Here is a 58,541-nt window from a genome sequence, read left to right as displayed (position 1 = left end):
GGACATGTCCGGCTTTTTGGGATTTCCCCCCCGGACGGGGATTTGGAGCCCAAAAAGCCGGACATGTCCGGGAAAATCCGGACGTATGGTAACCCTAGTTTTAATGGTGAACATAAGTCATTATACATTTATACTTGCAGTCTATAAACTACAATTTTAAACTGTTTACATTCAGAACAGGTTTCTGGGCTTTTCCTGCCCCCCCCCTCTTCTCTGGAAAACTATTTATGATAGACACATTAGTCATTAGCAATATTTTCATTGATTTTTTTTTCCCCCCCATCATATATAATTTCCCCCATGTTAAAGGAAGTAGACAGGAATGATTAAATGAGAGGGTATGAAAAACATTACATTTGCAAGGAAGTATTTATCTTATGCTTCTTCTGACTGTATGTGTCTCAAGGGGAATAAAGAAGATATGTAATGAATACAGTACAGAAAGGACTAAGTATATATTTAATATGCATCCTGAAAAGCTGGTGATGCATCTGAAATGTACTTTTAAAAAATAATTGTTTACAGTGTACTGAATTATTATAATAAATTAAAATTAATCCAGGTTTACATTTGGAAAGCTTAACTGTACTAGCAAAGTGCTCCTACAGTGCTACTGTGGTTGCAGCTTGAATTGGCAGAACTGTACTTTTACAAGCATAGTTTATTCTAGCCCCACCCCCTACTCATGTCCCCAACCCCTCCAAAACAACACCAGGTGAAATAAACTAGATTGGCAAAGGTGTAGTTTTACCGTTATAACTGTGTCTACATTAGAGGGCTTCTGCCAGCACAGCTACGTTGGCCAGGAATCACACCTTTTCACATCCCTGTTTATATGTATATCTGGCCTGATACAACAATTTGCAATGCACCGTCCTAATAATCAGGGGAAAATATAGAAATTACAGAAGAAAAATCTCTCTTAAATCATCTAGTCTACCTCCTGATAAGTGAAGGATTGATCTCTAGATTACACTTTTTAGTGCTTTTTCCATTCTTGCTTAACCACTGGGGCTTCCACCACTACTCATGGGGTCTATTAAAATGCAACATAGTTTCCCAATGCCCAAGACTTTTTTTTCTGATTGCCAGGCTATATTTTCTATTTCCTATCACTCCCACAGGATAACGGAGCAGCTAATACACAACTCAATTAATACAGGAGATTAATATAATTAATGCCAATCTGCATAGGTTTATGGAAATCAGATTCTGTCAAACTAACTTGGTATTTTTTTTTATAAGATTGCAAGTTTGGTGTTGATGTAATACACTTCTGTACCTTCCCCAGCCCTGAAGCTAGAAAGCTTGTACCTTACACCAACAGAAGTTGATCCAAATAAAAGATATTATCTCCCTCAATTTCTTTAAGGCATTTGACTTGGTACTGCCTGACATTTTGATTAAAAAACTAGAACAATATAAAATTAACATGGCACACAATCAATGGATTAAAAATTGGCAGATTGGTCTCAAAATGTAATTAAAAACAGGGAACCATCATAGACAGGTGTGTTTCTAGTGGGCTCACACAGGGATCAGTTCTTGGCCTTATGCTATTTAACATTTTTACTAATGACCTGGACGAAAACATAAAATCATCACCGAAAAAGTTTGGTGACCTCACAAAAGTTGGGGGAGTGGTAAATAATGAAGAGGACGGGTCACTGGCTTGCTTGGAAAGGTATGTGCAAGAAAACAATATGTGTTTTGATTTAACTAAATGGGAATGTATACATCCAAGAACAAATATTTAATACTGAGCTCTTCAATCTATCAGAGAAAGGTATAACACCATCCAATGGCTAGAAGTTGAAGATATACAAATTCAGACTGGAAATAAAGTGTGCATTTTTAACATTGAAAGTAATTAACCATTGGAACAGTCATGGTGGATCCTCCATCACTGACCATTTTAAAATCAAGATTGGATGTTTTTTCTAAAAGCTCTGCTCTAGGAATTACTGTGGAGACTTTCTATGGCCTGTTTCAGAGAAGTCACACGGATGCCTTCTGGCCTTGAAATCTATGAATCTTGATCAGTTCTGCAAAAACAACAAGGAGTCTGGTGGCACCTTAAAGACTAACAGATTTATTTGGGCATAAGCTTTCGTGGGTAAAAACCTCATATGCCCAAATAAATCTGTTAGTCTTTAAGGTGCCACCAGACTCCTTGTTTTTGTAGATACAGACTAGCACAGCTACCCCTGCTACTTGATCAGTTCTGGCAGATGTTTCTGCAGTATATGTAACAATTATGTCCCAGGCATCCCTTGGTACAGTCACATTATATCCTACATTTAACAGGCCTGCAAAATGAGAAGCCTTGAAAAACTTTTTTAAAAAGCTTGTCATACACACATCTCTTGACACCCCCCCAAACCCCCCAGCACACAGAAAGTACCTCCCAAAGCTGTCATATACTCAGCCCCCAGGATCCCATCTTTCACCTTTGATACTCTCATAACCCCCCCCCCCCCCCCCCACAAAACCNCCCCCCCCCCCCCCCCCCGACATCCTTCTGTCCTGCCACCCTCAACTTCCCCCACAAGACCCTCTCCTGCCACACTCAGCCCCCCCGCCCCGCCGCGGGCCGTGCAGCGGAGGGGAGGAGCGGCGCAGGGGGAGCCCGTCCCAGGCCAGTGCGCCTGCGCGGTGCGGAAACACGTGGCCGCTGCGCCGCTGGCCTGGAGCAGAGGCCGGGCCCAGAGCGCCATGGCGGCGGCCGGAGCAGTGTGTGGTGGGGACGCCCCACGGGCCCCCTGCGCCTTCTCTCCGGGCGGCTGCCGCTCCCTGGCGCTGTGCGGTCCCGACGGGCGCCTCCGGGTGTGGGACACGCCGAGCAGCCGCCTGCAGCACGAGTACGTGCCCTCCGCCCACCTCAGCGCCGCCTGCACCTGCCTGGCCTGGGCCCCGCCGGGGGGCCGCCAGCCCCCGAGCAAGGTACCGGGGCGGGAGGGAACGCGGGGCCGGGCCGGGGGTGCCGCCGCCCGCACCGCATGGCCCGCTCGCCCCGTGCGGGGCCGGGCCTGCTCCGCCCCACCCCCCGGCACCATGTGGCTTCCCCAGGGAGAGCAGCCAGCAGGCCCCGAGTGGGGGGAGCCCCCCCTACAGCCGGGAAACAGCCCCCGTGTGACGGGGACACGGCCACAGCCCCCCCTCCCCTTACTGGCCTCCCGCCTCCTGTCCGCAGCACCCTGCCGGGCAGCGCTAGTGCAGACGGGCCACCGGCAGCGCACGTGGGGCACCCACCCCCGCTCGGGCCGAGGCTAGGGGTGGTGAGGGTCCCCTCCCGGGGGAGCTACTCCAGTGAGGGGGGGCTAGTGCGCGCAAACCCTGGGGGAAGGGAAGAATTAGGTGAACCTAGTCCTAGGCTTGCGGGTGGAGAGAGCATGGGATGGGGGAATCTTAGCACTCATCGTGTGTGCGCCTAGTGGGGAGGTAGTCCTTGGGTGGCCCAGGCTGGTGTTAAGTGTCTTCTCTGGACCTACAGTCGCTTGGTGTATGGTGTTGCATCTGTGCCTGTGTATGCTTTATATATATATATATATATATGCCACAATAACACCGGCGGTATCTTTCATTAGGGAGTCTCTAAGCACTTTAGAGGTGTTATTGAACTAAGACTCCCAGTCCCTTTGTGATGTGGGTAAATATTTTCCACTTTTACAGGTTGGGGAAACTGATGATGGGAGTATGTGTCTTGCCCAAGGTCACCTAGTGTCCAAAGCTAGGAAGAGAACTAAGGAACAATGACTTCTTGTATGCATTGGACAGTTTTGACATGTACCTAGTACAGCCCCATTTATCCAAAATGGTTGTGTAATCAAAAATATGTGGGGTTCCAGATAATTGGGGGTGGGGGAAAGCACTTGGGTAAGCCATTCTCACCTGTGGCTGTGACAGAATGATTTTGCTGATGGGTAGTTCTTCTGAAATAGGTTTGTATTAGCCATGTAAATTAATTGAACTGTAAAAAGAACAGGAGTACTTGTGGCACCTTAGAGACTAACAGATTTATTAGAGCATAAGCTTTCGTGGACTACAGCCCACTTCTTCGGATGCATAACAATTGAACTGTGTGTATGTATAATAGCTGTAAGTATCCTTTGCTCAAAGAATGAATTATATTTGTAACCAGCTGTCCTTCATATCAGCTCTATTGGTGAGATACTGTTAAGGAGAGAGTAATGGCATTAGGAATTCATACACTACTAATTTATGTAGAATTCAGTCTCCTTTTGGGATAACATCTACCTCACCACTTTTTGCTCTTTGCAAGTTATTTGTGGAAGAGAATTTTTCCAGGATTTAGGAATGCTTTAAATAGGTATGAGTGACATTCAATGATTTCATTCTGAGCAATCATCCGGGAACTTGGAAATTCCAGTGGTGAATTTCTGAGCATTTGTCTTATTTTTTTACAGTTCATTATCAAACCAAAGGTGTGATCAAAATTAAAACAAGGCGCTAACTTAGTTACGTCCTGTCTACACTGAGATTTGAAGCCACCATCTCAACCATTATTTTAGGATTAAAAACAGTATTTGAACCTTGTTCTTGTTCAGAAAGTGCAGTTTTCCCCTGGCTAGTAGTATAGATAGGGCGTAACCATATTATATTTTTTATTTCTGTAACAGCTGTACAAGGATTTCAAAGTGCTTTACATACTTGTTTAATTTATTCTGAGAGTGCTTCCGAGTATTATCCCATATTACTGATTGGGAAATCTGAGAGATTGTGAATTGCCCAAGGACACAGGATTTCTGTGGCAGAGAGAAGTAGTTTAGATCTCCTAACTTATTGTTCTGTACTTTAATTTGCTCAATTATAACAATACACTTTTGAAAACCATATTTATAATTTGGTATCTATGCTGACTGAAGAAACTGCGGGCCTCTCTCACTTAGTCTATTGCATGTTGGGACACCATTTCATAGCATGGATTTGGTTTTGCCTGTGTGGATGGAACCAAAGTATGTTATAACCTGTAATATAGCTTTCAAACATTGTTATAACATGGTGTCCTGGCATGATACAATGTGTACATGAGCTTCTTAAGCAGCTTTCTAGCAAGAACTGTGTCTGAAAATGGTTCTTCAGAAAAGGGCTAACGTTTTAAAATCTAGGTGTAGACAGGGCTTTTTATCTTTTGTAAGGAACTTTTTGTCAAACACTGGGCCACATCTTAGTGCTAATTATCTCTTAACATGTTGAACTCAGAGCATTACCTGGATTTCAGCATGTTCTCTTGTGGAACTGGTAACTTTTCATATCTTGCAGTATGTATTTTCTGTAGCTTTGTAACTTGTTGGTTTGTGCTTAGATTGAATGAGCAGGAAAAAAAATAAAGCTCTGATAGCTGAGCCAACTAAAGGATGCTTGTAACATAAGTTTTGTTTCCTTTTGCACTGGAAAGCTTGCTGTTTTCTGCTTGTGTGTCATATGCTTTAAGAACAATCATATGCCAGTAGATGCCTCTAGGTGGTGTTTGGCCAGGTTCCACTTACACAAAGGCAAAGTATGTTCTGGACTCTTGCCACTTTAATGATGACCACACGTTTTTTGGCCAGTATGGGGATGAGTTGTAGAAATCAGTGAGATCTTGAACTCTAATCCTGGGAATTCCTAGCTCTGTGATAGCTGCTTGGAGCTCACATCTCCCCAATCTCTGTATATGTGCTTGTAGTGTGGGAGGTATTTTAGCTTTTGTTATGGTGACACAATTTTCTTAAAGTGCTGGTCAGTAGAAAGTCTCCCTGAAATAGTCACTTATAAAAATCTACTTTTCCAGTGAGGATATTATGGAAAAGCATGCCTTCTTAAAAGAAAAAAATCAAATTATTTTACTATAACTACTTTAACTAAAATACTAATATTCCTCAGTCAAAATCGTAAATGAATTCTAAATATTTCTTCAATCCCTAGCATCTGAAAAAATAGTAAGACACGCGTATCTGGCAGGATCAAGTTCTGTGTCTTGCACACGAAAGCCTAGATGTTATCTGGTATCAAAGGCGTCCTGATCCTGCAGTGAGCTCCATGTTGGGTCGCAGTGAAATTAATAGGAGATATCGCCATGTGTCGATCATTGCAGGATCAGAACCTAAGACTGGTTTGTATTTTAGTTCTATGGATTTTTTGGAAGGGTGTGAGCGAGGCATTTTCTAGATCAATATCTAATTCTCGTGTTTGTTTAGCAGAGGGGTTCTCAAACTGGAGACCCTGGGGGTCGCAAGGTTATTACATGGGGGGGTGCGAGCTGCCAGCCTCCACCCTAACCCTGCTTCACCTCCAGCATTTATAATGGTGTTAAATATATTTAAAAGTGTTAATTTATAAGGGTGAGGGTCGCACTCAGAGGCTTGCTATGTGAAAGGGGTCACCAGTGGAAAACTTTGAGAACCACTGGCTTAGCACCTTTTATTCCAAAGACGCCATACCCAAATGCGCTCATTAGCCAAGCTTTTGGGAGCATTTCAGCAAAGACATAGGGTAACTTAAAAACAAGTTTCCTTTGGAGAACCTTTGCTACTACCTGGCTCTCTCATTCTGTGACATCAGAAATGCTATGATTGGATGGACTTAGGTAAGACTTGCTTGTATTTGTAATGTGTTCTGGAATATCTCCAGTGAACTAAGAATTGGGGGGAGGAGGGTAGAGGTGATGGGATGATGGAAGAATTTTAGATAAATTAGTAGGTGCTTCTGTGCTTATGGCTGGTTGCTTGCTATTTCAAGGAGAAAGGGTTTTCAGCACCCATCTGTGCTTAACTGGTTTCATTTAATGCAGATAGTGTTTAGGGTCTTCCGGTACTATCTGGCATCCAGTGCGAACATAGGCCTCATCTTCACTGACCAAAGAACAGTGTTTAAACACAGCTTTAATGTGACTGCCTCCAAACAAGTTTAGTTAGGTGGTTTAATGTTCAGACCTAGTGTCGATCATGACTTTAAAACCTAGATTAACATGCATTAGACCTGGTTTGAAATGTTTAGTTCCAGGTATGAACATGCTTTGGGATGTGTTATAGTTTTTGCTGCACTTTTAAAAACTCTTCCTTTGTCTCTGAAAATGAAGCCTGAAAGTATGTTCGTGACAAGCAGAGACCTCAGCTTTCCACTTAGGTTTGGCTTTATGTGAAAGCTTTTGGAATGGAGTTAGATATTTTTTATTCAAATGTCAGTTCTGATTTTTATTAAACTGGCATAGAGTTAACTTCAGCTAAAATTAGTCACTTTTTGCTTCCCAAATATCCTACATTTAGCCCTGTGTCAAAAGTTTAGAGTACTGTAACTTCAAGGATCCAAAGTCTCTCTCTCTCTCTCTTTTTTTTTTTTTTTTTTGCATTGTTTAAAATTTTAAACTTCAATGTGTAAGCTTCCAGATGACCTGCAGATCTCATCTTTGGGCTTGGGCACAAATTAATTACATGCTGCATGTGACCTATTGTAATGTAAAATAGACACCTATGTAGGTGGAGCAGCAAGGCTCTTGTTTTAAGCCCGCAAGGAGTCCTTTTTGGGCTTCCTTGCGGTGCATTAGTGCAGATATCCTGTTCTGTAGAGGAAACATCATTTTGTGTCTTGTGGTTAGAAAGTTTTTAAAAATGAAATCTGAGATGAGGTAGTGTCTACATAAGGTACAATAAACTCGACAGAAAAATATTTTCCTTTTGCCTGTGGGGTTGGGGCTGCTTCGTTCTTCTGAAGCCCTTAAAGAGTTAAGTATGAACACAGTCTGACATAAAACCCTTCTTAGCAGAAGTGTGGTGGTGGTGGTGGCTTTTTCTCCTCCTTTCTTTATGGTTTGGCATCCTGAGGAACTGATTCTAGTCTCTTTCACTTACCTAACCTGGCCATCCCACCACACTTCTGGCCAAGGAGGACAGGCTGAAACTCTGTAGAGATTGTCAGTGGCTCTCAAACTGTGAGGGCAAGGGATTAAAAAATGGCCTGAGCATGGGAGCCAGGAACTATGAGATATAATGCCTGTTCTGATACTGACTTCCTTTGTGGCCTTGGGCAAATCACTGTGTTGTCCTAATTTTCCCCATCTGTAAAATGGAATAGCACTTTCCTCTTAGGGAAGTTGAAGATTTATTTAATGTTTGTAAAGTGCTTTGAAAAATGAAAAGTACTATAGAAATGCTAAATTCTGTTATGGTTTTGACCTTCCCCTTTGGGGATGAAGCATACCCCGTGTACTACCTTTCAGCCTCGCTCTGGGAATAAACCCCAAGGTCATTTTCTAGTCTTTGCTTTTCTTCATGGAACAGCACACTGCCACTATGCTATCAGGATGATTTCATCTGATCTTTTAAAATTTGATTTTGAGCCATAGTGATGGAAATAATACTCTTTGGGCTTGTTGACACTAAGATTTGTAATCCTGTTAGTTAACATGTTAAAATATGATTGTGTCCTGTCTACACTAGAATTTACACACATTTGTTCCCAACTGTGTTTGAACTCTAGGGTTACGGAACCCTTATTTGGGGAAGCTGATCAGACTAACTTACTTTTTTTTAACCCCGCTCCCAATCTCTTTTCAGGAGGGTCCTCAGAGGAAAAAAAGGAAATCTGAAGCTGCAGAAGCAGGCGAACAGTTTGATCTGTTGGCCATTGGTACAGCGGTTGGCAGTATTTTATTATACAGCACAGTTAAAGGAGAATTACAGAGCAAACTAGTAAGCATCACATCTTTCTGCCTATTTGTAAGGTCATATCTGTTGCTCAAAGGGGTGGGCTAAGCTAATTTAACAAAGTTTTAAATTCTGAATGGTTATGTAGTTACACACATGAATGGGTATGTGGTATCCACAAGAATGTTAGAATGATTCTACTTCTAGTGTTGCTATTATGTATAGACTGAGGAATTACTTTTTCTAGACTAGCGCAACATCATACGATTACATGTACATTTGTAATTCTTGAGTTCCTTTTAACTCAAGAGGATAGTAAGGATTTAGACACCATGAAATTCATCTTGCGTGTATTGCATCTTCAACAATTAGACAATATTCTGTGTCTGAGAATTTAAAAAATTGCATTGGCTAGCATGAAGATTCTACTTGCACTGGCATGTTGGCTTGTCTATAAAAGTGTGAATCACAGACTTAGCTTTCCATATGATGTCTTGTGTGAGTCCTTATATTCTCAGCATATGTATCAGGTGGTGGTTCCATCCTGCTGTCATTTTTCCTTCTTTTTATTAACATCACCTCTTCTCTGCCTCTTCATTTAGCCTTGAATTGTAACAAAACAAAGGAATATAATGGTTGATATCAATGATAATATTTTGGAATAGACATATGAGACTGATTTCCTCCTCCTGGTTCTAGGCTATTAATCGTGGGCATTGATGCACAGTGTGTATTTATTACATATGGGAAAGCATCTGTATGCCTTGTTAAGTTGGGTAGTGGTTTAGCAACATTGGTTTAAAATTGATAGGGTGAATGCTGAAACTTTGCTGGTGACATGTCTTTATTTTACCCACAAAGTTCATGTTTTTGATGGATCCACAGAAATGTTGACTTTTTTTCTTTTGTTAGTAACAGAATAGTGGCTTGTATTTGGGGGTGTCTTTTTTTTTTTTTAAATATTTGGAATGGCAAGAACATTCCTCACTCTGTCATAACTGAAAAGTCATTTTTGGTTTTGAAATATATCAAATTAATTTTTTTCTCTGCCCATATTTAAGCATAATGCCTTGCTGTGATGATGCTTACTTGGTTTCGCTCACTGCTGACTTGCAGTGAAGACATTTTCCTCTTGGCTGTCTGAGCAGGCTGGTGCTGAATTAAATAGTAAAATTCAGTAAATTTACAGGAAACTCAAATTATGACTAAAATTGGGTTAGCGATGCTCTTACAAAACTGCGTTAATCTTTTGGAAGAAGATCCAGTAACTTTTCTAGGCATGTGTTCATCCTCTCATTCTGGTTAGAACAGATTCTCAGTAAAATGCTGTTGCTGCTCCTTTGGTAGGACTTGAGTTCTAATACCAGGTCTCAGATTAAGTATAACCCAGTGCATTTTCCCCACACTGATAGACTCCCATGTTTGGGACACGTGATGCCAGGGTTATTCGATGACTTGACCAATGGCCCTGTGATGGGATCCCCGGGGTGCAGCATGGAACGGTGGGACCGCTGTGACCTCTGAACTCTCTCCAACCTGGGCTGTCTTTCACAATGCCTTACTAGTGACCAGCAGCAAACACCTCCAGTTGCTGTTATCGTTCTGCACAACAGCATGTGGAGCGCCGCACCTAGCTAGATTGCACGAATGCTCCTAGAGCCAGAAATCACACAGAAAAGGCACCAGAGCCAAATCCCTGCAGCTCCCAGCACAGCACCTCAAGAATATACCATCTTGCAATGCTCAAGATGAGCAGTGCAAATTTATTAACTTGGTTCACCACTTCATCAATGGGATACGGATATACAGTCGCGTTTGCAAAACCTGAGCAGATTTGCCACACGCTTCATACAAACTCATTGGTAAAGATAAACGGTAAAACAGATTTAGTGACTACAAAAGATAGATTTTAAGTGATAGGCAAAAAATCAGAGTTACCAAAAGAAATAAAATGTAAGCACGCAGTCTAAACTGTCAACCCTATTAGACTGGCAGCAACTAGACTAAGCAGTTTTTCCTCACCCCAGTGGATATTGCAGTTCATAGTACACAGATTTCACCCTTGAAATCCGGGCCAGTCCCCTCAGTTGGAGTCTTCAGAGTGTCCTTGTTGCTTGCAGCATGGCTGAGTGAAGGAGAAAGGGGACACGTGCTGGGCCTGTGTCTGTTTTATATCCTCTGTCCTATGTGCTTGGGGAGCACAAGTCCAGGCATGTCTAGGTGGGCATTGCTGAGTCTCCAGGCAGGATTGAGCAATTCCCCTGGTGTGGCCTCATGCAGGTGAGTCACTGTCAGGGTTCCCTCCCCACTCTGAATGCTAGGGTACAGATGTGGGGACCTGCATGAAAGACCCTCCTAAGCTTATTTCTGCCAGCTTAGGTTAAAAACTTCCCCAAGGCATAAATTCCTTTCCTTGTCCTTGGACGGTATTGTTGCCACCACCAAGTGATTTAGACAAAAATGCAGGAAAGGGTCACTTCGAGTCCCTATTCCCCCAAAATATCCCCACAAGCCTCTTCACCCCCTTTCCTGGGGAGGCTTGAGAATAATATACGAATCAGTTGCCTTTAATATGAGTACAGACCAGACCCTTTATCTTTAGGACACTAAAATCAATCAAGCTCTTAAAAGAAGAACTTTATCATAAAGAAAAAAAGTAAAAGAAGCACCTCTGCAAAATCAGGCTGGAAGGTAACTTTTCAGGGTAATAAAAAGATTTAAAAGACAGAGGACTCCCCCTCTGGACTTAGTTTCACAGTTCTAGAAACCAGGAATAAAACTCCCTCTTAGCATAGGGAAAATTCACAAGCTAAAACAAAAGATAATCGAACACATTTCCAGTAGCTCCCTTGCTGGACTGTGGTTGTTGATGGGTTGATTGACCCCTGCCCGGGTGTTGCCTCTGGGAGCTAATATCTGGCTGATTTCCCAACTTACATTCTCTTACATATGAAGTTATGAGAATTGTGTTGTATGGTGGTTCAGTTGTTTATATAGTTGTTCAGTGACAACCATACAACACAATTCTCATAACTTCATATACATTAATGGATTATACATTATACATATGGATAGAGAAGTGACTTTCAACTGATCATAACCTTTCCCCGATACTGTATAAGGCATGCTTTATATGTAAGATCACAATTATATAAAAATGAGGAATATGGTGGTTAGAGGATGTTCTCCCAACGTATAGAATGTCACAACCCTAACCTTCTCTAAAATCTCAGCTGGAAACCCTTCTGCTAGTGCCTCTGGTTTTCTTCCTCCTGCCTTTTCTAATTCAACTCTGCCCCTTATAAAAAAAAAAAAACAAAAAAACCTCCTTGTGTATGGTATCAGATTTAGCTGCCTTTAGAGATTAGATCGTGACATCCCTATTTTCTTCCTTGTTTGGTCTATTCATTATTGAGATATTCAATAGAGTGTTTAGCTACACCCATCCAGTTGTTTTCCAGGCCTGTGAGCTTGCAGCCATTTTGATAACTTGACGGACAGGAGAGGTGGCTGATGTTTCTTGCTAAGTCCTTGGGTCTGATCTGTTGATGGCTCCTTCTGAAGTGCTGAATACATGGAAATGGCACTTATTTAGCAGCTTGCTTGGACAGGCAGGCTCTTGAAGTCTCCATCTGGGAGATATCTGTATCATCAGGGAAGAAGGCTAGCAAGATACATAGTTTATTCAGATGTCTCTGTTTGGGCTGTATTTATGTCAGTGTAATGAGGAGGGGGATAGTTTTCTTTATCTGTGACTTTAAAGTGCTAGAGCAGGCTTGAATTCTCTCACTAAACCTTTCATTACTTAAAGAATTTTAAAGGTGTAACCACTTATATTTCTAGCATCTATCTAGATGCATGTGTGTGAGACCAACTCAAAACTGCAGTATAGTGCCATCTTTCTGTTTTGAGTGAATAACTCTTTTCATATTTTCCATAACCTGATTTAGCTCCCCAAAAGTGGCCTGTTCGGTATGTTGATTGCACAAAAACTCATTAGCCAAGGCCCGTTTCATTTGCCCATTAGCAATTAAATCTTTGTTTCTCTTGTAGGATGGTGGTCATGACAATAGAATAAACTGTGTACGGTGGCACCAGGACAATGATTGTTTATATAGTTGTTCAGAAGACAAACACATTGTGGAATGGAACACACAGACCTGCAAAGTGAAGTGGTGAGTGAGACTGGTCTGCAGTCAATAGTGTCAGCATTTCTTTTACACATGCCCTTCTTCCCCTCATCAAAGCATTTTGGTCAGGTCTAGTTGGAGGCGCCATATTTTGCTATGCAAGGTGTTTGGACGCTGACTTTCATGCAAGCCAGTCTTCTGTGCTGAAGGGAAAGCGGCCCCTCTGCTGGGCTTCTGAGGGGGACTGTTGTGGCTCTGTTAAGGGCATAAAGGATGCACTGTGTCAAGAAAATAATTGGGTCTGGCATTTCTTCAAAATCAATTTTAAAAAATATCAGACATTCTGGTCACAAGTTTCAGCAAAAATATAAATTTGAATTCTTTGAGTGCTTGCTCATGTCCATTCCATATTAGGTGAACACCGAAGAACACCAGTTACAGAAAAGGTAACTGTCTTTTATTCAGAACTGGTTTTGGGCTGTCTTCACAAAACCAGATTTCACAAGCATTTAATTTAGAACATATTCTTGTATTATAAGGTAGGTCTATTGAAACTCTGAAATGTGCTGTGCAGTATACTGTCTTCATCTAGTATTTCACAGTCACGTAGTTATGTAAATCTATGTCAGCCTATTGAAATGCTGGACAAGGTTTTCAAAAAGGTTGAATACCCAGCATCTCCTGCTGACTTCATTGGATGTGCGCTCATTGCTTCCGAAAGTCAGACCATTTGTTTGAATGTTTAAATACAGATTCAGAGCGTAGCCTCAGGCACCCAATTTTTTGAAGGTATGAATTGAAAATTATTAAAGTGGTAAGACAATTGCAAAAGGCAGAAAATTCATAGATTAAATTGCTAATATATAGCCACAACAAAACACATATATGTTCTAGTATAAAAGGGCTAAATATTTAAACATCTCTGAAATATGTCCATAACAGCTATCTTAATTTGCTCTTGTTAGATTGTATGCTGTGCAGAAAGCAGCTGGGGTAGCAATATTGTGTCAGATCCATTTCCAGTAAGGTACAGTAGCTGGCAGCCTGTCAGATTGTCTGCATTACACACAACCATATGCTTGTACAGTTGCATGCCACAGTTAAGATTATCAGTGTTAGATTATGGATATCACTAACTGTGTCAGGCAACCATGCTAGTGCATAACCTGTCTGTAGTATACATAAGGTGTTGGTGCTTTTGTTCACGCTAGTGAGGGAAATGATGCTAGCTTGTCTATTCTAGCTAGTGTAGACCATATGCAACTGTAGTAGTCCATGACAGATTTGTAAAATGGCTTACACCGCAGCTAGTGATCACCCCAGGTAATCTAGACAGGACTTGTTAAACTCATATCTTGCAAGAACTGAAACCTTTGAAACAGAACCAGCTTTAAAAAGTAGGAAATCTTAAAAGGAGGGGTTTTTTCCCCTCTCTGATGCAACAGTAAGTATATTACACAGTTTTACAGAACATAATGGGACTTCACAATTAACATAGTGTTCAATAGTTCATTGGTTGCTCTGACTTCAGCAATATGTATGGTAGGGTTGCTACATTGGTGTGGAATCTGGTTGTGGCAGACAGACACCACAAAATGTGAAAGGTTGTGTAAGCCTTTCTTTTAAGTAATGCACAAAAATGCCCTTTTAGCCTGACTACTGAGAATGTTTTCAGCAGAACTAAATTTGATGGAATTCCTCAGTCCACAGGATGACTACTTTCTATACTCCAGCATCCTCTTGGTTTAATAGCTTCATGTGTGTGAAACTGAGAGTGTTTCTGTTTCCTGTTGCACTGTTGTAACTCAGCTACCACCCAATGTAAGATTGAGAGGGTGAGTGCAGGCGCATAAAAAAAAAGTCTTCTCATCTGCCACTGAAACTTTCTGTATAAAAGCTTGACCACTGTTAAAACTCTTTTCATCTGTCTTGCGTTGTCTATCTCAGGCCTTAACTTAAATTGATACATTGGTAAGTCAATTCCTTATGTTAAATCAACATCAGTCACTCTGAAATGGATTAACAAGTGCTCATCAAAGATGATTGCACAAATTTGACCAAACATCTCAACTGTGTGTAGACAGCGCCTCGGTTTACTGCTGCTACAAAACTGGTGGAGTTCACATTTTTCTGAGTCTATAGAAATGTCTGCTGGTTTTCAGCAGCAGAATAGTGGACTCTTGTGAGATGTCTCCACAATACATATTTAGGGTAAAATTTTCAAGTGCCCTAAATGATTTAGGAGCTGAAATACTGTTTTCAAAAGTGACTCGGGCACTTAGGCTGCTAACTCATTTTTGAAAATAGGTCTTGAACTCCTAAATCAAGAAGGTGCCTTACCCTTAACCCCAAACAAACCCGATACTCTTTGAAACACACAATAGTCCTGTTTGCAATAAATTATTTGCAGTAAAATCTAATATGCTAAACTCATTTGGGTTTTAGGTTCACAAAAGAATTGGTAAGGTTTCAGTCAGACTTTTTTTGAGCCTCAAACTTTCTTCAGCATTGAAAATGACCCCCCCACCCCACCTTTCTGTAAAAGTGAGTAGTTTTTAGGCAGAAGTTTGCTGGTTCCTTCCATTCAGATTCAAGCAACAGAACCAATATGTCATACTTTTCTGACCTGAAACTGCTGTCTTACTCATGATCATGAGACAGTCAAGATGAAATACTTGTGCTACAGTTGAAGGCTGATGCACATCCCACTGAAGTGAATGGAAAGAGTTCTGTTCACTTCAGTGGGCATTGGCTAAAACACATAGATTGGGCCACATTTTCTTTTGTGGTGAAACAGCTTTGCACACCAGCACCAAAACAAAGCAGTCTGAAAATGACTGAAAATGAGCCATGGGAGGGTCACATTAGTTTATGGGGATCCTCTAGAGCAGACCTGAACAACTCGTAAAGCGACGAGGGCCATATTACTCCAAAGAAAACAGCTGAGGGCCAAAACCTCCCGGCCCCGCGGAAACACCTCCCCCCTCCCAGCGCCGCCCAGCCCCGCGGAAACAACCCCTCCTTCCTCAGCACTACCCCGCGGCTCCCCCCACCCCAGCTCACCTCCGCTCCGCCTCAATCTCTGAACACTCCGCCCCGCTTCCTGCGAATCAGCTGTTCGCGCGGGAAGCCTGGGAGGGCAGAGAAGCAAGCGGGAGCTTCGTGCTCAAGCTCAGGGAGGCGGAGACGGAGCGGAGGTGAGCTGGGGTGGGGGGAGCCGCCCGCGCCACAGCAGGTAACCCGGGGGGAGGGGCGCAAAGGGGAACCGCTCCCTGCCCCAGCTCACCTCCGCTCCGCCTCCCTGGGCCTGAGCGCGAAGCTGCCGTTTGCTTCTCAGCCCTCCCAGGCTTCCTGCGCGAACAGCTGATTCGCGGGAAGCGGGGGGACTGCAAGCTCAGCCTGACCCGGTGCTCCCGCCACTGTGCGGTGGCGGCATGGCCTGGCTGTAGCGCCGCCAGCCACCTCCAGGCAGCGCGGTAAGGGAGCAGGGAGGGGGTGTTGGATAGAGGGCAGGGGAGTTCAGAGGGGTGTGGGGGGGTGGATAGGAGTTGGGGCGGTCAGAGGGCAGGGAACAGGGGGATTGAATGGGGGCAAGGGTCCCAGGGGGCAGTCAGGAAGGAGCAGGGGTTGGATGGGGCGGTGGGATGCAGTCGGGGCAGGGGTTCCAAGGACAGGGAGAAGGGGTGGTTGGATGGGGCAGGGGTGCCAGGGGGCCATCAGGAATGAGAGGAGGGGTTGGATGGGGTGGCGGGGGGCAGTCAGGGGACAGGGAAGGGCAATAGATGGGACAGGGGTCCCGGGGGGGCATCAAGGAACACGAGGGGTTGGGTGGGGCAGGAGTCCCAGGGGGGTGGGCCAAAAGCGCTCAGGACTGGGGCGGTGGCTGAGCCCCGCGTCCTGCTTGGCGGGCGCCGGGGCGGAGGGCTTCATGCCCGGGCCCCGCTTGGGGGGGGGGGGGGTCGCAGCGCGCGAGGGCTCCATGCCTGTGTCCCGCTTGGGGTGGGCGGGGGCGCGCGAGGGCGCAAAAAGATTCTTGCGCTGGCGTCGGGTTGAGGGGAGGGGAGGGCGCCTGAAAGCCCCGCCCCCGCAGCTCTGATTGGGCTGGACTCAGCGCCTGCATTGCTGGCTCCTGTCTGCAGGCGGGCACGCCACTGGGAGCTGCCCCAGGAAGTGCCGCCACGCCAGCCTCGGGACTTTGGCGGTGATGGTGAGCGAGCGGTTAAAGGGCATCCCGACCAATGTGCGGTTGGGACGTGAGACAGATGTGTGCGTGGGGTTAGAATCCCCCCACGGGCCGCACAGTGAGCCCCCACGGGCTGCATGTTGTGCAGGCCTGCTCTAGAGCCAGCATAATGGGATATGGGTTTGGGTAAGGTAGAATAGTTGCATGAACCTGAGCAGCTTCATGAGCCTCTTAGTGATGTTAGCATTCGTTAAAGAATAGAGATGCTTTCAGGCAGTTCTAATGTACACCAAGGGGACTGACCAACCAGCCTTTAGCACAGCCAGAGCAGAACAGGGAATGCAAAGGTGGTTTAAATCCACATTTGCAATTCCTTCCTGAGCTGTATTGTGCACTCCTCTGCTGCAGGTGATATTACTTGGAGGGTATTGTGTTGTTGGATGCTGAGCCATCCACAAACACGCTGCCATTGCAGACCCCCGACAGGGATGAGTGGCTGCATGGCTGGGGGAAAATGACCTATTTAATATGACATGGTATCCGGTCACCTACATGCTTAAGACACCCTCATTGGCCCTCCTGTAGTTTCTCAGGCACTATTTCTTTCCCCCCATTCCACTATCGCTGCTGCGATTTAGTACAGAGCAGGGAGGGGGTGGTGAGCTGGCCATCTCATGAATTCTCTCCAAGTGACGTTCTTTTCAGAATGACTCGTTCTGCAGATGGCATTTTCTGGTGGAAGTGGTAGTTCACACTGACCAAAAGTAGCACAATAAGATGTCATATGAATCACATCATCATCATCACCCATACTCCAACACATACCAATCTATTGGCTCAACCCCGCCTATTGTCGTGTTTGTATTTCATTTTGTTCAGCATCAGTATCTGTCTTCTAGGGACCACATCTATCCTCTTGTTACAGCACAGGAGGTACGTGACCACTGAAACCACGCTCAGCTACAGATGAGTGGGCTCTTGCCCTGTGATCTGCCATTGTTGTGCTGGGTTCATCATTGTCCATGGCTTTCCTACCACTGCTATTTGTGGCTCGTTGATTTGAAAATCTTATCTGGCACAAGAATGTGCAAATGATACCAACAGCTATGCAATACTCACCACTGTTGGTTTGTTGTGTTTCATGGGCATGGCCTTTGATTTTTTTTTTTTTTTTTTTTTTTTTTCCAAGCACTCTTTAACTACTTGCTTTTTTGACATGCTAAGTCCTGAATCTTTGGAAAATTTAGTACTAGGGACAACATTTTCAAAAGTGAGTGTGGCGTTTAAACTCCTATGTCACTTACACACTTTTTTGAAAATTTTACCTTAGGACTCCAGAGGATGTTCTTACACAATGGTGTAAAGTCAAGAAGTAATATTTATCCTGACACTGTAGTGTTCGTTAAATCAGTTTTCCCTGCCCATTCATTAAGCAGAATGCCTCGCTGTGATGATACCCACTTGGTTTCGCTCACTACTGATGTGCAGTGGGGACAACTTCCTCTTGGCTGGCTGAGCAGGCTGGTGCTGATTGTAGTACTGTGAAACAAGAAAGAGCTGAAGGCAGCAATTGCTAGAGGGTCAGAGTAGCCGATTATTTTTTTTAATATTGCAAAATAGGCTTTGAAAATTAAAGAACAAACCATATCCTCTTGACTTGTAAGTGCCGTCTTTGATAAAGCTAGCACTCAGTAGGACACTTAAGCCTTGTAACATTTCATTATTATTGGTGTAGCTCCACTGGTGGTGGTAAGGGTGGAAGTGCTAGTGCGGACTCGCCAGCCGCAGGCTACTCTAATGCTACCGCCAGTGGGAATTGGAAGAAAAATGCTAGTGCGGACACAGCCTTAGGTTGTCACAGGGTGTCTCAGATTCTGTATCTCAGTCTGTGTAGTACTGTATTGTCTTTAAAATCACTTTAATGCCTTTGTTTGACCACTGTCGTCTTGTCAGCTGGTACAGTCATTCTTTCAACATCTAGCTCACAATGTGTTAGGAGTACAGAATATTGATACAAAGGCTTTGCCAATGTGCTGGTGTGTGTTGGAAATTATGAAACGTATCTGGAATGGGGGCAGAGTCTCTGAAGTGATCTTAGTAAGAGAGGGTGGGACTGATTTGGCCTCTCTCCTTTTGCTACTATATGCTGCTCTGACAACATGGCATTGGTGCAGGTAGCTCTGTACGACATATCCCAGTGCATAGAGGTGGGAGGAGGAGGTGTTCCCATACTGCTGGGTGCTGCATAGATTCTAAGCTGCTGCACGGCCCTTATTTAGCACTGGAGAGGCTGCCATAAGTTACAGAAGCACGCAGGGCTTCTTGAGCAGTTTCAGTCCTGCAGCAGCCCAGAATCTGAAAGAGACACAGGTCGCATAAAGCAACCTTTGCCCCCCTCTTGCCCTGGGTGGTACCGCACAGAATCTAGCCAGATGTGTTTTGAAAGGACATTCTCAGGGTATGTCTGCATTGCAGCCAGAGCAGTGAGTGCCAGCTTCTGTAGACCTACTGTAGTACAGTAGCTGCTCAAAGCATTTAACAATGATTGCCTTCCTATCCTACATTGTGGGAATGAAAGTTTGAAAGAAACCATATTCACTGCAGTTACCTGCTGTTGTAGATAACTACAGAAAACATTTATTTAATTAGAATATATAAACTGAAGGCACACCAACAACATAAAAATCACACTTCTGTCTGAAAATCCCTTACCTGCAGTTGTTACAAGTCACACATAATGTTAGTGTGATTGAACAACTGAACAAAAAAAACCTTTTTCTTTATTCTGTCATATTTACTTTGTGTAGTTGATAGCTAAGATACAAGAATTTTCCCTGTTTCTCCTGTTTTTGTGAGTATTTCACATAGTAACAGGGCAGAGAAACATTTTTTCAAGACCTAGAAAAAGGTGATTGTCAAACTGTCAAGGGTCCTCCTAGAATGTTCTAGGGACAGGTATGGGACTTGAAACTACTTTAAACTTCCTAAAATGGACTAGAGTTCAAATTGTATCCCTTTAAACAAAGACTGTGAAACCGTATTATGTTTTGAAATCTCCACTTCTATGAATATCGAATCTGTGATCCCGGTGTGTATCCATTTTGCTAATTCCAAGGGGAAACACTGCCCAATAACACATGTTCCAAGAGCAGAAAGATCAAACACAGAGAACAGCAGGAAACTTCCACACTTTGTTTGGTAAGAAATGAAAGCATTGAATGGGTGTATACACTGAACTGCCTTTATTTTGGGGGGGCGGGGGAGGGCCGAGGGTTAGAGAAGGGGATTAAATACAAAACCTACCCAAAAGAGCAGTGGAAAACTTCTACTGTTCTCTCGCCTGCTGTAGCTGCTTATTGTCTGACTGCATTCTTGCTATCTGTCATCAGCATCACAATATAGCTCTTCCTTGCCGTATAGTTTCATATCTAAATATTTTATATGGAAGGAATCTTTAAATAGTAATGTGTGATTTTTAGTCATATTTTATATTGATTGGTTTAAAACATTTTTAAATGTGCCCAGAGCCGAGTATTCAAATAGGAAAGAGTCAATTTGGATGCTGTTTGCTTAGTCTTTTCCTTTTCCTCTTTGGAAGAGCATACGAAACCAAAGAACTCTATTGAATTGAACATAGCATTGCCCGTGAAATGTACAGGCAATGAAACCTGTTCCATTTAGACTTTTCTGTTGGATTGTCAAGGATGGTGTGGAATAAATTAGCTTGGTTTTGAAGATATTCAACCTTGTGAATATTGCATTGAAGCATTTCAGAAAAAAATGTCTTAAAATTGTAACAATGAACCAAATATTTATGATGGGGTTGCGTGGGTGACTTCTTACACTGAATGAACGCTGCTCGTCCTCTTGCAGTTTAGTGGCCTGTGTGAAATGTGTTGGTCACTGACTAGTTCCTAGTGGAGACAAGTGTACATGGCAACGTTTGACACTTTTATAACACCTTTATTCAAGGACCTCAAAAGTCCCTTAATGAACTAAGCCTCAATATTGGCACACAGCAGAATTATTCTGTTGGGAGAGTGTCCAGAAAAAGCTGAGCACGCTTTCTGGGGTCTGGTGCACTAGGAATCATGTACTACTGTGGCCCATGCTACATCTATTTTGGGTGTAGAGGACTTTGGGGTAGTTAGTCCAGAACCTTTCACCAGCATTACATACAAATGGTAAAGTATGGGCAGCAATGGACCAAGTCTGTGGCCTTTTTATTTGATGCACATTACACACAAGAATATTAAATGGCTTTGGTTGTGGGGGGGACAAAAAACTAGTTGCTGTGACACAACTTGTAGCTTCTTAAATCTATTGCATTTTTCTTAGCCTCTTCAACATTGCTGCTCTGAGTTTGAGATATATTAACTGGTGCCCCTTTCCTGTCTCCCTTCCTACCTTCCTCTGTTCCCTTGCAAACAAAAATCTAGCAAATGGAAAGGTGACAATAGCAGCGTTAGTTGCCTGTGCATCAGCCCGGATGGAAAGATGTTACTTTCCGCTGGTCGAACTATCAAACTGTGGGACCTGGAGACCAAAGAAGTCTACAGAGTAAGTGAATTTTTTATACTGGATCTAAAAAAATCCTTCCCTGATTAAACTGACCTAGTGTGGCTAGTATTTCCTGGTGCAGCATGTCCAAGTTGTGTTGAGTATAAAGAAATAATTGTCAGTCCAGGGGCTACTGTAAGTTGCTGCTGTGATGATACCTTCAACTGTGGTTTTGATTTGCTGACAGTTGAATGAGGACACTAAATTCCTTGGCTGTGTCTGAGTGTGCTGTCAGTAGCCCCTGTGCAAACCAACTATTAACATAAGCTTCGTATGGCTCCTTTTCACTGCATGCCTTTTTTTGCGTGTTCTCCTAATTCTGACTCTAGAGGCATAAAAATAGACCAAACCAGCTCCTTTCAGATGTGACAATGGACTCTGCCAGCAGCATTCAGCAGAGACCCGGTGCTATTAGACTTCAGACAGCATCTTTCCAATTTTTCAAATCTTAATGTAACTGGCTACATTATTTATCTATTACTTAGCAGGTTGGGAGGCATAGTAGCAAACATCCTGTTGTTTGGTACACAGACAAAAACCTGCTCTAAACACATGGAACTTAATTACTTGCTGCTAATCTCCAATTAAAAATAGTAGGTGCATTGACCGACCAGTATACTCAACTGTAGGCTGAAAACGAAAACAGGTCATTTTCTTTTAAGCCCCGTGAGAAGATGAATAGATGGGAAATAACTGGGCAGTAACAGAGGTACCTGTGTAACACTGCTTCATGGGGTAGTCCCACAGGGGACTTTGTAAAATACAGAAGGTTGTTGGGGAGGATGACTTTTTCTCTCTCAATTTTTTTCCCAACCTGAAATTCCACCTATCAGTCTGTCTCTTTTCTTTGTGTAACCTCTTTCATTTCTCTCTCTGATGAATATCATGAGGTTCAAGGCAGCTGGATTCTAGTTCTAACTGAAAACACTGTAGAAACATCTTGACTTATTCTGTAATACTTGGATATGACCTGTGCAGCTTGCATAATGTTCTTCATCACAGCTTGAACATCAAAATTTTACTATGACTACTCCTCACCATCCCATCACAAGTAAAATTTCATTTCCTCTAGAATTTCACAGGCCATGCAACAGCAGTTTCAGCGCTACTGTTCACCACGGTACGACCTCCGAATGAAAGTCAGCCCTTTGATGGAATTACAGGGCTCTATTTCTTGTCTGGAGCAACACGTGACCGGTTACTCAGTGTATGGTATGTAGGCTTTTCTTGTGAAAATCTGTTGATACTCAGATTGAGCATAGACTTTTCACAAAAGTATTAATTGAATTCTGTTGCTCATAGATAAACAGAAGGGTTATTCTGGTTTGATGCGATGATGATTCAACTGGTTTCAATTCACTGACAATAAAATGAGGATGTGAATTTCCTTGGCTGTGTCTGAGCATTCTACCTGTAGACCCTACTCAGGACTATAATACATGCTATGAGCATTGTTACATGACTGACTTCTTTGCTCTTAGTGTCTTATTTTTTAAAAAGTGTGTGTTAAACTTTCTCATTTTCTTTGCACTTGGGGATTGTTTTGTACAAGAATCTTGACTAATTTTTTTTTTATTTTTTTAGTAATTTACAGTTTGGGGCTAGAACACTCTTATTTTAAGAAAACTTATGATTGGCATGGTGAGCTTTGAATAGTTAAAACACTTTTTAGTTGAGAAGTCTTTAATCCACATAGAGCTGGGTTGTAGATGGTCACTCTTTAGGGGATTTATAATATTGTGCTCTGCTTCAGTGATGATGCAGAGGGTAGCAGAGTAATGAATGTTTTTTCTTACTACACTAAATATTGTGCTGTTTGTGTCTCCAGGCAGATCAGATCAGATAGGAAAGACAAGAATGCTGTGATGTCTTTTACTGTTACAGATGAGCCAATCTTTGTTGACCTAACAATGTCAGAAAGCAAAGAGGAGGTAAGAGAAGTAGTTTGAACTTGTACATTTTGGTTTGAAGTTTTCAGTGCTGATTTCTTGTTAATGTTGGAAGAAAACACTCTGGTGTGTGGTAAGCAAGGATGAGTGTTGAATGCGAATTAATGGGTTTGTTTGAGAACTGGCATTACAGACTAGGGAGTTACAAAGTAACAGCATTCAGACTTCCGTCCCTTAAATGTTTTTCAGCATTCTTGTTAATAATGTGAAAATGTTAACTGACTCTAAAATTAAAACAATTTATTAGCAATCAGTTACTTGCCACATCTTGTAGCACAAAATAAGCATGTTTCTTTCCAAAATACGGTTCAGGTATTGCCATGGTTTTCCTGAAATGAGGAGGCAAGGACAATCCCACTGAATTTTGAATGAACTACAATTTAATATATTGTATCAGATATGCATTCCATAAGTCAGATTTTTAGCATGTTACGATGTTCTGCAGGAAACTTCTACATAAAAGAATCGGGGAATTGAAAGAAATCTTATTCACAGATGACACAGCTGAAGCATGTTCCATAACACATTTCAGTCTCTATTTAAGCTTCTTTCCTACATCCTTCACTTTCCTTCTTAAAATGCACTACGTCAGGCCAGGTTTTCTACTTTTTCATCCATTACTGTAGAGATCTCAGATGGAATATGATATATTATATGTATACCAGTAATTGGCCAAAGAGGCATGTTATGGCTGACTTGCTATCTCGCATCATGTTCTTCTATAGAAACAGCCTCCATGTAGAAATGCTGAAAATCCTGCTTTATTAAACACTTACCAAACCTATGCCTCTCCACTTGTGCCCAAGCCATTTTAGTAGGACTATCTATATCAGTGGTACTTCAGTAGGTTTAATTTTAAGTTCCTACCACGGTAGCATATGTTAATTTCTCATGAAGTATCAATAACTGGGGGTTTGTTCTGATCTAATAAAGACCATACATTGTGACTTTCTTTCAGCCAGTGAAGTTAGCAGTTGTATGCAGAGATGGACAGTTGCATTTATTTGAACACATCTTAAATGGGTAAGTTGGTATTTTAAAAATTCAAAGTTCTTTATCTTAACCTTGTATTTTAGAAGAACCTGGGGATACTGCAAGGCAGTTTGTAGTCATTTCCAAGTATGGTCCTGTTCGGGTCTTAAACTGTTACATCCTGGTCATAAGATAGGACCCAGTTGCGCCTCAGACATGGTGCTTATTTTGCAGAACTTGTGTTCTATAAAGTTGGTATCTTGGATATGGAACTGTGGAATACCGTTATCTAGTGGCTAGAGCAGAGGACTGTGAAAATTAGTTTCTTGCATTCTACACTCAGCTCTGCTATTGACTGTCACATTAGACAAGTTGCTTAACCTCCTTGTGCTTCACTTAACCCACCTTTAAAATTATAAACTGTTGAGATTGAGTTGATTGGAGAGCTGATAGAAGGTGCAGTAGAAAGGCAAAGTATTCTTGTTTTTAGCTAAATCTGTTTTGATGAAATCATTTCTTTTCAGATACTGCAAAAAGCCCTTAACATCAAATTGTACTATCCAGATAGCAACGTCTGGAAAGGACAGTGACGCCACGCCAAAACCAGTCCCTATTCTAGCAGCTGCATTTTGCTCCAACAAGCAGTCATTACTGCTTGTGTATGGAAACACCTTACAACCCATCATTGAGAGAGTGGTATGTAAAGCCTACTCTATTTGTAACCTAATGTTTTGTAAGCATGTAACACAAACTCCCAACTACTCTCTGAATGGAGGAATTTTTAATGTGGACTTGTGTAGCAAGGTAAAGCCACTCTTTCCTGTGGTGTGTCCAGTGCCCTCAGTACAGCTGTCTGAAAGGGAATTTTGATTCTGCTTTCTTTTATTAAATACAATATAGCTAATGTTGGGGGTATTTCCTGCTGTTTCAACAGGCATTGTTGACCGCTCCATTGCAGCAACTTTAAAACTGGTATTAATAAATTAAGCTTCAGTTGAAGGTCCTCCATTACCTGAACAAGTTCCCTTGAAAGACATAGGAATCTGGTGACTTGGGGAAAAGCAAAGCAACTGCTTTCCTGAAGTAACCGAAATTTCACTTTACTGATAATGCCTGCTAAGTTATTTCTAACCTGTTGAAGTAGCTTCATGAGTCTCAGTGGTGTGTTTAAATTATGTGGACTGTTTCTTTTCTTCCCCTGTGTTAGTCCTTGAACACCACCGAATCTCACATATGCTTGATAAGGGATGTTCAAAAGACCATGGCGCTTCAAACAGAAATGTCTGTAACAAAGGTGAGTGTTGTTTGAAACATCATCCTAGTCCCTGTTCCGGTTTTATATTTATCAATACTAAACCTTCCATTTTAGCAGAGAAGATAGGATTCTACACTGAAAAAAGAACAGGAGTACTTGTGGCACCTTAGAGACTAACAAATTTATTTCAGCATAAGCTTTTGTGGGCTACAGCTCACTCTGAGGAGAAGTTCAGTAACAAATAGCATTCCTTGAACAAAATGCATCTCATTGGCTTTTACTAGTCCTAGCACACAGTGCTTAGATGGAGTTAGGTATTGCAGACTAGGACTATTACTGCCTTCATCTCTATGCTCAAGATTAGGCATCTCCAATTTTTGCTAGTTGGGGCAGATCCTTGGGTCATGAGAAGTTGCCTTTGCAGCCCTCAGTTGGGCAATGTTTGGGTGTTCTTGTTTTAGTATTTCTGTAAAATTAATCCTGCCTTTTTTGTAGATTCTTAAATCAGGTGTCCTGTCTTTTCTGGGAGGTGGCCTTCATATGTTCCAATTCCCAGGGATACAGCACCTGGGAGTGTGAACTTGAAATCTTACACAGCAACGTTTGTTGAGACCATTTTTCACCTCTAGCCCATGCGCAGGGTTCACAGGGTATTAAAAGGGGAGGGAACCTTGAAGATACTTATCAGTAAGTGGCTTTTGGTGAAGGGTGTTGTTACTGTATAATTCCTGCCCCCACCTTTGGAACTTGGAGTCTCAGCTTTCTTTAGGTTAAGAATTTCTGAATTATTGGAAAGAACAAAAAGGCAGTTGAGGCTGCTCCCCCTTTTGTACCCTGGGAACCCTGTATTATGGTATGAGTTGGCCCAGTGGACACTCTGCTCAGAAGATTCCTGGCTTGTAGACTCAGTGCACTTATCCCACAAGTGTAAATGTATAGAGGCGGCATTTTCTCAAACTACACTTACTGATAACTCTGAGTTGAAACACCGAGAATCTGTGGCACACTTAATTTTATTGTATGAGTTGGCTTATTGGGTTTTGGACTACTGCTACATCTCTGGGTTTCTGTGAGCCAGATGTGGGCTTGTGTTCTTTTGTAGTCATGAAGCCAATGATAGACGCATCAAACTGAAAGCTATAGGGAATCTTGGGCTTGCTGTGATGACCTTCGTCTTGGTTTCGCTTATTGCTGAATTCCATGAAGACACATTTCTCTTGGCTGTCTGAGCATGCCTTCTGGAGAAGAGTTCCATGTGTCATGCACTTGGCACTTCCCTACGAATATCTGTAGCTAGAGAAGGTTTCAAAACCACATCTGCTGTACTGTAACAACCTGAAACTGGAGTATCTCATTTTGCCTACTATATCTAAACCTTACTAGAAGTGAGGTGATAGATGGAGTTTGCTACAGTCATTATAGTAGTCTGTATTGGTATACTGACAGCCAGTGCTACTGCTTATTGGGAACCTATCCTGTCTCAAAGCAAGAAGGATTAGGTCGGGTCAGTGCTTGAATGGATGACCTCTAAGTAAACAGGTTTCTGCAATAAGTGATTATTGGAATTCTGTATGTGTCACGCTTCCCTGTATCCGCACTGATCCAGAATGATCACTGTGCTGCTGGATGTGCTGACTTTCAGTTGAGACTTACAACTCAACTTCCTTGTGTTCATTAAAGATCCCATGGCGTTTCTTTGTGTGATAAAGGGTTGCTTATTCAAGCATCCTGGCCTGATTTAATTCAGATACTTGTATTCTACCTCCCTAAATGAGAACCACTGCTCTAGGATGCAAACTTCCTTGATTGCACCCCCCCCTTCTTTTTGTCTGTTGTAATTTATGCCCTCTCTCCTGCCGCACAAGTACATATACAGTAACTCCTCGCTTAACGTGATAGTTACGTTCCTGAAAAATGCTACTTTAAGCGAAACAATGTTAAGCGAATCCAATTTCCCCATAATTAATGTAAAGGGGAGGAGGGGGTAGGTTCCAGGGAATTTTTTTCGCCAGACAAGACACAGACACAGTATAAGTTTTTTAAACAATTTAATACTGTACACAGCAATGATGATTGTGAAGCTTGGTTGAGGTGGTAAAGTTAGAGGGTGGGATATTTCCCAGGGAATGCCTTGCTGCTAAATGATGAACGAGCACTCGGCTGAGCCCTGAAGGATTAACACGTTGTTAATGTAGCCTCACACTCTACAAGGCACTACGAATGAAGGGAGGAGACACAATAGACGCATGGCAGTGGCTGCAAACATTCCCTGCGGAAACTGAACGTAATAATGAACCCACACTATCCCACTGGAGCGCACCACTCCCTCCACTTTCCAAAGTGCTGGGGGGTGCATGTGTGTGTGAGAGAGAGCATTGCCCATTTAAGTATGCTGAAGTACACTGCCTTTTTAAGTAGATCAGCAAGTTGAGACAGCTGCTGCTGCGAGCAAGCTCCCTTCGTCCTGGTCCTGAGCTCTGTCATGTCCCCACCCTGCTCTGTGGAGATGGGGTACAGGAGCGGGGAGGGGCACCCTGACATCAGCACCCCTCTTCCTCCCTACCCCCTGCACAGCATTCAGGAGGCTCCTGGGAGCAGCTCCAAGGCAGAGGGCAGGAACAGCACAGGGCAGTGTGGGGAGGAACATCTGAACTGCCTAACAATTGACAGACTGCTGGGCGGCTGCTGCACAAGAAACTTAAGGGAGCTGATGGGGGGGTACTGCCGACCAACTCTGGTTCTAAGCCCCCACCAGCTAGCTCTAACGGGCTGCTGTTCCTGCAAGCAGTGGACAAAGCAGGTGGCCGCCAAACAATGTTATAAGGGAGCATTGCACAACCTTAAACGAGCATGTTCTCGAATAGATCAGCAACGTAACAATGTTGCCCCACTTAACGTTCTTTCGTTAAGTGAGGAATTGCTGTACCAATAAAAATAAATCAACGTGCAACTCTCATTAAATATTAAAAACAGTAAGTCATTGATTCAAACAGAGCCAACGATCTATTGTAGTGAGAGCAAAAGAAACTGCGACTGTGGTCGATGCTTACAATTAAATGTGGACACCACATCGTAGCAAATGTATTAACGTACAGATGACAACCACTTTGTATAATGCTGTCAAAGCTTAACAGAAACCCATCAAAATGCACACCGCCATCTAGAGACAAATGCACAGTGCCATCTGAGGACCTGATATGTCCGGAGGAATCAGTTTTGCTAGTTATTAATTGCTGTGGGTAAAATGTGTGCAGGAAGTTTTTAATTTTTTCCCCCTCCCTCCCCCCTGAATACATGCACCTCCCCAAGGGGTCTTGCCCCCCGTTGGAGAACCTCTGCCCCAGAGATCCACTAATTGCCCTAAACTATTGTATGGTGCTGCTGTTAAATGGTTGCTGTCTTTCAGTGGTAGATAGGGCGATCCCTGTTTGAAGGTGTTAAATTTTCTATACTTACTATATATATTTCCAGCAAAGATGCAAGTGTTTGTTAAGTGTAATTAGGAAACACTTCCTCTAGTTGAACACCCTGGAAAATAAATAAATGATTCTCACTCGGTGTATAATTAGCCCAGTTACAAATATTAATTGAGTTAGTTCAGCAAATGGTCCACTGGGATCAATCTTAAACTTCCTTATAGACTTTCTTCTCTTACTACCAGACATGGATTCTGAGAGGAGATATTAATATGTGGCAGGGAATGATTTTACCATGTGTATGGGTCTGAAACAATAAACCAGTGTTTTGGACTACAGAAAACACCTGAACATGTTTCCTATTTGTGTGTGGATGTCTCTTTGTCACTAGGTAAAAACGCCTGTTGTGAACAAAGAAGCCAAAGTTTTAGTGCCTGGAATTCCTGGACATAGTGCAACTATCAAATCTCAGTCCTCTGGAATGCAGAAAATGGAAAGCAAAAGAAAACCTGGAGACAAAGAGGTAATCAAAGTGCTCTTACCAAACAGTAATAAGCATGCCAGATTGGACTGTGTTTCCCTTTTTGGCCAAAATAATCACCCAGAGCTAACTGTTATTCTATCACTTGATGTGAATGAGCTTCATCTGGGATGAGCTCCCCTGCAGCTGTGAATGATGGCAGTCTTGCATCCAAGTCCTACACGTTGCCCACAAATCTACCATGTTGTTGAAGAACGTTGTATTCTTGCCTTCTCTCTGCTAGAGCATGTTGCTGGGCTTTGAACCCCTACGTCTCCACCCAGATGCCATATTCCCCTTCTCCAGCTCTGCTTGCTCCTTCCTTCCTGAATGTGTCTATGTCATGAGAGATGAGAACTTGTCCTGCCTAAAAAAATATAGCAAGATAGGACTTGACATTGAGAACTGTTGCAGAGGGCTCAATGCTCTGCTTCAGCTGGTGGCTCAAAAAACACCTCTGAGAAAACATAATTGATGGAGTCCAAGCCTTATGTATTTGGTTGCAAGTTGGTTTAAGTGACACTGCCCATATTTATTTCTTCTGCAGGATAGCATTGAAGACCGTCTTGGTGCAATGGATATTGATACTGTGAAAATAAAAACAAAAGGTGGCCTTCCACAAACTGACAGCTTTGCGGTGCTTTTGGTTCAGGGCTTGGAAAGCAATGATCCTAATATCTTAAATGTAAGTGTTATAAGAGCACCACGTGATGCTCAAGTTATTCTGCTTAGACTTGTGAAGTGGCTTCTTGTGCATACTAGGCTGTATGACTAGTGTTAAATTTGCCACTTGCGCTCCGCTGCTTTTTGCATTATCCCGCTGCCTTGCGGCATAGAAACAGTAGTGCCATTATGTTTACCTGTCATATACATTGTTTTAATTGATGACATTTGCTATATTTTTTCTATTTGATCTGCTTTGCAAGATGTCTTCTGGATTTCCCCTCTTCTCCCCCCCCCCCCCCCCCCAACTGAACCCCTGGATTTCAAAGCTAGTCGGTTTGTGTTATACAAGATAGAAATGTAGGGCTGGAAGGGACTTCGAAAGGTCTTCATCTCCCATTGAGGCAAGCCCACATACAGTATATCTAGACCATCCCCAGCAGTTGTTTGTCTAAATTATACTTAAAGACCTTCAGTGATGGGTATTCCACAGCCTCTCTAGGTAACATGTTTCAGTACTTAACTATCCTTATCGTTAAAAAGTTTTTCCTAATATGTAACTTAAATTTCCCTTGCTGCAGATTAAGCTGATTGAGTGTTTCTTGTTCTACCTTCAATGAACATGGAGAACAATTGATCACCATTCTCTTTGTAACATATTTGAAGACTGTTATCAGGTCCCCATCAGTCTTCTTTTCTCAAAACTAAACATAACCTCACAGGTCAGGTTAAAAATAGTTATCTAACCATATCAATTCTATAGTGTCACAGTTCACCTGTTCTTCCATTAATATTAATTCATGTGTCACTTTTTCCTTTGGGGTTTGATTAGAGCATGGTTTCTACTTAAACCTGACTTGAGATCTGAGTGGATATGCCTTGGATAAATAAGTATTGGAGGGCCCACGAGTCAGTTGCTGTTGGGTGTGTGTAGGAATAGGAGGGTTAAATTTAAGAGAAACTTGGTGCTGCATTGGGAGTCCTGAATCTGAAGTCCTTTATCCACAGGACTGGTGGAACACCGACAGTAGCAAGGAAAACTTCCTTGCCTCCTCCAGCGTGCCTCAGTCTTAACATGGAGTGGCTACATGATGGATAAAATGAAGTTGTGTCCATGACCCAATCATTCCAGTATTTTTTCATGAGCACTATATTTACTGAAAAAACACCTCTTCTGTAATGTGCAAACATGCTAGCAGCTTTTTTTGCATATCACTCAAAGAACTTGCTTGTCTCTTTAGAAAGTGCCCATTAATGATGACTCCGTGCTCATCTTCTCTCTGGCACACATGTCCTCAGACTTTACATACAAGGTTGAGATGTGAGCAGCAGAGATTCAAACCTCATCTTTTTCTGTCTCCCGTTCTGTGCCCTGTAGATATGTCCTTGGTGTCCTTGATTGTATACATATGTATTTATTGATGAATGTTTCTCTGATCTCATATTTTCCCCCTCGTTTCACAGAAAGTGCTTCAAACAAGGAAGGACGCTTTAATAAAGAACACAATAACTAAGATACCTGTACATGCTGTCATTCCATTGCTGCATGAGGTAGGAGAATTACTGCTATAGAACTTCCACTGTTGTAGAACAAGTTAACACTGGGCTTTTCCTCTTACTTGGGAAGTCCAAATATACACCTGCTTTTACTCCATAGAATCGGTGTGGAGGTTATCCAGTATTGAAGCAGTTTTTGTCTTGACTCTGACAATTGTCTTCTGAGGCAAACATATGGAAACCATGTCATTCCCAGAGTTGGGTGTATCCTCCTGGTTGTGTTAATGAGATATTAACCTCATACAGGTGTGGGCACTTATCAGAGGCCAGCTTTGACGATTCTGACTTGTCACTGAAATGTTTAATTCAGGAGAGCTGAGTCAGGTTCTGTGTTACTCTGAAACCATGCAAAATAACTGCACATTCAGTGGACTTGTCTCACTGTCAATCCTACTAGGGATTAACTCTGGTGTTTTTTTCACAATAAAAACTGGGAAGATGGTTTTGTGAAGACACTGGCCTAGGACTCAGGAGATCAGAGTTCAGTTCCTGGTTGTGCTATCTCCTTCTTCTGTGACTTCCTTTGAGACTATGGGTGACTTAATGAATATCTGCTCCTCAGATCCTCATGTATAAAATGGGGATAATTATCCTACCTGAGGGTGGTGTGAGAATAACTCCATTCATACTTAGAGGCCCTCAGCGATACTACAGTGATGGGGACCCTATACATACTTAGTTGGCATGGTAGCAACAGTGTTGCATTGAACTTCCAGTTGAGGGTGAAAATTTTGTTTACAGTGCTAAAGTCCCATTGTCAGAAGTGATTTAGGAGCCCAAGTCCCATTGATTTCCAATGATACTTGGGTTCCTAAGTACCTGGAGTCACTTTTGAAAATTGGTTTTGAGCCTAAGTCACTTAAGCATTGTTACCTTTTTTAAATCCTAATTCTCTACATGTATTCAACTAGGTTTGAAAAAACCCCACCACTTGTATTTGTACTGAAACGTCTCGTGTAGCTTTACCCAGAAGTAGATTTCTCTTTTGAACTGATAACCCATTCAGACACTTGAGTTACCTGAATGTGAAATAAGTCCATTTCCTTTAAAATTAAGGCATGTTGTCTACTTTTTAATACAAATGGCTTTGGCTTGATGGTAACCCTGAATGAGAAATGCTGACTCTGCCTTGTTTTGAATGTTAAACTTGCACCAAGCATACACGCTGATCCACTGATTCTAAGTAGGCACTGAGATTCAATGTTTCTAATATAGACCCCTCTTTATTTGAGTGATCACGCTTTCTGCTATGTGCGAGTGCATTTGACTGTGTTAATCAGGGAGAGGAAAAGACTTTCACTTGACAAGTATATCCTTTCCAGTGCTTGAAACGTTTTACTTGGTGCTCAGCGCCCTTTTCCTGCAACAGTAGCTTGTTTTATCAACTTATCACCTGTGCAGCAGGTGCTGTAATAGATATTACATATAGTGAGATTTTGCATGCACAGCCACAGAGGGATTCAGTTCTGGTCCTTGCTGCCATCTATGACCTGGTTTCCATGTGCACTTGTAACATATCGTTTGACTCGTATTAGCTTCAGTACTGTTACTGTAATGAAGCTCTGCTTCCCCAAAAGCAGTCAGTGCATTGAACAAGGACATAGTGCAACCAACATGAGCTTCACAGTGTACGTCTTATTTAGCACTGGTGATTTCTAGCAGACTTTAAATATCTGAGGATTTTTGTGCCCTGATTTCTGGGCTGATATACAAATGTAATGTCAGGATGAGAACTGTCATGTATACAATACTTCTAAGTGACCTCATCTTTCTTTCTTCAGATTACAAAGAGGTTGCAAGGCCACCCGTACAGGTAAGAGAAATGATTCACAAGGAAGCTTAGCTGACTTTTAAAGGAATGGTGCCTTTTCATTTGTTTGGAGGAGGCCCATGGTAGTGGTTATAAAACTATAGCCTCATGAAAGGAAATATCTGACTTGACTGATAGAGGTTCCAGCAGTTTGGGGGCATTTCTGTCTGAATTCAGTCTGTTTGAGAAATCATTGCATACATCAAAATGTAAGAGAAATGGAAAAGGACGTCTGAGTCTGGAAACAATATTCCCTTAACTCTTTACCCACTGGACTTCTTGTCGCCTGTATCAGCAGTTTATAATTTAAAACAAAATAGTTAAACTCACAGCCCGCAGCTAAAACCTACAAGTATCCGTATACAAATAAAGCAGTAGAGTTGAGGACAAATATCCAAAAACTTGTTAATAGAGGAGGGCAGGGAAATGAAGAAACTGCATATGTCCATTTTGTGATATTGCATATAAATAATAATTCTGTTATCGCACACAAACAGAACTTCAATAGGTGCCTTAATTGCCCTAGAGAGAAATGGCTAACACTTAAGCATTCCTTTCATATTTTTGTTAAAGAAACAAAATATGCGATAAATGCAGTGAGATTTTTGAATGAATATAATACAGAGTAGTACTTCTGAATAAAATTTATACTGGAATTTTTTTGATTGTGCACTTTTCTTGTGTTAATAGAAGACATTTTGCTCAGTGGAGGGCTTCTGAAATCTCAGTTAAATTGACCAAAAATCTTTGTTAACCCAGTGCCCTTTTAATGTTTCAGAAACTCAGTTAAAATCCTTAAATGAATAGGTCAGCCATTAAGAAAGTGTGTGTGTGTGTGTGTCATATATAATGAAACTGCTCTTAATAGTTGGGTTAAACAAGTTGCAGTTAGAACATACTTGTTCATTGCCTTTCCCAAATCAGAATGTTACTTATAACCTGGAGTGGGGGCGGGAAGGGTGGCAGAAGTTTGTGTGGCGGGGTCAAGTGATCTCAGATATATTTGTATAGCTGTCAATATTGGGAATTAATATGTATGGTTTACAAAGATAAATACCACAAAGGATAATCTAATCTGAATTGAATATTAACCCATACATCACAAAATAGTAAAACTTGTTCATATTGAGAAAATAATTGTTAAATAGCTACTAGATTAGTCATCTCAGCAGTGTGTAGAACCTGTTCTATAAGTACTGGGACCGTTTTAGGACTCCCAAAGCTATCTACTCTGCTCTTCTGTTGGGAGGCAAAGTTTACTCCATAATTTGAAGGGAAAAAGAAAAAATGCTTTAGATCTTTGATCAATCTAAACTTGTCAGGGAAGATATTGGAAGCAACAACGAAGAGCAAATTTAGTATAACTCAGACACTTAAATTACTATTCCAGTTCTAATGGAACTGTTTAAGTCTCCTATCTATGTAGATGAATTGTTCTTATTTCTAGCTTGGCTTCTCTTTTCTAAAACAAAACGCTGACGCATTTTGATTTAAACCTTTTTAGTGGTCAAAACAGAAGGTGTTCTCTAGGCTACACTCATCTTTGATTTATTCTGCTCTTCTCTCCTCCAGTGCCTCACAGATGGTCCGGTGGCTAAAGTCTGTTTTCACTATACATGCATCCTACCTTTCCACAGTAAGTATCTTGCTCTATGGTTGATACTTGCAGCTAACTAAAATGTACCTCTGTTCTTGTTTTGCTATTGCTCTTCCATTAAAAGTCAACCCTCCTAACATCCTAATCTGCTGCTACTACTGTCTAAATGAACCTCCCCCAAAAGGATGTTTCATGTCATTTGCAACACTTTTTTTGCCACAACATGCTATAAATTACCTGGTAGCTGGCATTATCCAGTACAACCATTAGCACTAAATCAAACTGATTAGCATGCCTCTATTAGTTATGGACCTATACACAGAGCTGGCTTAATAGATGATGATCTAGCCTTGTTGGGTGAACTTCCTAAACAGAAATTGCCCAAGTACTTTCTTACTGCAGACTGACCTGAGACTATCTTGAGTGCAGCTAGCTTTACTGCATACAAGTATGCTGGAAATGGAGTATTAGCTGGGTGTCATGGATAAGCTAATGTAGGAGCATTTAGCCTCTTGGCTTCTGGCTTCAAAGCCTACCACAAGTGAAGGATGAATTTAGGCTTGACCTAGTGATAGAAACCACTAGTTTGGCACAATCAGTCTTCTGTTCCAGAAAGGTCCAGGTCTACAGTGTGGGAGTTTGTGGGTTAGGATTGATGTGCATTGACATTCCCAGACTCTCAGCTGATACTTGTGCAGTTCCTGTTCGTACTAGCCCTTCCCATTAGTTCTCTTAATGCTGTAAACCACAATCAAGTGAAGAAGGAAAATTAGATCTGCATGAGCTGAAAGTGGATGAGAGCCTAGACAAGCATTGGTTTAACAGACTGCTTGAAGTAATAATCGTTCATACATAGTGAAATCTCAGCTCTCATTTTGTCTGAGAGGCAGTGTGAGCAAGGACTCCGTAGGCAGCACCTAAAATGCAGTTTAGAATCTTCTTATGAAGTGGAGGAGGACAACAAAACAGCCTCATTCTTATGCTTTTTCTCTCTAAAGTTGCCAGACCTGGTTCCCCAGCTTGGTATGCTATATCAGTTAATGGAGAGCAGAGTAAAAACGTTGCAGAAGCTCTCTCGCCTCCATGGAAAACTCTATCTTATCATCACCCAGGTAAGTTCAAGCTATAAACATTGGGGTATAAGATGGAAATGTTGTTGGAAATAGTGGTTGTTTTCAAATTCGATGCGACCAAACCTGCCATCCACAGCTCAGTATGGTTGCTGGATAGTCACACTGATAATGCTAAAGGCAGCACAGGTGATTAACGAGCATCTTGCTACTGACCATATTTTTCTAAACTGACTTAATATTACTTAATTGGGGATGTGTTTTCATTGAAGGTTCAGTCACATTTTTCCTTCTGATTTATATGCTGATCCTCAAGATTTTTAGACTGGAAATAAGCAGGAGAATTTTAAACCACTTAAGATGCGTGTCTCTTCTCTTTAGTATTATAACTTTTCTGCCCATCCTAAATACTCAGCTGTTTTAAAACTATAGATATGGATGGAAGAATAAAATCCAGGCTTGATGGAGATTTCACTTAAATTGTGATGAGTTTTGTAAACACTTGGTAGGTTTTAAGGTTGGATTACATGACTGCAGTTTATTGTGACTTGTAAATGTCTTCCAGGTTGCAGCACTGGAAAAAATTCAGGATGCAACTGATATTAATCAGACTGCGAAACTAGTGTATGAGGAAGGTAAGCAGAAGACTTCCTGTGGGGTTACCTTGAGAACAGATCGAACCATTGTACAGTTGGTGTAGCTCAGCTCCTTTACTAAGGTTACAGCTAAAGTTTGCCAGCCATCCACATTCCAATTCTGTGCCTCTCGCTGTGTGATCTACCATGGAGGTTTTGCTTGAAGACAGTGGAGGGGAGAAGGTGGTATGGAGTTGTCAAGTAGCTTTTTGGTTGGTTGGATTTTTTTCCTCTCCAGTTATGAGAAAACTGGTGGTAACTGCAAGTCCAACATACTGCTTAACTCTAGTGCCAGGAATCCAGATTTGTTGGCCCAGGTCTCTAGTGCAGAATGCACCTTTCCTGAAGATGAATCACTAGAAGGCGCTTCCATATCTGTCCAGAATCAAGAGGATTTAAAATATCTGTAGACCTGAGGTTTGGGTCTTATGTCAACTCTGAAATATTGTGCATAGGATGATGATTGAGCAACAGTGCTTGATTTATACTGATCAAAATAACTGACCGTTCAGTTTTGGTAGATGTTTTAAATGGCACAGCTAGTTAATATATGTAATGGCACATGATCTTGGATTTCATTTGAGTAAAGACTGCATCAAATCTGTTGTGTACTCCTGACTTATGTAGCATTTTCCATTTACAGAATCCTCCGAGGATGGTTCTGAAGATGAGATGATTGCAGATAAAGATTCGGATGTAAGTAAAATTCTTTGTCCAGGACTTCTGTCCTTCACTTGATTGATCACAGGAGTATAGGATTGCAGAAAAGCTTGTATTAAGCTGTTCCGGTCTTTTTTTTTGTTTGTTCATTCCAGGAGAACTGGGATGAAGATGAAGAGAAAGGGGAGCAATCAGATGAAGAGAAAGGGGAGCAATCAGATGAAGAGAAAGGGGAGCAATCAGATGAACAAGAAATGGCGGCTGAAAAAGAAATCAATGGGGAATCTGATTTGGACCCAGAAAATGAAAGTGAAGAAGAATAACAGATGGTTTTAAACAAAAATGAAACACCTCTTAAAAGAAGTGGGCTGCCAGAACTCTAAAATTCTGGATCGCCTTGCTGAAAGTTGCTGTAGTCACATAGCCAGGCAAGAGTCTGCACTCCCCATGTGCAGAGGCACTTCTGGGCACTGTGCATTCCTGAATCCAGAATGTTTAACCATGCCAGCCTTCTCTTGTCCCATATCCCTGAGCTTATATATAAAATTTTTGCCATCTCATGGTCCTATTACACCCGTCTCATGGACAAGCATATTTGTATTCAAGTGAAATAAACTTGCCACCGCCATTTGTGTGGTAAACTTGTTGCAGCTTTACATTGAATTTGTTTAAAATATAACAGATCAAAGATCAGACTATACCTTCTCTTCTCGCTTCAGTTAGCGATAGCAAGTGGGCATCCTGCTGCATTTTTTTCAAAAAAATAAAAATAAAAATAAAAAATATTTTTGTAATATTTAAATTCACTATTGAATTTCTTCATTTTCTCCTCATAGGTTCACCCATGCCTTGGCAATGTCTGAATGCCAACCTGGTTTCAAACAGCTTTTTCTTTTTTAAATAAAATTTGGACTTGACTTTTATATGTATGTATAAATCTATGGCTTTTTTTGTGCTTCAGAAGGACATTAGAACTATCAGTGGTTTCTAATTTGTTTTAATTGATCCTGTATATAAGTTTAACGCTGACCCGGGAAGAGACTTCATCTTGAGGGGGAGGGGGAATGGAAAAAAATTAGGGGAGAGGGAGGGGGAATGCTTGTGAATATGTAACGCAAAGTGTATACGTTTATTACTGATTTTTAATCTCTCAGTGGCAGAACAAGGATTGCTATTTGCTCAGCTAATGGAAGCTGAAGTGGTATAAACACATTTTTAAGAGCAAGATATGGTAAAGGTTTGAGCCATTCACCAATATAATGTACAGTATATTTGTCTATAAATGGAGCTGTTGCAACTAAATACTGCCCTCTTTGTAAAGTGAATAAATATACATCTCCTTTACCAAGTACTTGTTCTGTAATATATGTGGGGATAGAAGAGGTGGTGTGCTTGAGGGAGTTGTCTCATAAGCAGGTATCCAGGGGAAAATGCTGACCATGTTCTGGGCTTGAAGCACATCCAGTGGTAACTCAGATTCTCAGCTCCCTATGTCTTTAGCTGTATCTGCTGGCTTCACCGACACAAACAAGCATTCACTACATTTGACTTCCAGGTGCTCTGAGGGAGAGCAAGTTGGATTCTCTCGTGTTCTGCATGGCATTGTCCGCCAAGTTCACTTCAAAATCTTATAGGTGAAGTTGGAAGGCAGGAAGAAGCATGGCTTGGTTTGTCCCAATCCTAGGTGATGTTTCAAAGTATTGTCAATTGGAAAAAATCTCCTTGGTAGCATAAACTAGGCGCACGTTATACCTGTGCCATGGAGAGAAGGTAAATACAGAAGCCCTGAGGCCTTGCCTGCACATACTCAGTTACCAAACTAAGCTAAATTGATATGACCATTGTTAAACAATGTGTGTTCCCATGGAGAGGTCTGCCAGTTTAAATCAACTTAAAACAGATTTTAGTGATACCATTGCAACTTTTGAGTGTTGGCAAATCCAAACTCAGAAAATCCAGTCCCATTTCAGAGCATAATGGCACTTTTACTGTTAGCTTTTCTTCATATCTGTTACATTGAATGAGCAGTTGGTATTTAAAGCAAAAAAGGTAGCAGAATGCTTATGGAGAGACACTTCCAAGAGTGGTGCATGCTTAGTACATGAAAACTGCCCACAGGTGGCTTTTGAAAAACTAAATGTGAAGTCTCTCCCTCCCTTCCTTTCCTACCCCCAATAGTGGGACCATTTCATTATGGCTGCTGTTTGTGGTGGTGGCGGCAGTAACTCAGGTGATAATGTTCTGCCAACTGAGAAACTTGACTGGCTAAGTGATCGTATCTGATTTATGCTCTTTGTGTAATATGGGATTCTGAATGTATGAACCCTGTCCAGGCTCTTAGGAACTGAATGTGCTCCCATAACTTACAGGAAAGGTAATTTTCCTGAGGTGTACTGTTATGTCTCAGATTGGACCTATGACATTGATATCATAGGAGTTCACTCTTAATGAGTTCATTGGCTGGGTGCCTTCACTAGCACCACGCATTTAAAGTTTGCAAAGTTGGATTGCACGTAATTGGTTTTTCTGCATTGTGATATCTGTCTCTGGTTTTGCTCTTGCTTGTGTAGTTTTAGGACCCCCTGTGGGAGTCCTGAGTTTGATACAGGAATAGGAAAATGCTTTTCTGCAGCTATAATTTTGGGATGAGTGCCAAAAAAATTTGCTTGTCCAAATAGTTAAAGGGCTAATACCTTGTGATCTGCCACAGCTAGAAACAAAGGCTGTAAACCATAGATTCTCAGCCTGTGGGGGACACAAATCCAGAGGCATGACCATCCCTTTCTAGGTGGAAGGAGGGTCCTGAACAGAAAGGGTTTCTGGTATGGAAAAGGTTGAGAACCACTGCTGTAAACAACTGTAAAAGTAAGGCCTGGTCTACACTGGAAAAGATTAACTGCTATATCTATGCTTGCAAACCCTCTAGTGTAGACACAGTTATACTGATACGAGAGTGTTTGTTTTTGGCAGTGTAGGTTATACTGGTTCAGGGAACAAAATAAGCTATACCACCAAAACACTTTTATGCCAGTATAACCATCTACACTAAAGAGCTTTACTGCTATAGCTATTTACTTAAATATAAAAATAAACACTTTACATAATTAATATACAATAAATATAATTAAATTAAACCTCAGCAGCATTTAAATCAGTTCTGCAGGGATTCCACCACTCATCCATCTACCCACTTCAGCCTCTATGAAGTGCACCCTGAGCATTCTTCAGAGACTCGGTCAAAGAGATGTCTTTGGCAGTCTACCCAGAAAATCTCCAGTTTTGGCTATTATGGACCAACCTGTGTCCTAAAAAATCATATCCTTAACTGACATAGCTATGCTGGCAAAAAAACAAACCAAATCAGAACAAAACACTTTCTAGTGTAGATCTGTCCCATGGTTCCAAGCTTTCCTGAAACACACAACTAATTTGAGGATCTCAGTGCGTTACAAACATTCATTAAGCGTCATATCCTGACAGGTTGTACTGTCCACCATAAAAAACTGAGGAAACCGAGGTGCACAAAGTGGTTTTAAGTGACTGCCCCAGATTTGCCATGACTGGGCAAGGCACTAGAATAGAGCCTAGACTTTGATTCCCTGTTTCAACCACCAATAATACTTAGCTCTTATACATTATTCTTCATCAGTACATCTCAAAGTGCTTTACAAAGGAGATCAGGTCTCATTGGGGAAACTGAGGCATGGAAGTGAAGTGACTTATCCATGGTCACCCAGCATACTAGTGGCAGAGCCTTAAATAGATCCCAGGGGGGCTAAATCCCATTCCAGGGCTCTATCCACTAGGATACATTACTTTAAAAAAAAATAAAAACTAATTGATTTCTATAATGCTAAAATTGAAGTTGTGGAGAGTATAGGACTAATCAGAATAGCCTGACTTTCAAAATGCAAGGGTCACCTAACTTGTATTTGGGATTACTGACTTCAGCAGTAAAAAGCATAGAGCCTGCACCTGCTTTTGTTTTCAGATGTGAAAAGGTCCTCTTTCAGCATGACCCACCTGGCATCCAGAACAAAGAGCAACTCGTATTACAAAAGTCACTACTTGTATCTGCCTCAAAAGCCTAAGACTCTTGTTTTTCTGGTGAACTTGTAAGCTGTTCCTGTTTCTGGAGGAGGAGCTATGACATTCTGGGGAAGGGGTGGGGGAAATATCAGACTGAATGTATCCACCTGACTCGGAGCTCCCCACTTGCTGTTGCTGCACTGTCTGGACTTCTATTCCCTCCCTAGTGCTGGTATTAATTTTGTTTTGGTGTGAAAGGGGGTCAGATCAAATGCTAATTCTAAAATAGGTCTTATCTGAATGGGGGATTTGGCTGACAGTTTGTGCAAGTATCTGATAGAAGTGCCAAGATGAGGGCTTGCTAGAGGGTCGGACACTTCATAGCTTGTGTAAGCTGTTTACTGCACACACCAGGGGTTCCTTGCATCCCTCCACTTTCCCTCCCCTACTCCACAAGCTCCTTGTGTGCCACCTTCCCATCCGCCTCTCTTTCAGGGACTCCCTTCAATTCCCTCCCAATCTCTTCCCTCCCAGGGTCTCCTTGTGCTCATTCTCCCATGCCATCAGCTTTGTGTGCACCCCATCCTCTGCATGATCTTTGAATGCTGTAACAGTCAGTACCAAAGGTGGCCAGTAGGTGTCAAAATTGCTCTATGAAAACATCCTGGGTTAGGAGGGCACAAAGATATGAAGGGAGTTGATGAACTTCAGGCTGGCTTAACCCCGCTGCTGCTGACGCGTGCTGTTGGGCAGTGTGGCTCTGCAATTCATGTCGGCTGTCATGGCTGTGCTTACGCTTAGTTTTGCCAGGTATGCAAATCTCCGTGTGTGTCATTTCTTCCGCTGTGTGCTGCCAGGCCTTTCAAATGCTTTCTGACCTTGTAAAGCTCTGCTGGGGAAATACTTCTTAAGCAGGCCTCTCTCTGATTACAGTCTGCAGTTGCTGTCCTGCCGGTCTCTAAGAACATAGCATAGCTGGGAGTATTGAAGCTTCATTCTCAGACCCCCTTGCACTCTGTGACGTGACAGATTGAGATTTTTTTTTTATATAAAGCTTTTCAGTTCATCTTTAAATTTCCCTGTTCAGGGCTTATTCATCCAACATTAAACACACAAACCTGAAATTGTTAGGAGAATATGCAGATAAGAGATGGGAGAGAAAAAAAATGTGTGATGGGGGGTCAGGGAAGGGGAGAGCAGAAGTGGAGTGGGAAAGGTTTGGGAGACGTGTCTGTACACATGCTTGTTAGCTTTGGAAAAAAATAATGTAGCAAATCTATTATTGCTGTTTTCAGTAAAATGTTTGAAAACTGAATATGAAAAATGTTGAGGTCCGGCGTGTGCACCAGCACCTGAGCTCTAGGTTGGGCTGGGGGAATGCTGGCATTGTGCAGTCTCAATCTTTTTGCCTTCATTTCTTTAATTACATTTTCCCTGGGATAGCACAGTTTTGTGAAGTCAGAGAAAACTGCACAGTTCTATGTTGGTGTTGTGTTATGCATACTGACTAATCTATAGGCGATGTGTTGATGGTTTCCCTATTCTCTAGGAGCAATGGGAAGGAAGGGGGCAGAGAGACTTTCATAATGAATGTTCTAGCTTGCCCATGTGAGCTTGGAGAAACTATGAAGAAGACCTGTATCAGTGGCTCGAAAGCTGCCTACAAGCTGGTTGACTTGAAGATTCTCTTTTCATTGTTGTGTGTAACAGATAAGCATTTTATGAATCAACGTGCAGTGGGTGTGTTGTGAATCTTCAGTTCTTCAGTATTCAATCTGGTTCATAGTGTTGGCAGGGAAATTTCTTCCTATCATCCCAATCAGCCAAATAGGGCAATAACTGCCTTGTTGGCAACGTGCAGGTTAATGTATATGTGCAAAGCATGTTATAAATATTAAGTACTATAGAAAAGCTGCTAATCTGCTGTAGAATCAGTTGAAAATTAGTTCATCTTGCCAGGTCCTGAGTTCAGGGCTCTGTGCATCCCCTGCAACAGCTGATAACCCCAGAACAGTGTGAAGAAGGCAGTCTCCTGTTCTGTTAATGATGATGTCGACCATTCAGAGGTGGTGCTAGCCCATTTGTTGTCCCCCCCAACACAATAAAAGCAAATAGGGGGCCTCTTTGAGCTGCTTGGGGCCCTAAGCAATTGCTTAGCCTGCTTATGCCTAGTGCCGGCTCTGACCATTATATAGATCATAAGCTCCTGTATAGACCTTAAGCTGTCTAGGACAGGCACTGTCTTGACTGTGTACATACAGCATGTAGTACAGTTCTGATTCTCAAAGCCAGGGCCTCTGGGCACTACCATAATTCAAATAATTAATAGTAATTGCAGCAGAGATACCAGACCCCTGTGCTCAGGTTTTGGCAGCTTACTTTAAAGATCAAGAGTTTTTAAGCCAGAGAGCGAAAGTGGCTTCCAATTTAGGGTGGGTTAGTTCCAAAAATAATGGAAAATATGAAAAACAGCCCCTCTCTCAAACAGAGTATATAGCCACCAGAGTTTGTCCTTGTCATCATGCTGATGGGTTTTAATGGCTCAGATGCTGTCCAAAGCGTAATCCTCTGAATTATTTGGAATTATCTGAGCAGCCTGTCTGATTGCACCCACTTTTTGGTCTGTTTTCTAAAACGTGCCACAACATCTAGAATTCCCAAAGCCAAAAAAATTCCTCTATTTAGTATGGAGCCTGAGACTCTGTGCAATAAGAGGTCCATGTGCCCCCATCGCTGCATTTGCATTCACAGTGATTTAGTGCTGCTCGCTATAGTGCTAAGATTTACACGTGTACATGACTCTCATGGAAGCTGGGGGTGGAAAGGAAGTCATGGTCAGACTCAGACTTTCCATGGCTCTCGTAATCGCAGAGATGGAATTACCTAGCTCACCTTAAATGCCTTGGCTAAGCAGCGAGCAGCCTTAGTGGTGTCTTCTAAAGTTCTTAGGAATTGGAGATAGATCAAGCCTATAGGGACCAATGTATTTTCATGTCTGTACATGTCCTTGTTTTTTCTGCACTTCCAATGTGCTTGCATGTTTACACGCTGGCTCCCATGTGAATACAAACACTCAGTCTTTCCCTAATACATGCGCTGGCATCAACAGTAGAGAGCACTTGTCCCTTCGTTATTTTACTGACTTCCCAAAGTCTTGGCAATAAAGTTGTCTATAGTACCTCAGCACCCGATGGCATGTTTCTGGAGGAGTATTTGTGTGTGTGTCACGCTCTCTCACATAGTAAACTCACCCGTTTTATATTCCACTGCTGACCCATGGGGGGCAATAAGAAATGATTTATAACCATGGCAACAGTTGCTGTAGGAAACTGGGATCAACAAGAATCTTTCATGTCCACATCAATGAGTGTATTAAAAATCCTCCCACTCTGAGTCGAACAAGACCATTTGAGACACTTTAAAAAAAAAAAAAAAAAAAAAAAGTTATAGAGGTAAGTGAAATTGAAATCATATCAAGCAAAATGTCTAGTGCTGGGACTGATGGCACCCTAAGTTTTCCTGAAGTGGAGCTACTCGTTATCCGAACCTAACCGCCCCCCCCAAAACCTTCCTACCCCAAAGCGAATGTGTCTGATGGATGATGTCAACTGGAACTGGTAGGATTCTGCTGTTCCTTGTTTTACTCAATTTGAGTGTTGGTTCAGTGATTTCTGTAACGCAAAATGCTTTTGATTGAACTCTTGAATACAAGCTGTATGAACTTGGTTGGTATGTGTAGTAGCTGTTTCAGTTGATGGGTTTCCAGTGTTTGGGGGTGGTGTTAAAAAAAAAAAAAAAAAAAGTTTGGTGATCATCCAAACTCATGCATATGTGAAGTTTTACAATTGTCTGACATACAGGTTTCTCAGAGCAATGTATGGTTAATGATATAATTAGAGAATCAGTGGGGAATTTTATACATTGGATGAAAGGCATCGGAAAGAGACGGCTCAAAAGTTGGGAAAAGAGAACTGCAAGGAGTAAGGGGAGGCCAGTTTGGAAAGAAGTAATGAAACCAAATTCCTGAGGAGGCCCTAAAACAGATTTTTATCCCTATGGAGAGAGACCTTTATAGTCAACTTGTGACTCTTCTGTAGACTTCTCAATTTCAATTAAATTCTGTTTTAGGTGGTGGACAATTTTCTCTCTTTAGCTGTCAATATTAGTAACCATTTAAAGGAGGTCATTACACTGTGGTTTCTCTGTGTAAGGAGCTGAAAGCCAGAGGTGCTGCAGCTTCTGGGAGGAGTTTTCTGCTGCGAGGGGGGTTCCATGGCACAGCTGATGCTCAGGGGAGTGATGATTTTGCTCACACAGATCTGTTCATTCCGACCTGGTTGTGTCCACCTCTTGTCTGCTTGGGCAAACTGTCCTTATTATGGTTATGAACATAGATTCTGCATCCTGATACTTCTTTCGACAGTGGTTCTCAACCATGGGTCTAGGGCGCCCTAGCGGGCCGCAAGCAGGTTTCAGGGGGGCTGCCAAGCAGGGTCGGTGTTAGACTCGCTAGGGCCCAGGGCAGAAAGCCGAATCCCCACCGCATGGGGCTGAAGCCTGGGGCTATGAGCCCCACCACGCGGGGGTGAAGCTGAAGCCTGAGCAATGTAGCTTCACAGGGGCCCCTATGGCATGGGGCCCCGGGCAATTGCCCTGCTTGCTACCCCCTAATGCTGGGCCCGGCTTTTATATGCAGAAAAAGTTATTGTGACACAGGTGGGCCGTGGAGTTTTTATAGCATGTTGGGGAGGAGCCTCAGAAAGAAAAAGGTTGAGAACCCCTGTTATAGAGAACATGAAGGAAAAAGAAGGGCAGAGCTGTTCCAGTCCATCAGCTGGCTTTTCCTCCAGGTGCTATGTGCTCATGAGCGAACACTGTCAGGAGGAGGAACAGGTTTTTGTGCCAAATTCTTGTGGCTTTTCTAGTGGGATTTTGCTACAGAAATCGGAGGCCATCTTCGATATGTGATTCATTGAAACAATAAAAGATCAGGAAGACTGCACTGCTTGCACTTCTATGCAATTAAGAGCCTTGATGTTTATGGAGAGGAGTAGGTGGCTCCCAGGCCTGCCTTAATGCTGGGAGATTGCCCTGCTAACAAAAGGGGCTGATTTATAACATTCCTCTGTGTAATGGCAGGGCTGATCTCATTATCTCTACGCCATTCTTCATGGATGGCAGAACTGTGACTACCTCCAGTGGTGACTCCTCAACCTCCCTTGCCAGCTTATTCTTAGTTTTTATCTGAATGTGTGAGTGGGCTGATAAATTGCCATGGGCACGGGGTTAATCTCTGCTCACTGGCTCTGGCTTGAAAATTCCTCCTCCTCTTCAGAACCCAGCTCTGCCAGTGGCCTGCTGGGTGACTTTGGGCAAGTCACTTCACGTTTCTGTGCCTCAGTTTTCCCATCTGTATCATGGGGATAACGATATTGATCTCCAAGAGCTTTGAGATCTACTGATGAAGAGCTACACAAGAGCTGGGTGTTGTTTGAAGTGACTCCTGAGGTGGGAGTTGGTGAGAGAAGGTGTTCAGAGGGAGGGAGCCAGCTAGAAGCCATTATTGAGGTGTATAATCCTCCCCAAGGACTCCTCTTCTGTCACTTGACTGACCCTTTGAATCTTTCTCACTGTGCAGAACTGGTCCTGGGATAAGTGATGGTATCACCATTTCAAAAGGGAGGCAATAATAGCACTTCATCTACCTGCTTTACTAAGATGCACAAGCACTGTTATTTCCATCTTACAACTGGAGAAACTGAGGCACAGAGGTGGTGCTTTGTCCTAGGATGAATGGTGAGTCAGTGCCAGAGCTAGGAATAGAACCCAGGCCTGTAGACTTCCAGTCCAGACACCCTATTCACTGGACCACAGCTAGGGAGCTGGCCATTGCCCATACAGCAGCGGTTCTCAACTTGCGGGCTGCATGTGGCCCAGCTGTGTGCTTTAAAAAAAAAAAAATTCAAAATTTCCCCCTCTGGTCTGGCAGGGGGTGGGGCTGGCTGAGGGGGAGACAGCATCTTTCAGCCTGCCCCAGTGCTCCTGCCAGCAGGGGGCTGGTGAGTGCCACAGGAAAGCAGGGGGCGGGAGAGAGGGTCTGTGGGTAGGTTTTTGGGGGGGCACTGGGAACTAAGGGTTTGCTGGAGTGCTGCAGCACCCCCAGGTTTTAGGTGGGACACCACTCCTGCCCGTCTTCTCAAGTCCTGGCTGCCGACCCAGGCCGGGCACTGTGCTTCTGGCCTGGTGCCTGGGCTCCCGGCTGCCCCCCCCGCACTGAAGCACTCGGGGTCCAGATCTGGCTGCTGCCCAGCCCCATGCGGCGGGGTTTCACGGTCCGGCTGCTGCCCGGCCCTGCATGGCGGGGTCCTGCGGTCCGGCCCCATGCAGTGGGTCTGGGTCCCGGATGCCCGCGCCCAGAGCTCCGCTCCTGGCCCTGCTCTGGTGGGGGTGTTGGGAATAGGGGACTGTAGGCAGTTTTTCGGGGGAGGGGTGCTGTTCTCAACCTGCAGCCCACATAACACATGGTGGGCTGGCTGCATTTGCGGGCTACAATGATAAACAGGTTGAGAACCACTCCAATACAGTGTGTGTGGTCTTTGTAGCAAGGCTTGGATATACCATCAGCACTAGCAGCAGTGGCCCAGCAGCCCACTCCCATAGGGAACAGGGTGTCCCTGGTGCTGCTGCCTCACCTGTAGGGAGCAGGAAATGAAGATCCTGGCATGTCTTAGCGGACGGTGTCCATCTTCCCTTTCACCATTTTGCTTCAGAGTGGAAGAGACCCCAGGAGTGGGGTGACACAGTGAGAGCTGGAAGATGGCAGTGGTAAAGTGACTGGATAATCTATGTCAAGGGGGCAGAGCAGGGTTAAACACATGTTTGGGGTGGGCCCTGGGACCCCTACGTATTTCTCAAACAGCCAAAAAAAAGTCTGACTGGTAGTGAAAGCCTAACAGAGCTGTTTCCCTCCACACGCACCCAGAAGCCAAAAGGTAAGTAGTATAAAATCCAAATGCTGATGACTGATGATGACTTCTTCCGACCCTACAGCTAAAGGAGAAGGGACCAAGATTCAGAAATTATTCTTCAGCAGCAGGAATTGGCATCTAGTTTCCCTCTGCCATCCAAAATTGGAATTGAACCAATTTTTAAGTTGGAAGTTCAGTTGATGTTTTCAGCTCTCCTCGCAGGGGTCTTTGTTTTCTGGTTCCACCACGGGCTGGAAGGAAAAGTGCCAAAATAACCATCAAAGTCTATTCTGTAGATTTTGAGCCTAGCTCTGCAATCCCCAGGCTTTCAAAGATCCTTAGCTGATGTAACCTCCATGTCAGTTACACCAGCTGAGGATCTGCCCCCAGAACCATAGAATATCAGGGTTGGAAGGGACCTCAGGAGGTCATCTAGTCCAACCCCCTGCTTAAAGCAGGACCAATTCCCAGACAGATTTTTGCCCTAGATCCCTAAATGGCCCCCTCAAGGATTTAACTCACAACCCTGGGTTTAGCAGGCCAATGCTCAAACCACTGAGCTCTCCCTCCCCCTCAGGGTGCTCTGAACAGTTAAGCCTTCCAATGTGGCTTTGGCTCTCACTCTTGTGCAACATAAATCTTTTTCCTCTAGAGGGGAGGATGTTGCTATGTTCTCAGAAGCCTGGAGTGTTAGAAAAACAAAAAAGGGAACATAACAAGGATGTTTGAAGCAAAAAATGAAAGCAGCTTTGTGGATATTTACATGCACTCTTGGGCCCTAGAGGAAGCTAATCAACTTCCCACAAGAGTAGGTGGGGCAGGGGTGACAAATGTATGGTAGCTGGATCCAGACCATAAGTCATATATATGTGGTCCACAGGGCATATCCAGACTGGGCAGAATTCTCATTTAAAAAAAAACAAAAAAAATCCCAAACCCCCTCTTCCTGGCTGCAGAGAGCACTTTCCACACATGAACCAAATTTGCCTGAGTCTGCAGACAGCCTGAAACAGTGACTCAGGGAGTGGACTTCAATCAGCCTTGAAGGGGATGGGGAGTGTCAGCTCTGAAGCCCAATGATGAGACAAACAGCAATTAAATAGGTAAGTGTGTTTTAGCAGGGGAGTGAAACTTTTGGGAAGTGGGAGTTGCTGCAGTGAAGGCAATGCGGAGGAAAGAACAGACATGACTCTTAAATAGGGCTAGGGGAGCGAAACAGTGAAAGGAGGATGAGGAAGAAACAGAAACAAGGGGCAGGAACAGCAGTGGACCTAAAAAAGGATGTTTTCTCAATGAGTGAATGCATCAGTAAAGCATGGGACAAATAACTACATCTAGTTATTACATAAAGGCAATATTTCCACCCTAGCCCCCAATCTCTGCACAAGTCTGCTCATTGATGGCACTGGTATTCTGCTGTACACTGGGAGGAGTGTGTATCACAGAGCTTGTACCCTGGCCTACTAATTAAACATGGAATTCAGCCTGCCCTTCAAATGAGTTTGACACTCCTGCTGTAGGGTGCTCCGGAGACCTGCACAGCTGATCTTAATTCTGCTGCAAGTAGCGGAGAGGGGAAGCAGAGGCAGACAAAGGAATGAAATCCAGAACTGATCTGCATGATCAATGGCTGGCGGAAATCAGCCGTACTCCATTGAAGGCAATGAAGTCACTGGAGGGGTGCTGATTTACGAAAGCTGAGGATCTCCCCAGAGACAGAAACAATCACGAGCGAGTGACACAGTAAAGAGAGGAAATGGCAGATTAGGCAGTGAGCTCACTTAACTTTGAGGCTAAGATTTTTTTTCTCTCAAGGATTTAAGATTAGAGCCCTAATTACAGCTGATGAGAGAGGCCCTGATCATCAGAAATAGGGCTCATTGACTTGGGTTGAAGGATTAGTTTAGAGTAGATCCCCCTGTACAAATCTTCCTTCCATTAACTTCCCCGCTCAGCTTGACTCTCTGTTGCCAGATTAGTCTCTCTTAAGGATGCTCTCATTTCTCTTGGCATCACTTCCTTTGTCAGTCCTGGCTTTGTTTATGGCTTTAGTGCCAGGAGCCAAGCTGCTGGCTGGGGGAGGCAGATAAATGGCACAGACTAGAAGCTAGCTTTCAGCAGCGCTTTGTACGCTAAAGCGCTTTACAAAGTAATAACTTAAGAGCTCCTATATTGGGAAGGGGGGAGAGATTTGGATTCTGCTCAGTTCCAAGTGTCGGAGCCACGAAATTCAGATCTAAATCCAGATTTCCAGAGTTTGTGGGGGATTAGCTCTGTGGTTTTGTTGGGAACCATTTCAGCTCAATGCCTGAGAGCAGAGCTGGCTGGCAGGATGAAGGGGAGATGTAAGGTGTATGAGACAAACTCCCGTAGATGAAGGATGGTGGGGAAAGCAGAGTTGAGAAATAGCTTAGCTCCAGCTCCCCTGAATGCCTCAGAGGATGTGCTCCCCACACGTAGCCCTGTTCTTTCCTTCCTTTCAGCAGGACTGTAAATATTGCTGGAGCTGATGAGAAGTCTTAAGCAGCTGCAGCTACCTGCCCATAATTTCAAGCTCTTGCCAAATGGCACCTTATTTCAATTTGGTGCAGGGACACCTGCCTGTGAGTGTGATTATTTATTTGCTAGGACTTCCTCATGCACCCTAGCTCATCTACAGCCGCCCCAGCAGGATTTTGGTGACATGCTCTGTGCAGGGCAGGCTGGTTCCCCTCGGCAGAGATTAAAGTTCTGACTCTGGACCCTCCCACACCCTTATTTTTTTTTCTACCAAGTGCATAGAGTATGGGCCATATTCTGCTCTAGTTACCCTGTGACTTCCTCCTCCTCCTCCTCCTCCCCGCATTAGAGACCACAGAGTGAAACTAACAATTGGCTTGTATCTGAAGAAGTGAGGTTCTTACCCACGAAAGCTTATGCTCCCAATACTTCTGTTAGTCTCAAAGGTGCCACAGGACCCTCAATTGGCTCAATTGGCACTTTGATGTCAGTAGCTCCCCGAAGCCTGGAGAAACATGCTGCCCCTCCCACTTCTTTCTTGAGAGTGTGACGGTAGGACCTTTCTCCTCTTTTCTGCCCTGCCCCCTCTCTGTTTTGGTTGCTCCTTAATTTATGACAGGTATGAAATGTCAATTGTAAATTCTTAGGTCAGCGACCTTGGGATCCATACTCAGAGTCACCTGGCCCACTTCTGGGCACAGTCTAAGGAATTATAACTGTCTACTAAGTGTCTTGTGCTACCATCCATCACCCTAGATGAGCACATCTCATGGCAATTAGTTTGGCAATAACAGAAGTTCCTAGCAGACTTCCTGAAGTCTGGCTCTTCTCCCTTTGTAGATTACAGATAGTTCCCAGCAATTTCATCCATGTTGGGATTTCCCTGTTACTGTCCTAGGTGCGGTGCCTGCTAGTAACATTTTCTTTACCTGTCCGGCCTTTGGGGGACTCCATGCCCTTTGGATAATTCATTAGTCCTTTTCAGCCAGTGCTTAATTCTGATTCCTAGAGGTTAATTCAACAACAGGGGTTCTCAAACTGGGGGTCGGGACCCCTCAGGGGGTCGCGAGGTTATTACATGGGGGGTTGCGAGCTGTCAGCCTCCACCCTAAACCCCACTTTGCCTCCAGCATTTATAATGGTGTTAAATATACACAAAAGTGTTTTTAATTGATAAGGGGGGTCGCACTCAGAGGCTTGCTATGTGAAAGGGGTCACCAGTACAGAAGTTTGAGAATCACTGACCAACATCATTCCAAATCTATGCCACATGACAAGGAGCTCAAACAGTTGGACTACCTTGGTCACAAAAGTTACTCTTCAGTTTAGGGTAGCTGGGACTTCCCTGGCATAGCCCTTTTCACAACCCCATCTAACATGAAATGCTACAAATTTTGCTTGAGGGTATTTGATGGCTGCGATTCACTGGGAGATCCTCTGACTACCCCTCAACCACGAGCGCTGCTCTACACTGACACCGTTATTTCTCAAACTCCTGAATAGAGTAATGAAGCCAGCTCTTCACCTGCCTCTAACTCTGGATCTTCCGACACAGGAGCTGGGGAAACTACAGCATCCCAACCTTTCCCAGCTATACCTCAAGGTCCAGCTCTTGGATGGCTCTCAAGCTTAGCGATGGACTGCTTATCCAAGGTTCTGACCATACTGCTGAATAGTATGAAACAGTCCACAAGAAAGACATCCTTGCAAAAATGGAAGAAATTCCACTCCTGGCTGAATTTCCTGGTGGGTCTGCACGTCTCTGTAAGCTCTAGTATTGAAGCACGACAATGTGTAAAGTGCCAGAATGGACTGGAGACACTGCTATCAAAAATTTCTAATGAAGGCATAGTAGTGTGTGTGTGCACCTGGAGTAGAGCACATCTCAAAGAACTCTAATTACTGTACAAGTAAGTAACCTCTCCTTTCCAGATCTGAACTCGGCAGCTCAGCCCCATCTCTAAATGTAAAAGAAGTTTACAGGCTAAATTTAGTTCAGACTAGTTTCCTGCTTCCTATGGTGCAATGCTTCCATCGTGCCCCCATTACCAGCATTGAAAGGAACACTTGGGAAATCTCACTCCCAGCAGCAAATGAATCCATGCTACAGTGCCAAGAGATATGCCATAAAGCCAGATCCAAAGTGACAGGGATAGATTTAGAACAGAAAATGTCTCTTTCTTTGATTTTTGTAAGTGCCCATTAATGCTAGTGAAAGGTGCCAGGTTTGACCGTTTTGGAGTCTGAGGTCCTCTATCCACAGAAGAGCTTCAGCACAGGGAAGGCAGTGAAAGATTCATCCACGTGTCCCTGCTCATATGCACAATCTGTGACTGGGAGGAACAACTGCTAGGAGCAAGAGGAGAACTCGGACTCCATGGCCCATCTGAGCTTAACCTGTCTGACAACAAGAGACCCAGTGGTGCTGGTGATTTTGTGATAGGGATACTGATTCACTAGCAACTTTTCAGAGGCCTGCATGAAAAGAGTTTTTAGCCTCAGTCCAGCCAACAGATGATGATGACTTTTCTTCACTAATGTCCTGGGATTTAGCAATCTGGAGAAGGAAGGCTCTGCACCCAAGACCAACCCCCTGAGTCTTTCAATCCTTTGGACAAACAATATTCAATTGCAAATCCATAGTACATGTCCTTGTCGTTTATAATACTCCAATATTTGTGGTTCCCCTCTCACTCCTTCCCTTCTAATTAGTCTGTGAATAGTCTCTGCCTGACACCTGGTGTTTTACACTCTGGGCCCGTAGTGATTTGTTGACCACACTGAAACACCCCTGTCTAATTCCTGATAATATACTGTTGAGCTTGTTGTAACATGCTGTGCATTACTGATTGTAGCACAGGCCAGAATGTATATCTATCCATCTCTGTATTTGGGGTGTTTATCTGATCTTGGAGTCACTGCTATTACATGTCAGTATTGTTTATGAAGCCTGAAGGAATTAAACACCTTATTGTTTACAAGGCCATGAGTGAATGTGAAATCAGCAAGTTGACTTTTAGATAAAAATTAGTTAAAGGAATGAAGCTGCTGCTAAAGTTGCACTTAACTGGGTAGCTGATGGATCTGTCCCACGAAGACCAGACATTAGGTGTGCTGAATTAGGAACATAGGAATTGCAATTTTGGATCAGATTTGAGATCCATTTAGTCCAGTATCTCATCTCTGACAGTGGCCAGCACCAGACACTTTAAAGGAACGTGCAAGAACCCTGCAGTAGGCAGATATGGGATAATCTGCTCCCATATTACATCTCATCCTCACCTCTGAGACTGGCTTAAGCCCTGAAGCATGAAGTTTAAAATCCCTTCCAAGACCTGTTAGTATTAACTATTATATGCAGTGTTATTGTAGCCATGTTGGTCCCAGGATATTAGGGAGACAAAGGTGGGAGAGGTAATATCTTTTATTGGACCAACTTCTGTTGGTGAGAGAGACCAGCTTTTGACCTACACAGCACCCTTCTTTAGGTCTGGGAAAGGTAAATACAAGATCAAATAGATAGTTTAGCAGAAGAAGTTAGCACATATTCTAAGGGACCATTCAAGGTGAAGTGGCCCGTTAACACCCCTGTAGTCATAGGACAAAAAAAGGGGGTTAGTGGGGTTCAGATGGTTGTAATAAACCATAAATCCCATGTCTTTCTGAAGACTCTGATTTTTAGTGTCTAGCAGACTAATGAATTTAAGCTCCCAGCTCATCTTTTAAAAGTATCATGCAGGTTTCCTTTGAGGATGAGGTCAAATATAGAGTGATTGCTCTGGCCGCACACCCCTAGTTGTCACCTACCACCCCACTCTGATACCCCTACAGGCTATCATCAGACTAGAACCCATATTTGATGGGAACCCCAATCCTGAAAAGTCTTTCCTGAACCCCCTCTCTGGCCTTCAAACAACCCCCAACCTCTCCAAGCTCATCACCAGAAGCAAGCTCCCCACAGACCAGGACCCACCAACTCAAAGCAGCACCAGACCCTGCCAGAACAATCGATGCAAAACCTGTAGACATATCTCTACTGCTACAATGATCAACACCCCCCCCCCCCAACACACACACACACAACACACCTTTCAAGATCTATGGGTCCTACACATACCATTGCCTATCACATGTGGTGGAGCTCATCCCTAGCACCTGATACCTTAACAACTGTGGGTGAAACCAGACAATCACTATGCTCTGGAATGAACTCACAGGAAAATGAAAAAGACAAAAGCACTCTATCACTAACCCAGGGGTAGAACACTCTAACCCAGGGGTAGACAACCTATGGCATGTGTGCCGAAGGCAGCATGCGAGCTGATTTTTCAGTGGCACTCACACTGCCTAGGTCCTGACCACCGGTCCGGGGGGCTCTGCATTTGAATTTAATTTTAAATGAAGCTTCTTAAACATTTTTAAAACCTTATTTACTTTACACACAACAATAGTTTAGTTATATTATAGACTTATAAAAAGAAACCTTCTAAAAACGTAAAATGTATTACTGGCACGCAAAACCTTAAATTAGAGTGAATAAATGAAGACTCGGCAACCACTTCTGAAATGTTGCCGACCCCTGCTCTACACAAAGTGATCACTCTCTATCTGACAAATCAGTCCTCGTTCTCAAAGGAATAATTAAAGGAGTATTAACTATTATCATTTTTGTGAGTCAAACAAGGGCTTGTTTTCGCTATAGAAACTGCTAGAGGAAAATTAGTCATGTGATTAAGGCACCCCACTAGGAGTGGGTCTAGTTTTGTTGTATAGTAGCTTAAGACTCTGATGCCTTTGTTCTCTGAGTACTGTATCTCTACTTTGAAGAACTCTGTCTGCACAGACAGTGCCTCTTTTGTTCTCGGCTCTTTACAAGGAGCCCATCACACGGTGCTCTCTCTCCTGAAGATGACAGGAGTTTTGCTTGTTCTTGGCTTTCTAAAATAATGATTTTAGATAAGAGAGTATATGTTTCACCCTTTGTATGTGAAACACAACAGGTTGTATCTCCCAGTTATGATTGTTCTGAATGCTGAATTTGACTGTGGTCAGTAAGAAGTCTGAAACTAGATTCTTCATGTATGCTAACTCACACATTTTAACAGCTTTCACCACCATCCCTTGCTTCCTTTCCTCATGGAAGGTCCCGCTACTATTCCAAAGCACATGCTGCACCTTCTCCCTCCAGTTCTATTCCATCTGGCTCAGGTACAACACTGAAAATAGCAGGTATTGACCTTTCTCATGGTATTTCTCATGGAAACCAAGAAGGGCAGAGGTGTGACTTTTTTTCTAGTTAAATAAGGTATTTTCCAAACCTCTAAAAGGTTCAGGTTTGAGACTTTATTTGGTGGGGGGAGGGGGTGAGAGAGGAGAAGATTCTGTTCTTTTCAGCCAAACCCGTTAGCCCAGTCCAAGGAAAATCACGTACTTCTTTATAGAGGGGGAAAAAAAAACAAGAAATTTGATATCTGGTTGATGCCTTGGTTCAAGTCTTTTTATGCTTTTTAGAACTCCTGCTTGGAGTGCTTAAAGGAAACAAACAAACAAACCCAAATCCTGACCAGCCACAGCCCCTTTACCTTATTTTTGGTTGGGTCATCCAAAGGGCAGGCTTTTAAAAAATCAACTATATAAACTTTTAATTACAAAGCTTGTAAAAATGAAGAAATGGCTAGGTGTGAGAACAGAACTAGCTGCTGGGCCCAGCTCAAGGAGAGGTAGAAGGAGATTGTGTATTAAAATGTAAACACATGTATTGAATGACAGGCTTCCAGGCAAAAATCTGGAAGTTTCATGAACATTTGAGAGAAGGACTTAGTGTGGGCTAGGCTTCTCCAAGGGTTCTGTACAGGTCAAACTGCCTCTGAAGGCAAATCCCAAAGAAGGAAAAATTCAAGTGATCTGATGGTGCCATTCCATTCAGAATCCATCTCATCTCTATGCAACTCTCGTATTGTACTAAAGCCCAAACCAAAATGAAAGCCAACCAAAGCAACAATGAATGATGATTCAGATTAATTACACCCTCTTGTATGAACTGACTAGCATGTGCACATTTCACTGCCCTTTAGGGGCTCCTCTTGGGTGCTGTGGAGTACCTGCTGGTTTGGAGAGTTGGTTGGCTTATTTGTGAATAAGTTATCTGTCAAATGTAGCTCGTTTTGCTGTCCGCAAACCAATTCCAACTTTAGTGAATGGATTGATTATTCATAAATAGGCACCTGATATTTTAGATAAATGATTTTCAGCCTGTGGATTCTTCTCAGAATGGTTCACTACAACTGCCTGCTGTTTGTTATTCAGGGTGTATGATGGGTCCCATGAGTGATGTTTCTGTTTCCTAACCGACTGATTGAAACTTCTACAACGGAAGAATAACAAACAAACAAATAGCACACTTGTTGGTAGACATTTTTGAACAAGTAATTATCTACAGAATAAGATTCCAATATTGTCACTCTGTGTAACCCTGAAGCCTAGACTGTCTGTATAGTCAGTGTGAAGTGACAGAAACCGCTGTGAGCATGATTAAGAGCTCTTTTTGTTAAGAATATCACCAGGTTGAATTATCACTGAGATTCACAGTCTGTTACTCTCCAGTTTATAAGTTCCCAGCTATTTTGACTATATAAGTTATACCCATGTAGTGTATAATTACAGTAAGGGATATATCTGTGCCATGCCAAGGGTTCTAGGTCATAGTGACATCAGAGGTAACTCAACCAATTGCCACCCTTACTCTACAGCTAAGTTGTGTGCAACAATTACATTGGTTAAATGAGGGAGAGTAGTGGATTACTTGGCTCGTTTGCCACAGTTCTTCAAAAGCACCCACACAACACAGCCAGCACAAACAAATAACCCCAAAACACACAGAGCCACTCACCGTAGCGTATGCCCTTCATTCACCACCTGCACAAACCAACACAACTGTTCCAGTGTGTCGCAACAGAAACAGCTGGGAGCAGGCTGAGAGCTCTCTCTGTTCAGAACATCACTAGCTGAGCCCTGTGGAACCAGATGGAACATTGGCACACGTAGGTTCTGTAGCAGTTGGAATGTAGGGTTACCATACGTCCAGTTTTTCCTGGACATGTCCAGCTTTTCGGCACTCAAACCCCAGTCTGGGGGGAATTGCCAAAAAGCCGAACATGTCCGGGAAAATGCCGGCCGGGCACTTCCCCTCCCGCGGCTGCTCTGCTCCTCCCCTGACTCTTTGGCTCTGTTTAAGAGCCGAGCTGCCCGAGCGCTATGGGCTTCAGGCAGTCCCCTTGCCTCTGGACCCCAGCCGCCGGCCGGGCACTTCCCCTCCCGGGCTCCGGCGGCGCAGGGTCCGGAGGCATGGGGGCTGCCCGAAGCCAGTAGCGCTCGGGCAGCTTGGCTCTTAAACAGAGCCGAAGAGTCAGGGGAGGAGCAGAGC

General features: G+C 43.1%; 1 protein-coding gene and 5 non-coding genes across 7 annotated transcripts; all 6 read left to right on the top strand.

Moving 5' to 3' along the window:
- The first annotated feature begins 2,664 nt into the window (after nucleotides 1-2,664).
- On the top strand, nucleotides 2,665-38,970 carry WDR43 (WD repeat domain 43). Of its 2 annotated transcripts, none has more exons than XM_034764766.1 (18): nucleotides 2,665-2,943; nucleotides 8,556-8,690; nucleotides 12,699-12,820; nucleotides 21,398-21,518; nucleotides 22,591-22,730; nucleotides 23,347-23,449; nucleotides 24,426-24,490; nucleotides 24,964-25,135; nucleotides 25,647-25,733; nucleotides 29,502-29,633; nucleotides 30,178-30,315; nucleotides 31,758-31,844; nucleotides 33,632-33,663; nucleotides 35,233-35,296; nucleotides 36,256-36,369; nucleotides 36,893-36,962; nucleotides 37,606-37,658; nucleotides 37,781-38,970. In XM_034764766.1, the coding sequence occupies exons 1-18, from the start codon at nucleotides 2,716-2,718 to the stop codon at nucleotides 37,943-37,945; spliced, it is 2,028 nt and encodes a 675-aa protein (XP_034620657.1). In that variant the 5' UTR covers nucleotides 2,665-2,715; the 3' UTR covers nucleotides 37,946-38,970. The 2 variants fall into 2 exon arrangements, with proteins under 2 accessions (XP_034620657.1, XP_034620656.1); XM_034764765.1 differs by having other exon boundaries at nucleotides 2,666-2,943; nucleotides 37,778-38,970.
- On the top strand, nucleotides 9,716-9,793 carry LOC117875687. The gene has a single exon (XR_004645326.1). It is a non-coding gene; the product is annotated as a small nucleolar RNA SNORD53/SNORD92 (small nucleolar RNA).
- Nucleotides 18,401-18,478, top strand: LOC117875689. Its single transcript, XR_004645328.1, has one exon. It is a non-coding gene; the product is annotated as a small nucleolar RNA SNORD53/SNORD92 (small nucleolar RNA).
- LOC117875692 lies at nucleotides 21,662-21,745 on the top strand. Its single transcript, XR_004645331.1, has one exon. It is a non-coding gene; the product is annotated as a small nucleolar RNA SNORD53/SNORD92 (small nucleolar RNA).
- Nucleotides 22,847-22,924, top strand: LOC117875691. Its single transcript, XR_004645330.1, has one exon. It is a non-coding gene; the product is annotated as a small nucleolar RNA SNORD53/SNORD92 (small nucleolar RNA).
- Nucleotides 26,850-26,927, top strand: LOC117875688. The gene has a single exon (XR_004645327.1). It is a non-coding gene; the product is annotated as a small nucleolar RNA SNORD53/SNORD92 (small nucleolar RNA).
- Nucleotides 38,971-58,541: the final 19,571 nt, after the last annotated feature.

The sequence above is a fragment of the Trachemys scripta genome, chromosome 3 (genome assembly GCF_013100865.1).
Source record: "Trachemys scripta elegans isolate TJP31775 chromosome 3, CAS_Tse_1.0, whole genome shotgun sequence".
NCBI lineage: Eukaryota > Metazoa > Chordata > Testudines > Emydidae > Trachemys > Trachemys scripta.
Note: the sequence above shows the minus strand (reverse complement) of the source record. Positions and strands in the feature narration are given on the sequence as shown.

Excerpts from the sequence above, each read along its gene's own strand:
- WDR43 (XM_034764765.1), top strand. The coding sequence starts at position 2,716 with ATGGCGGCGGCCGGAGCAGTGTGTGGTGGGGACGCCCCACGGGCCCCC. Across the intron at positions 24,491-24,963 it reads TTTGAACACATCTTAAATGG|ATACTGCAAAAAGCCCTTAA; the intron begins GTAAGTTGGTAT and ends ATTTCTTTTCAG. Across the intron at positions 29,634-30,177 it reads GAAAACCTGGAGACAAAGAG|GATAGCATTGAAGACCGTCT; the intron begins GTAATCAAAGTG and ends TTTCTTCTGCAG.